The sequence below is a fragment of the Chionomys nivalis genome, chromosome 26, assembly GCF_950005125.1.
Source record: "Chionomys nivalis chromosome 26, mChiNiv1.1, whole genome shotgun sequence".
NCBI classification, from domain to species: Eukaryota; Metazoa; Chordata; class Mammalia; order Rodentia; family Cricetidae; genus Chionomys; species Chionomys nivalis.
In genome coordinates, this window is record NC_080111.1 from 10,326,258 (window position 1) to 10,387,205 (window position 60,948).

A 60,948-nucleotide genomic window follows, 5' to 3' on the forward strand; every position below is an offset into this window, starting at 1 on the left:
GAGCATCTTTTTAATATATACCCAAAAGTGCTATTTCTGGGTCTTGAAGAAGGTTGTTTCCTGCTGGGAGGTGATGGTTAAGGAGAAAGGGCTTGCCATGAAGCAACTCAAAAGGTCTCAGGCCCATAGGGGAACATGGGGTGGCCCTGAGGCGAGTGCCAAGATAACCTGAGTTCAGTGAAGAGCTTGGTTAGTTGTTGTTTGATGAGTCCCATTGTCCAGATGTTGAGAGCTTCTGACACCAGCTCCATGACCCTGAGCCACTGCATCTGCTGTTTCCCTGGAGACTGAAAATGCTTCTATCCATCCTGTAAAAGTGTCCATATGTGTTAATAGATAACAATTTTTTTTGAGTAAGCATATGGGTGAAATTAACCTGCCAATCTTTGCCCGGTTGGTGTTCACAAAGCTGGTGTATGTGGAGAGCTCCTTGTGGGTTGACCTGAACACATGTCTGGCAGGAGGAGGGAACCTGTAAAATTGTTTCTTAGAGATGGGTGTGTTTAAAAGGGACTCCAAGAAGCGGAACAAAGCTTTGGGGAAGCGGCTAAGGATATTTCCACCCAGTAAAGGTGCTGAGCAAGCTGGTAGCACTAAGAAAGAATGGGAGAAAAATTGTCCTACAAGAATGTAGGGCAAGCCGGGCAGTGGTGGCACACGCCTTTAATCTCAGCACTAGGGAGGCAGAGGCAGGCGGATCTCTGTGAGTTCGAGTCCAGCCTGGTCTACAAAAGCTAGTTCCAGGACAGAAACCAAAAGCTACAGAGAAACCCTGTCTCAAAAAATCCAAAAAAAAAAAAAAAAAAAAAAAAAAAAAGAATGTAGGGCAGTGGCAGAGTTTTAAGCGGGGGAGGAACTGGTCCCATCTATCCCCATAGATGAAATTGGTGAGGGAAACTTAAGGCTCGAGTGAGAATAAAAGTAATGGACTTACCCGCCATTTGTAGCATGGCCCTAGGCTAGGCAAGGGTTATGGGAGAAACCAAATCCGGGCAGCCTCTGCAAGGCTGAGATGTTTGAAGGCTGGCACAGCTTCACTGGCCGATAGTGATGAGGCCAGACCTCTGTGGCTTGGCATAGAGGACAAGCCCGTATTGTGGCATTGTGATTTCCAGTGTCCAGGTTGCTAGCAGGTAGGGCACAACCTCGGAGCAGGTGTAGTGCAATATCGTGCCACGAGACCATTTAGGCCACACTTGATACAGCCCTATGATTGGCTTCCCTTGTCCGCCTTCTTGTGACCTTAGGGCAGCTGCTAAGGCCTGGGCCTCTAGATTGTTGTAGCTTTGTCTGTCGGGAAGACTCAGCTGATTCCTCTCAGGCATTAAAAACTTTAAAGGCCATTTTCACCGATTCCCATATAGGAGTTTGGGGACCATCCTCATCATTTTTTTCCTAATATCTGGTTCTGACTGAGGAAGCAGAATGATTAGTAGAAAAGGAACCTAGCCACTTTTCTACCTGATAGACTTGGAAGAGAAAAGGGAACAGGGGAGGGACTAGCCCAGTGTGCAGAGGGGATCCAGGAGTGCAGTGAGGTAGGAGGGGGAGGGGAAGGTTGAAGTTGACCTTGAACCTCTGAATTGGGAAAGGGAGGGGAAAGAATGTTGCTCCACAGGAGGGGTTGGGAAGTGTGGGCTTGAAGGAGTTGGAGAGGGGCCAGTGCCTCTGGCAGTGTGGTGCTGAGAGACACTTGCTACTAAGGGGGGGGCAAGAGCGCAGAGGCCAAAAATCATGGACATATATATGTAAGCTCTGTTTATTTGTATCAGACAAGCTCAATTTAAAAAGATTTTTGTAAGAGGCTTATAGGGGCAACAACAGACCTGCTTTGAACTTTAAGTGTCCATTTTAGAGTCTATGCCCAACCATGTGGCCTAAGTCCATTTTAGCACATCCTCAAATATATATTGGATGCCTGGTGTCCCAGGACAGACAGATCTCCAACTCAGCCAAGCCTGATCCTGCGGGATTGACTGCCCCCTGACTCGAATTCCCGGTGTGAGTTCATGACTTTAGCGGGAATTCAAAAATGACAAAAATAAGTATGAATGGGTCCCCCAGAACCCTATAGCATAGATAAGAAAAGGGACTCACCAAGATGCAGCCGCTGTGGCCCAGAAGCCAGTTTTAAGCGTGGCGTAGAGAGCTCAAACTATAGACTAGGGGCCTTTCAACACATGGCCTGCCAAGTGGAAAGGGCCTCCCCTAGCTTGGCAGAACCTCCAAAATGTTAGGAATATTCCTTTCTTAAAAATGTATTTATTTACCCTGTCTCAAAAAACCAAAAAAAAAAAAAAAAAAAAAAAAGAAAAAAAAATGTATTTATTTGCCGGGAGGTGGTGGCGCACGCCTTTAATCCCAGCACTCGGGAGGCAGAGGCAGGCAGATCTCTGTGAGTTCGAGACCAGCCTGGTCTACAAGAGCTAGTTCCAGGACAGGCTCCAAAAACCACAGAGAAACCCTGTCTCGAAACCCCCCCAAAAAATGTATTTATTTATTTTATTATGTACACAATTGTCTATGTGTATGTCTGCAGCCAGAAGAGGGCACCAGACCTCATTACAGATGGTTGTGAGCCATCATGTGGTTGCCAGGAATTGAACTCAGGACCTTTGGAAGAGCAGGCAATGCTCTTAACCACTGAGCCATCTCTCCAGCCCCTAGGAATATATCTTAATACTAGCTCCCCGCCGACGCAAAATTCCCAATCAAGCCAAATCAAAACAAGCCAAATTAAGAAATATACAAGTTTAATGGGCGATCTGTGCTCTCAGGTGGCCCTGAGAGGGAACCAGGAAGCTGCAGAAATGCGACCCCCAGGAGGAAGAGAGGGAGACCACATGTTCCTCTTTTGGGGGATCACTTAAAGACCCTGTGGAGTGGTCCTGACCCCACCCCCAGGGAGTCCAGACCAGGCCTGGGGGCTGGGATAGATGCGAGGGACTGGGACCTACGCTCCCAACTTGCTAGTTGTGTTTTGAGAGTGTGTTTCTTTCACTGGTACTTTAATGTTTGGGCTGCTTTCAGGGAGATGTTGTTTCTTTAACTAGTTCGAGATTCAGAGAAAAAGTACTTTCCTTTAGCTCTGCTTTCAGGTCCAAGGTGTATTTCTTTGACTAGTCATTTCTCTTACCCATAAGGCTTCAAAAAAGGTTTTGTCCATTAGTTTGCTAGTTCAAACAAAATAAAGAGATTTCATAGTGCTTGAACAGATTTTTACACTATCCATTTTTATCTACACAATAACCGCTGTTGGCTAACTGACTATATGTGTGTGGGCATAAGATCTTTAAAAAATAAGTTATAATAAGCCCTCTGTTTCTTCCAATGTCCAAATGATTAGGGTAATATGCATAAGTTTCTCAGATTGATTATACACAAAAGTCTTACTCCTGTATGAAGTACAAAACATTAAAACACTAAATTCACTTAGAGTTTCATATATTACGGTTTTTCTCATGTTTTTGAAGAATGCACACACTGAGTTCATAGTTTTCTGCAAGATGGTTTATTTTATGCATTTGGAGATGGTTGTGACAAAGGATTTACCACAGACTCAATTCACAGTTATCTCTCCCGTCTGTGTTCTTTTATGCATTTGAAGATAAGATGTGAAAAGGCTTTCTCACACTACTATACATTCATAAGGTTTCCCTCTACTGTGTGTTATTTTATTACCTTGAAGAGAAGAGTGGTCTCCAAAGGCCTAACCACACTACTACATTCATAGGGGTTCTATGATGTAGTCTGTGATCTTTTGTATTTTTGAAGATGGCTGTTTTGTGCAAAGGCCTTACCAAAAATATTACAATCATAGGGTTTCTCTCTAGAATGTGTTCTTGATGGAGGAAGGTCATTGGTTAAAAAATAAAGAAACTGCTTGGCCCTCATAGGTTAGAACATAGGTGGGTGGAGTAAACAGAACAGAATGCTGGGAGGAAGAGGAAGTGAGCTCAGACTCAATTTCCTCTCCTCTCTGGGCCAGACACGATGGAGCAAGCCACCAGGTCAGACATGCTGAATCTTTTCCGGTAAGCACACCTACCGGTGCTACACAGATTAGAAATGGGCTAAATTAATACTTGAGAATTAGCCTAGAAGAGGCTAGATATAATGGGCCAGGCAGTGTTTAAATGAATACAGTTTGTGTGTTGTTATTTCACATATAAAGCCAACCATGTGGGAACCGGGCGGGACAAAAAGCAGGCCCGCAGCTCCTACTACATGTTCTTCTATGCATTTGAGGATAACTGTGATGTGTATGGCCTTACCACACTGATTACATTCATAGGGTTTCTTTCTCCCCAGTATGTTTTCTTTTATGCAATTGAAGACTATTTTGATGCGCAAAGGCCTTACCACATTCATTACATTCATAGGGTTTCTCTCCACTATGAATTTTCTTATGCAATTGAAGATGACTGAGTCGTGCAAAGGCTTTACCACACTGATTACAATCATAGGGTTTCTCTCCAGTATGTGTTCTGTTATGCAAATGAAGATGAGTATGTCGTGCAAAGGCTTTATCACACTGACTACATTTATAAGGTTTCTCTCCAGTATGTGTTCTTTTATGCTTTTGAAGACCACTGTTGTCAGCAAAGACCTTACCACACTGATTACATTCATAGGGTTTCTCCCCACTATGTATTCTTTTATGCTTTTTAAGATTACTCTGATCTGCAAAGGCCTTACCACACTGATTACATTCATAGGGTTTCTCTCCGGTATGTGTTCTTTTATGACTTTGAAGATGACTGTGCTGGGCAAAGGCCTTACCACACTGATTACATTCATAGGGTTTCTCTCCAGTATGTGTTCTTTTATGCTTGTGAAGATTACCCTGAGCTGCAAAGGCCTTACCACACTGATTACATGCATAGGGTTTCTCTCCAGTATGTGTTCTTTTATGCAATTGAAGATGACTGTGACATGCAAAGGCTTTACCGCACTGATTACATTCATAGGGCTTCTCTCCAGTATGTGTTCTTTTATGCAATTGAAGATGACTGTGACATGCAAAGGCCTTACCACACTGATTACATGGATAGGGCTTTTCTCCAGTATGTGTTCTTTTATGCTTGTGAAGATCACCCTGAGCTGCAAAGGCCTTACCACACTCATTACATTCATAGGGTTTCTCTCCAGTATGTGTTCTTTTATGCTTTTGAACAGCACTGTTTTTAGCAAAGGCCTTACCATACTGATTACATTCATAGGGTTTCTCTCCAGTATGTGTTCTTTTATGCTTTTGAACAGCACTGTTTTTAGCAAAGGCCTTACCATACTGATTACATTCATAGGGTTTCTCTCCAGTATGTGTTCTTTTATGCTTTTGAACAGCACTGTTTTTAGCAAAGGCCTTACCATACTGATTACATTCATAGGGTTTCTCTCCAGTATGTGTTCTTTTATGCTTGCAAAGATTACACCGAGCTGCAAAGGCCTTACCACACTGATTACATTCATAGGGTTTTTCTCCAGTATGTGTTTTTTTATGGTTGCGAAGATTACTCTGAGCTGCAAAGGCCTTACCACACAGATTACATTCATAGGGTTTCTCTCCAGTATCTGTTCTCTTACGCTTTTGAAGATCAGTTTGACACGCATAGGCCTTACGACACTGATTGCATTCATAGTGTTTCTCTTTCGTATGTGTTCTTTTATGACTTTGATGAGTTTCATAAAGAACAAAGTCTTTATCAGCTTGACGATATTCATAGGGTTTTTTTCCAGTGTGTTTTCTAAGCACTTGAATATGACTGTGATAAGCAAAGGCGTTACTGCATTGCTTACTTTTAGAGGGTTTTTCTCCATTATATGGGTTTTCATTCCTTAGCAGGTGAGTGTCATAAGACAAGACTTTAACACCGTGAGTATACACTGAAAGTTTCTTCTCTCCATTTTGATTTCTTTCAATCCTGCAAGGATAATTGGCACATTTAAAAGCTTTACCACATTCAATACACCGTTGAACCTTGGTATCTGTATGAATTAGCTTTATAACTTGTTCCAATTCTAAAATGGAATTAGTTATTAAGGTTTAATAACTCTGTATAAAATCATGCTTGCTTTTTAAATAGGGTTCAGTTTGCATCTAGGAAAATAAATATAATGATAAATTCCTTTGTTTCATGGTTTACTTTTTGACATTTACAAAAACATTTTATATGATATTATTCATATTTTAGAAGACAATTGATTAAACTGAGAGCTTCAAAAACTTTACTGCATACATAAATTTTACTATACTGTGAATCATATTTCATTTGCTAAGTGAACTAGGACATTCAGAAGTATTTGCACAGACCTAGAATTCATGGGGAAGTTTTGTAATGTTTATATATTAATAATGATGGTAGAAAACGTTCATTATTGTATACTTGAATCAAATTCAACAAGTATACTCTACATGGGAACTACTGCTTATCTTCTTTTTGTTCTTAAGGAGAGGTATGTTAAATCTTTCCATGTCCCTATGCTCATAAGCTTATATCAAGGGTAGTGTATGATACACATAGTAAAGGAAGAATAATTCATATACATGAAATTGAGGTATATGGATTTGTGAGGATTTAATAAGGGTCTATGCACTTAAAGCTGTGCTTATTTACACTGTTGCTTTTGTTTAAAAGTTCTAGGAGAAAGTGCAATCTCATCAGAGGCACATTGTTATCAACTTGCACATGAAAATTACCTTGCATGTCTTCTAGAACATTGCCAATGTTCTTCAGTGCTATGGTCTTCCCAAATGTATCCTAAAATACAGTACCAGAATATATGTTATATCATTTAACAATGTGAAACATTTAGCTTATTATCTTAAGTGCACCTAAGAACTATGACTGCTGTATTCACCTCATTCTTTTTCTAAATCAAATTGCAGAACAACATCCTTAACCAAGGAAAAGTTGTTTCCATATTTTAAAACATGAGGAAATTCATTTTTACCTATAGCAGTGAGGTTCTTGTAGGTTTCCAGCATTACATCTTTATAGAGATTCTTCTGGGAAGGATTCAGCAAATCCCACTCTTCCCGAGTGAAGTTGATATGCACATCATCATAGGTCACTGCCTTCTAAAATATACCATAAATGTTTAAAATGAAAAGCATGACAGTGGCAATGTTAGAAATATATACTTCTTTGACAGTATAGTCATATGATTCTGGTGTTCCCCACTCTTATTCCATGACTTAGACAGTCACTTTAGAGGGAAATTGAAAAGCAGAGTCAACTCTGTAGTTTCTGTACCCTTTGTATGGGATACCACCCCATAAGAGCAACATCTATTGAGAGGAAGAGGTATTGAAAAAGATCAACAGTTAAAAAAAAAAAAAAAGATCAACAGTATATAGCATGAGAAAATTGTATAAAGAGTTATAGACCACACAAAAAAAGTAATATGGACACACACTGGGTGTATTGGTATATTGTGCCTTTAACTACAATACTCAGAAAACAGAGGTGGGTATATTTGTCTCTGAGTTGACTGCCAGTCAAGTCTAGGCAATCAGGTCCAGGACAGGTAGAAGTACACATTAAATCACTGTCTCCATTGCAAAAAACAATAAAAAAAAAACCAAATGGGATAGAAATAATTTAAAGGCTGTTACTGAAGTTCTTACAAGTAATTTTGTATTCACTCCAGTTCTGTATTCATCTTCCAGACATCTGAAGTGTCATAATTTAAACTGTAAGTCCAATAACATTTTATAGAAAGGAACTTCATGTATAAAGCAGTTAAAATGGACAGATGAAAACACTAGAAATATAAATGTTGGTCACAAATAATCAACAGAGAGCTGGAGAAAAGGCAGAGGAATTCAGAGATCTTGCTGGTCTTGAATGGAGGTGGGCACATTTTCCAGTACTTACATGGGGATCACAACTTTCTATTGTTCCATGATCAGGAATTCTGAGATCTTTTGATCACTTCGGTGACCCACGTACCCATGTAATGAATATCCATGCAGACATATAAAATAGTCATATTTGATTTAAGAAAAATCAAATCAAGCATAACCATCCAGAAGAAATTAATGCACCTCCAATAACTGACTCAGAATTCTAAGGCAGTATTAATGTCATAAATACATGGTATCCTGGGATTCATAGTGATACCCTCTTTAAAATTTTAAAATTCAAGATATGCATGAGGCACAGCACAGCAGCATATAGTTGACATATAAAAAACCTATATTCCAAGGCTATCACCCAATAATATAAAAGTCAATAGAGCCAGAAATTATGCCCCCCTTTACTTTCAGGAATTTGGAGCCACACCGTAAGGGCTACTTTGACAAGCAAAGAAAAAAATTAAAATAGCTGGTTGCCAAACTCCTTAATAGCAACTGTTTCTGCTATATCTCATTTTAACCTATAGAATATAGGTAATATATAGAATATAGAAATCAAGCCTATAATGATGGCAAAATCATTTTAGTATAAGAGGTAAATTGTCTAATTAATGACAAGCACAAAACAGTAGATATAAATGTCAGGAAATAAGTTGAGGGTATTGAGACTCATCACATACAATGAGGAATTTCATCTAGATAGGCTTCTCCTACTAAAGATTCACAGGAAACTGAAAGAAAGCCACCAAGGAAAGAAACTTTTTCAAATACATGATCTTTTCTGGGAGGTTGTTCATTCAATCAAGTACATTCTGACCCCGGCCACTATTAGCTCATGGTCAACAATGGAAAAATTGCAGTTAGTCCTTTCAAGGATAGACATTTAATGATCCTCATCTGCAATGGTCCCTACACTGTCCAAATGTGTAATGTCTCCTCTGGCACTCAAGACAATCTGTTGACAGCAACATCTTATAAAACCTGAAAACACATTACCTCTTTCTAACATCAGTGGCACAAAATACCATTAACATCCCAAAAGAGAAAAATAAAGACACAGTAAGGGAAGTTTGAACCAAGACTGAAGCAGGGCAAGAAAACCTCAAATCCTGTAGCTCTCCTGTCAGATGTATGGCTTCAGTTTCAAATGACTTAAATAGCCTTATCCTTGCAACTTCTCATGCATTTCTCTCTTTGGTAACTTCCACTCACTAATAGCAGCTAGGTCTCCATGGAAGTTCTGTCATAACTTAGGTATCTTAACATCTTTGGGCTCAAAATGTAACCCAGTATGTTGTGAAATAACATTTTTAAGTGTGTTATATTTATTTAAGCTGTGGAAAATTGTTTTAATGATGCAAAGAAGTGCTGCATTGGTTTAGCTCTGTGAAGTTTTGATGCTTTGCCTATTTAAAATACCTGGTTGGTGTAAAAAAAAAAGATTGAATGACCAATCGCATGACAAGAAAGGACAGGCAGGGCTGCCAGGAAAAGAGAATAAATGGGATGGAAAATCTGGGAGGAAAACAGAAAGAAGAGGCAACAAAAGAAGGAAACAACAGGAGCCTTTAATCCAGCTACACAGCAAGCCATGGAGTAAGAAATAAAGAGAGGAATACAGAATAAAGATAAGGCCAGGGGGGAAATTGTAGAGAGATCAATTAAGTTAAAAACAACCTGCCTTGAAACAAGCCAAAGTCAAGCATTTATAAGAAAAAAAATAAGCCTCCATGTGTGAAATTTAATTGAGAACTGGGTGGCAGGCCCTAAAGGAACAAGAGAGTAAAAGAAACAACACCACACCTAGCTTCAATCCTCACAGCTTCGTGCAATGAACTCTCACTGTCTCCTCATTGGGCTTCTGACTCTGCCAAACAGAGATGCCTGCAACAATGGTAAACTGTAACCTTAAACAAAAAAGCCATGATCTTAAATTTTGATTCTTTCATGTTCCCAAGACCAATACATTACTGGTGATGCTGAGAAATTAGATCTCTTAATTGCAAAGAACACTAACGAGCTTGGACCACAGGTGCAGAAGGTTTTGAATGACGTAGCTTCCTGTGACTATGAATCACATTGCTCAACCTTCCCTAAACTGAAGGTTTATGTGTATGGAGTCTTACCCTTAGGCACCTTGATAAGCTTCCACTGCACAGTAATGGCTTTTCTGTAATGATAATAAACTCTTGGAAAATTCCTGTCTGCTTTAATACAAAATGCCCTTTGAAACTATCTTTTTATTTTCTTTTATTTCTGCACTACTTGGATTTTTTACTGTGCACCTAAATGAGTCATCAGTGATAACCATTGAACAGCTTCAATATTCCATTTAAGACATTAGCCCATTACTTTTTAATTTGGCATTACTAAAGTTCTAGAGCATAAGGCAGAAGAAGAAAAATTTTGGAACCAAAATATCACACAAAAGTCTGGATGGTCATGACACACGCCTTTAATCCCAGCACTGGGGAGGCAGAGGCAGGTGAATCCCTCTGAATTTGAGGCCAGCCTGGTCTACAAGAGCTAGTTCCAGGACAATAGGACTGTTTCACTGGGAAACCCTGTCTCGGAAAACCAAAAAGAAAAAAAAAATCAGACAAAAGTCCTCAGGCTTGGTTTTTTTTATCAAGTTTATTTTCAACTGAAATTCTATGATCTCAATACCACTTTCTGCCATTACATTTTTATTTTCCTGGTCCTACAAGAGTTAATTATGTTCATGTTTCTTTTTTGTATCACATAAAAATCTTGATATCTTCCACATTGTGGCAAAAGTCATCATTCTTATATTCTACTGACAAACAAAATCAACTTTTGTGTTGTAATTGTTTGTGCTGCCTGCTTTTATAGTATTGTGATTAAATCCTCAAACTGAAAGCATCTCAGGCAATAAATGGAATTATTTCATTGATTGTGTCAAATCACACTCAATCATTTTGGAAATGTAGGAGAAACTGCACACTAACAATTGAAAGCAAAACACATTTGCAAAGACTGTTTACAGTCTTTCTCTTTTGTTTAGTCTCTTCCTAGTGCTTAGAATGCTCCATATCCCAGCACAGGTTCACCTTCTTAGGGGCTTCCTACGTCAATCATCAATCAACACAATCTCTCACAGACACAGCAGTTTCTGGCTATTATGAACAGAGTCGAGCAAATGTCCTTGTGCTGGGATGGAAGAGCGTGTTTTGGGAATATGCACAAGAGTGGGATACCTGGGTCATGGGGTAGATTGACACATCCTTGGAACCTTAGCTGTCACTTGTGTTGTTGAACTTATCCTTTCTGTCAGGTTTATGGTGAAATCTCCTGATGGCTAATGATACTGAACATATTTTTAAATGTGTCTCATCTATTTTAGATTCCTCTACTGAGAATTCCATTTAGAGGTGTACCACACCATATTTGAATTATTTGGTTGGTGTGTTGTTGCACGACTATTTTTTATCCTGAGTGAGGCAACCCAGAAGAACATAAATCAAAATGGTTTACTCAGTTACAAGTGGATATGAGCAGGTAAGTAAAGTACCATAGTAATCACAGTCAATCACAGTACAAGCCATAGATGCAGAAAGGCTAAGTAATAAGAATGGATCTAGGGGACATGCATGGATTTCTCTGGGAAGACAGAATAGAATAGATTTTGTGGGTGCACTGGAGGCAGGGGGGGATGGGAACAGGAAAGATCATGTAAGCAAGGGACAGAGATGAAGAATAGGAGGGAGAGATGACAGGAATAAGGGAGCTGTTTGCAGGAGATGTGGAGACAGTACACTCCAAACTTCCAGAACTACAAGAAAGACACCATTGAAGATTCCTAGTAGTGAGGAATGCAGAGGCTGAACCAGCCTTGTTCTGTAAACACATACAGCTGCCATTGGTGGGATTGGGACACAAAGTCAGTCACTAAACTTAGAACTACACTTGTTCTGCTAGCAAGATACACTGGGGAAAAGGGACCTCAGAGTTTGTGAAGTGAACAACCAATGATGGTCTAACTTTTAGTCCAAGCTATGAGATGAAGCCAAAGTCTGATACTACAGGATGGCCAGGAACCAGAACTTGATGGCTTCCAGAATTAGGGTAGAACCAAACACAACTAAACACAAAAAAAATAAAATGACTCATATCTAAAATCATAGATAGATTCCCAGCACAAATGCCACCAGAGAGAATTCGTCCAGCAGCTGATGGTTACACATGCAGAGATCCCTACCCAAACTTTACCTTGAGTTCTTAGAATCCTGTAGAAGGAAGGGGTAAAAAAATGTAGGATCTGGTGGGTTTGTGGAACCCAGGAAAACCAAAGCTACAGAATCAACAAAACAAGTCTCATAGGGTCTCAGACAAAACGAAGTGAGAATCATGGAACATGAACAGCTCTGTATCTGCCCTATGCATGCATGCTTTGGTTGTTAGCTTGGGGTGTTTGTGGGGTTACTAACTGTAGAACTCTTACTCTTGCCAATTTTTGTGACCTTTTCATTCCTATTCGCTTGCTTTGTCCAGTTTTGATAAGGGATTTTACCTAGTTTTCTTGAACATTTTTTTAAAGATTTATTTATTTATTATGTATACAACATTCTGCCTCGATGGATGCCTGCACATCAGAGGAGGGTGCTGGATCTCAGTACAGATGGTTGTGGTCGCTGGGAATTGAACTCAGGACCTCTGGAAGAGCAGCCAGTGCTCCTAACCTCTGAGCCATCTCTCCAGCCCTTTCTTAAACATTTTTATGAAGGGTTTCTTTGATATCCCTTGGAGGCCTTCTATTTTATTACAGATGAAAAAGGAGCAATGGACCTGGGGGAATGAGGACTGTCGAAAACTGGAACGGGTGGAGGAACTGGAAGCAGCAGTAAATATGTATTGTATGAGAAAAGAATAAATAAAAGAGAAAATAAAAAAAAGAAAATGCATTTAGTCTGAGTTTTTTGAGCTTCATAATCTGTAATAACCCCAAAAGCACAAATGTCTATAAACTCTTCTGGAATTCAAGCCAACCTCTTGTCTGACACATCTTGAAATTCCAAGTAATAAATTAAGGATTTCCAACATGCAATGGCATAGGATAAACTCCCATTCAGAAAAAGGAATATAGTTGTGCTTCAGCCCCAAATTCAAGCAGAAAATCCTTGCTCATGTGCACATCATCCCAGCCAGAAGAACAGGTAGGCAGTCCACCAGTCTATGAAACTAACACACTCACTAAATTCCTAGACACAATCCCCAACAAGCTAGGACTTGTTTGTCTGGAAGAGATTATGTATTGTGGAATCACAATTCCATGAGTATGTGAACTTAGAGATAATATTAATAAAGCTTAAAATATGCCTGTCTAGGGCTGGAGAGATGGCTCAGTAGTTTGGAGCACTGACTGCTCTTCCAGAGGACCCGGGTTCAATTCCCAGCACCCATATGGCAGCTCACAACTGTCTGAAGATCCAGTTGCAGGGGATCTGACACCTTCACACCAATGCACATAAAATAAAGTTAAATAAACCATAATTTTTTAAAATGCCTATTAAGTTTGACATGCAGGCAGGAGAAGGTGATTGTAAAGATTTAGATCATCAGTTGAAATTTGATATGGCAGTATATGCTCAACTTAATATTCCAGCATAAAAAGGCCTGGTATAAATTACCTTGCACTGGAAAGAAAACAAAAAAAATTGTCTAAGATGAAACAGAAACCTGATGAATTGTTTCAAGATTTTGTTTTTCAATTGATGACAACTGTAGGGAGACATTTAAGAGATTCAGAGACTGAACATTACTTGAAAACAGTATATATGCTGTCCGAGGAATAAACTTGGAGCTGTTTGGTACTGGCCTTCAGTCCTACGGCCTTCAGTGGTCTAACCTATGACTGTGTCTTCCTTTCTCTTGATCTAAATTTTCCTCAGTCTCGGTGTCCCTTCCCAGGGAAACCTAATTGAATTCTGCTGGACAGACCATATGGGGTATTCTACCAAGCTTAAACAAAATTGACGACAGGTTTTGTATGATGTTGCCCTGAGATAAGGAATTTTGTTGCATCTGCCTTCCATAAATTAAGAGAATAGCTGGATACATTCTACACTGTAAGGTACATTGCTTGGCTTTCAGTGCAGAGCAAGGGTCTTCCCTTTAATGGTGTAAAATCCATGAAAATCCCCTTTTCACCACTGGACTGCCATCTGAAATTACCTAATGCTTTTCTTTCTTTTCATTCCTTTCTATGTGTTTCTTTTCCACTGTAGACCTAAAGTAGTCAGCAGTAATAACTATCCAACAGAAATAATATTTTTTCTAAGATATCAGTTTATTACTCTTTAATTGTGCCTTAATAACCTTCTTGGCATGTGGAAATTATAAGAAAGATTTGGGGCCAAAGAATCACAAAAATAATCTCTAGGAAAATTTTTATAAAGTCTTCTGGGCCGGGCGATGGTGGCGCACGCCTTTAATCCCAGCACTCAGGAGGCAGAGGCAGGCGGATCTCTGTGAGTTCAAGACCAGCCTGGTCTACAGAGCTAGTTCCAGGACAGGCTCCAAAGCCACAGAGAAACCCTGTCTCAAAAAACAACAAAAAAAAGTCTTCTAAGCACCTGTAGAGTTACTTACCAGACCAATGTCACCTAATAAAGCCACAAGGAAAGAGGACAGACTTGGGCTGGAGGGACCAGAGCTAGATGATGCTAAGAAGCTTATTGAGAGCAATCAGAATTTTTATATATTTATCAAGAACAGAAGTTAATGGCAATTTCTGGGCTCAACACATCTGTGGTTCCCCGGATGCCATGAAGATTGTAAGCTACACAGGGAATACAAGTTCATTGTCTCAGACCAATTGCCCTATAAAGCTTCTGAACTTTCTTGACTACTAAGGGATTATAAAGAGAAACACAAATTAGCCTGAATGCCTCTGAGAGTGAGTCCATCAATCTATCAGGAACTGAAAGTCACACTGTGCCCCAGTAGCCATTGACTTAACCCGAAAACCCTGAGTCACAGAGCTCTTAGGACTGATAGGCCAAGACATTTCCTTGTTTTCCTGTAGGGCATTTAGCCCACTAAAATCCTATGACCTTGACCTCCACTGCCTGCCAGTAGAGTTAGCATTCCAGGCTTTCAGGTCCTACAAGAACAGTCAGTTGCCGGGCGATGGTGGTGCACGCCTTTAATCCCAGCACTCGGGAGGCAGAGGCAGGCGGATCTCTGTGAGTTCGAGACCAGCCTGGTCTACAGAGCTAGTTCCAGGACAGGCTCCAAAGCCACAGAGAAACCCTGTCTCGAAAAACCAAAAAAAAAAAAAAAAAAAAAAAAGAACAGTCAGTTAATCTCTGTGTAGAGCTTTCCGTGACTTTTGGATTTTTTCTATCCAAAGACTCAATATCTTCAAAATTCTTCCAAAGTCCATATTTCCAAGTCCATTGCAGCAACAAAATCCCTTTTGAGGTACCATTTTTTGTTGTTACTTTTTTTTTTTTTTTGGTTTTTCGAGACAGGGTTTCTCTGTGGTTTTGGAGCCTGTCCCAGAACTAGCTCTTGTTGACCAGGCTGGTCTCGAACTCACAGAGATCCACCTGCCTCTGCCTCCCAAGTGCTGGGATTAAAGGCGTGCGCCATCACCACCTGGCTTTTTGTTGCTACTTTCATCTCTGTTGCTGTGATTAAATTATCTAACCAAAAGGAACTCTGGAAATGAATGGGTTTATTTGATTGTTATGCCTAAGTCAGAGTCCACCACTGTGGGAGTTTAGGATTGAATCTCAAGTTAATCACTGAAGGCAAAACATGTAGAACCATTGTTGCCTAATTTTCTCTTTTGCCTTGTCACTGTCCTGTGCTCAGCTAGCTCTCTTAATCAGGCCAGGCCCACTTGCTTAGAGACACTGCCAACTCAGTGGAAGATCTTCCAACCTCAATTGTCAATCAACACAATGTCTTTCAGACAGAGAGCACATGGTTAATTGCTGTGCCCTCAGAGGAACCTTGGCTTTGTCATGTTGACAGCTGAAGCTAATAAGCACACAGACACAGTAATATATGAGAAGGTTTTAGAGAACCAAAGACAATGAGCTAAGCAGCAAAGACTCAAACATGAAGACAGCAACAACTAGAAAGCACAGACATGCCAGAAAATGGAAAGGGGCAAGCATCTAAGATCAACAAGAGAAAACTAAAACTGTTTATCACAGAAACTATTATAAATAAAAAATTAAGGATTAAATAGCATAAGCAATATTCAGAATACAAATTGGTGAAGGTCTATAATTTTCAAGAAAATGAATAATGTAATAAGTTTACGGTTCAAAAAAAATGAAAAATATAGATGGCACCATTATAAAACACAATACAAACACAGATCTACATACACACACACACACACACACACACACACACACACACACACACATATATATATAATGTCCATTAAACATGAACTACAAGATATTCATCAAAATCAAACTCCAAGAAATCACTGGCATCCTATACACTCCAATTCGCTCCTTTACCAATGATAAAAAATGGGTTGGGTGAGAAGGGCTGTTCTAAAAGTCAGAAGCTTCACTTGAAGTCTTCTGATGATTTTACTTTGTAGAAAATAGTTTTGCTTATTAAAACATTTCATTCTCGCCGGGCGGTGGTGGCGCACGCCTTTAATCCCAGCACTTGGGAGGCAGAGGCAGGCGGATCTCTGTGAGTTCAAGACCAGCCTGGTCTACAAGAGCTAGTTCCAGGACAGGCTCCAAAACCACAGAGAAACCCTGTCTCGAAAAACCAAAAAAAAAAAAAAAAAAAAAACAAACATTTCATTCTCTTATGATAAAAAAATAGTATGTCTCAGAATAACTTAGATAACATTTTGTTACCTACTATTGGTGAATGAATCTAAGTCTGCATCACAGTGAGGAAATAAAAACTTTTTTAAAAGAAATTTCAAAAGAACAGATTTTTGAAGAATCAGGGTACATGTAAAGCAACTTGCTTTGCTTCGACTTTAAGACACAAGCACCTTTGAAAACAAGGTTACTGCTATTTCTTGTGTATGAGAGAGAATGTCTTCCATATGTATACAGGTGACATACAGAAAAGGAGGTTGTCAGATCTGCTGGATTGAGAATAGTAGAGATTTATTAACCTCCCATCTTGAGTGTAACTATCTGAACTCAGGTCACCCACAAAAGGAATATGTGCTGATACACTTGCCAAGACACATAAAACCTGTTATCCAATAAGTCAAGTCTATCTAAGATTGATAAAAGCAAGAAAAACATATCATAAAGAAATAAAGAAATGATCCTTAGGAAGATGATGCATCAAAATTAAGTTTTTGTGTCTGGTAAATTTTCACAGTTAAATGAATGGAATCCAATGAGTTTGTCCAACAATTTACAACAGGAAAGCTGAATACAAAGCTACATTCACAGTGGAAACACAAAGAACACTCCCGGAGATTATGTATTGTTCATACTAACACTTAGGTAGCAAAGACTCAAATATGAAGATAGCAACATCTGTAAAACGCAGATACACCAGGAAATGGAAAGAGGCAAGCATCTAAGATAAAAAAAAAATTAGTCTCTCCACAGAAACTATACCAAAAACAGAACTTAAGAAACTGATCACAGAAAAGACTTTCTGAATAAAATTGGTGAAGGTCTACCATTTTAAGGAAAATGAATAATATAGTTAAATTAGAGTCATACATTACAGAAAAAACAGGTTCATATGACTTCTTTACTTTCCACAAATGCACATCAATCAAGAATGCGTACAAAATTTGTGATAGAATAATAGGGTTGGAGAGCAACAAAAACAAAAGCAGTGAAATATTGTCAAGTTTAAATCAAAAGACCAAAGAAAACTTAGGTAAGAAAAAATGTGAACTTGACCAATGTTACCCAGCTGCCTTTGATAATAAGTGAACAGAAACTAAATAATCACAAACTTCACAACTTTCACAAAGTTTTTTCAAAGTGATCCTTAAACTGTTATTTCTGACTCCCCAAGTTACTGATGCCTTCAAGAAAAGAAGCCTCATGATATAGATGCTGTCTTTCAAATGGAGGAGATTTCTTTCAATGGCTCTCTTGCCCCTCATGCTTTCTTCTGGTTTCTGGGAAATGCAGCCCCACTGATGACCAATCCCAAAACAAACATAAAATGATTTAGAATGGCTTCCTGCTACATGGAATATGGCAGGAGATGTGGATTGTGCGCTATCTACCTGTCTAACACGATGCACACCTGACAAGTCTCTGCACATCAGAAATTCCTTTTGTTTTCTGGAACTAAGCTTCACTGTATTACATCATTGTGGTGAGCAGCAACATCATGTTAAAAGCCTTCTAAACATGTATTGCTGTAAGAAGTTTGATATCAACATTTTCCTACCAGGTACCAAAATATTTAAAACCTTTATAACACAAACCTGAAATTAGAATTAGATATTCAAAACTTCTGGAATCTAGACATTCAGTTTTCTAATCTCCCTTCCCACTGCACAACAAAAGCAGTGCCCACGTGGATACTCTGGACAGTGACACAACCTGCATCATATTCTTCATTTCCAGGGCTCCAGAGTCTCCCTTTACTCTGTAAATCTCCACAAAAGAAGGTTCAGAGAACAAGGGCCCCTGCCAACATGAACCAAGGCCAAACCTGGAAGAAGTTGCAGGTTTGTTATCCCAGCACTGGGCAGCAGAGGCAGGAGTAGGTGTTCAAAATGATTCTCAGTTACGCAGCATGAGGCAAGCCTAAACTATAGGAGACATTGCTCTACAGGGAAATCAACAGTTACCCGCATGAGAGAAAGGAAAAACTATTAATGACTTAGAAACATTAAGAGAAACAGAGTTAGAGCAGCAATACAGTGAAATTAAATATTTGAAAATGATTCCAATAAGTGATTTCGAAAGTGATACAAATATTACACTTTTAAGATTAAATAAAAACTTTGCCATATTGACGGTGAAAAAGAGTAGGCCCTTCCTAAGAGAGAGGACATCATTAATAAGAGATAGATTGATGTTGCTCCTATGCATATGTGGGCTGCTGAGATATATAATGTGACAAGTAGAGTTACAATCAGTGGCCTGTTTCCCAAAACTCTGAACTGACATAACTGTGCCAAGTAAGATCATTCATATCTTCATAGGATTGTTTCCTAATTGCAAATTCAATGCTCATTGGCTCATGATAACCTTCCCAAAGTGTTCACCAATCACCATCTGCTCTGTATACATTAACATGGCATTAATTGAAATAAATCATACTGGGAAATTACAAAATCACTCCCCCTACCACAGTCCAGTCCTTTTTCATAATGGTGGCACCAACACCTGATTGCCTATGCTGTGTCCCCTGCAGTGCACACAATAATCTATTCCTCCTATTGTGGTCTGAAGACAGAAGGAATGCTCCATATGCAAATCCTTATCCTGTGGCTGCATGGCATAGTCAACTACATGACTCAAATGGATAATTTTAAAACTGTGAGGTGGTACAGTCTTTTTTTTTATGGTTTATTTAACTTTATTTTTTATGTGCATTGATACAAAGGTGTTAGATCCCCTGCAACTGGATCTTCAGACAGTTGTGAGCTGCCATGTGGGTGCTGGGAATTGAACCTGGGTCCTCTCGAAGAGCAGTCAGTACTCTTAACCACTGAGTCATCTCTCCAGCCCCCTGGTACAGTCTTTTTATTTAAGAATTTTGAAAGTGTAATATAGAGAACAGCCAGGTCATTGCCCTGGACAGGAAAAGACCAAGGTCACCTAAGTCAACATAACATAAGTTGTCTCAGACACAAGATGGAAATGCAACTGTTCTAGAACTGATATGCCTTTCCATTGAGAAACCACTTCACTCACCTAGGAAATTAATAAAGAAAAATCTGTTTAATGATGGCATGCATCCATCTCTGGCTAATGCTCAAAGAGGAGCAAACTAAGAGAGATTTTGAGTTCCACCTATGCTATTATCCTTGAGTGTCCTTTAGGTTCAGGCTCCAGGCTACACCTTGAACAACTGAAATAAAACAGACAACTTGCCAGGCTAGACATTTAGGAAGACAAATAACACGGTATAGTTATTCTCAGAATAATTTCTTAAGTACAAGGGTGACCTGAAACAGCAGGGCATTCTTCACTGACAGGGTTCTGAGGTGAAGGTCACAGGGAATGAGAAAGACAGGACAAGTAAATTGTAAAAAGGATAGAAGCTAGGTTAAGGTGGTCTTGGAGAAGATATGTCCTATGCTTTGTAAGCTTCTTAAGAAAAGTAGCATCTGCCAGGCGGTGGTGGTGCACGCCTTTAATCCCAGCACTTGGGAGGCAGAGGCAGGTGAATCTCTGTGAGTTTGAGACCAGCCTGGTCTACAAGAGCTAGTTCCAGGACAGGCTCCAAAGCCACAGAGAAACCCTGTCTCGAAAAACCAAAAAAAAAAAAAAAAAAAAAAAAAAAAGAAAAGAAAAGAAAAGTAGCATCTTACCAGGCATTGGTGGCACAGGCCTTTAATCCCAAGATGCAGGAGGCAAGCCTGCTCTACAGAGATTGTTCTAGAATAGTCAAGACAGTCTAGGATAGTCAGGTCAGTCCTACAGAGAAACTCTGTCCCAAAAAACAAAAACAAAATAAAAAAGAGAGAAGAAGAAAAGCATTCTGTATCTTGTATACTTCCAGGGAGTAAATGGAAAGAAATGGAAAAATGGGAAAAATTTAGGAGGAGGCTAGTCAAACAATTCCACACAAGGGGAACACAGGGTAGCTCAAGAACTTCCTACGTGCAGAGTTGGCTTTGGGACTGAAAATCCTAGCTCCATATGCTGGGAAGAGCTGGTTTCTTTTTTTTTTTTTTTTTGGTTTTTTGAGACAGGGTTTCTCTGTGGTTTTGGAGCCTGTCCCGGAACTGGCTCTTGTAGACCAGGCTGGCCTCGAACTCACAGAGATCCACCTGCCTCTGCCTCCCAAGTGAAGAGTTGGTTTCTAAGGACCTGAAGAAACTTCTCCACAAAGGGCTTATTGCCAGACCATTACCAGCTCTTCCAAATATATTCCTGGTTTTAGATAAGGAGCTCTGTTTTATTATCAATATATCAGGCCCTTAGCGAATGCTCCCAAGAATATTCTTTCTCCCTGCCTGAAGTCCTAAATGAAAGCTTTGATTGACCAGGTCAGTCCTTACCAAAACAGTATTTTGCTTTTCAAATATTTGTCACCTGATGTCATTTTGCCCATCTAGCAGAACTATGCTTTTCTTACAAAGAAAGGGGAACTTTAAGGCACACCAGGCCTTAAGGTTGGTTGTGACCCTCTAATGCCTCGTTGAACAGCATGTTAGAGGCCTGTTTTTTGACATGGGGAAGGGCCAAGAAGTTTAAATGGCTTCTTTAAAATGGTTTGAAGTCAAATATCTGAGCATTCCCGTTGAAAACTGTGTACATGAGCATTCCATCTCTAACAGCCCTGGGTAACACATCCTTAGGTTTTGAATGTTTTAGATGCAGTAGAATTTTAGTTAAATTCTACTTTGTTAGCCTATGCATTAAGCATTGGCAGTAGAGTGCTACCCAACACATGAGAAGCCGTGGATGAGCTCCACAAATTTAAAATTAATGATGACTATATGCGAAGGTTAAATGAAAAGTACTGAATGTCAGGAAGATACTGGAGAAACTAGGCCTCTCCAAGTTTGCCAATGGTTTTCCATGAATGTATCATGCCTGCAGAAATTCCTAGAAAGATGTTTGTACACACAGCTCCCTGCTCCCAACTCTCTAAGCAAATTAAGCCCACAGAGCAGAGTTCTTCAGCGGCCTGCCCGCAGGTCCATGAATTAGCAAGGACCGCATGGGTCTTCACAACACAGGAAAACTGGCGGCAGGTTCCCACCCAGATCCAGGGAGAATGCACCTTAGTGTCTCCCACACCTCACCCTCTGCTCCTCCCCATCTGGAGACAGCATTCCCTTGCTCACCATGTTGTGGTTCCTCAGCTTGCCATAGCTCTCAGTTCATCATCTCCCTGCAGCAGCAAAGGCAGACAGCACAGGAAATGGCTGGCGCCAGCTCCTCTGGAAAGCCTAACATGGAGGCGGGTTGCAGGAAGAGCACTGGCACCACTTCTGACTGGCAGGTCAACTGGAGGGCCTGATTGGCTAGTGATGATTGAGTGGGATGAACCTTCCCAAAGGGCTATAGTTTGCTTAAAGAGACAGCACAGTGGTTCCTGGCCATTCCTTTCTGCTCCCATCAAAAGTCTTTTCTAGATCTGCAAAAACAGGCATTTCAATAACACTTGCCCAAGCCTCCAATAGCAGACACTGCCACAATCCTGCACTCCATAGGAATCTTGCCTTTTCCCTGCAGGACACAACGTGGCTAGCTAGCTTGTACAGGGAACTGTGCTGTGCTAGGTGGGTGCAGTGATTTCCTGTACCCCAGGTAGAAGGCAGCCCAGAATATTAACAGCTAAAGACAATTTTTAGATCACAAAAGGAAATGTTTGTTGTGTGATTTCATGCTGAGGTCAGATGAACTGAAGGTACAGTTTACCTCGTTGTCATAGGGATTTCAGACAATCATGAGAAAAAAGCAGGAACCAGATCTTAAACAAGATCTTTCCCCCAACAGAAGTCTGGGTGATAGCTCCATGACTTTACAAGTTTATTCCTGAAATTCAGAGCAAATTCCAGGCAAATGAAAAATACTAAAGAGGGTAGTGTTCATGGAAATTTGAATACATAGAGAATAATGGAGCCAGGAAGAATGTCTTTATGGGCACTGCTGTTAGCCAGCACATCTCCCTCCATGGACTGGTTAATAAAATATACATCTACATTACTACATGAACAAGATAGGTAGAATGAACTCACCATTTTAGTAGAAATTGGGCTTATGACAAAGTCTCACAAGCTGTGGTACAGGTCATCTTAAAAATAGCTGTCTACCAATGAAAAATAACAGGAACTAGCAATCACTCATTATTTACATCTCTTAATATCAATAGACTCGATTAACCTATAAAATGGCACAGACTAAGAAAATGGATACAAAAGCAGGATCCATCCATTTGCTTTATAAAAGAAACACACCTAAACTTCAAAGACAAACATTGCCAAAGAGTAAAATGTTGGAAAAAGATTTTCCAATCAAATGGGCCTAAGCAGCACACATGTATAGGTATCCTAATAGCAAACAAAATAGACTTCAAAGTAAAGACAATCAGAATAGATGAAGAAGGACACTTCATATCCGTAACAGGAATAATCCATCAAGATGAAGTCTCAATCCTGAACATCTATGCCCCAAATAGAAGAACACCCACACATGTAAAAGAAGGATCACTAAAGCTTAAATTGCTTTTAAGAATAGTAGGAGACGGGCTGGAGAGATGGCTCAGTGGCTAAGAGCATTGACTGCTCTTCCAAAGGTCCTGAGTTCAATTCCCAGCAACCACATGTTGGCTCACAACCATCTGTAAAGAGGTCTGGTGCCCTCTTCTGGCCTGCAGACATGCACACAGAATATTGTATACATAATAAATAAATAAATATTTAAAAAAAAAGAATAGTAGGAGACTTCAGCACCCCACTCTTCCCAGTGGGCAGGTCATCCAGATAGAAACTAAACAGAGAAATGAGACAACTAACAGATGTCTTGACATAAATGGACTCAACAGATATCTACAGAACATTCCACCCAAACACAGAAGAATATACCTTCTTCTAGTACATCCCGGAACCTTTCTAACATGGACCACAAACATGTTAACAAAGCAAACCTCGACACACAAAAAATAGAACAACCCCCTGTGTCTTAGCAGATCACCATGTTTTAAAGTTAGGATTTAACAACACTAATCACAGAAAGCCTAAAAACACATGGAAATTGAACAATGCTCTATTAAACCACCCCAAGGTCAAGGAAGAAATAAAGAAATTAAACACTTTGTAGAATTCAACAAAAATGATGGGACAGAATACCCAAATCTATGGACACTATGAAAGCAGTGCTAAGATGAAAGTTCATAGCACTAAGTGCCTACATAAAGAAAGTGGAGAAAACTCACACCAGTGACTTACCAGCACACCTGAAAGCTCTAGAACAAAAAGAAGCAGACTCATCCAGGAGGAGTAGAGGATAGGAAATAATCAAATTGAGAGCTGAAGTCAATAAAATACCAAAATTAAATCAAGACAAGATGAACAATTCAAATCAGCTAATAACCTGCAAGGAAGAGAAGAAGTCATCAAAAGCCTTCCAACCAAAAAAAAGCCCATGGAAAGACAAGTTCAGTTCAAAATTCTGTCAGAACCAAGAAGTAATAACTATACTCCTCAAAGGGTTCCACATAATAGAAACAGAAGTAAGATTGCCAAACCCCTTTTATGAAGCTACAGTTACCCTTAGACCAAACCACACAAAGATTCAAACAAGGAGAATTCCAGACCCATCTCACTGATGAACATACATGCAAAAATACTCAATAAAATACTAGCAAATCAAATGCAAGAACATATCAAAAAAATCATCTACCATGATGAAGTCAGCTTCATCTCAGAGATGCAAGGGTGGTTCAACATACAAAAATCTATTAAGGATCCCGCTCTCTTTAAGTTCCTACCATAACATCCTTTAACAGTGAACAACAATATGGCAGTATAAGCCAAATTATCCCTTTTCTCCTCATCCTGGGTTTTGCTCATCGTGTTTCATCACAACAACAGAATCCCTAATTAAGACACCATGTTTGGCCGGGCGGTGGTGGCGCACGCCTTTAATCCCAGCACTTGGGAGGCAGAGGCAGGCGGATCTCTGTGAGTTCGAGACCAGCCTGGTCTACAAGAGCTAGTGCCAGGAAAGGCTCCAAAACCACAGAGAAACCCTGTCTCGAAAAACCAAAAAAAAAAAAAAAAAAAGACACCATGTTTGGTTGATATGTATGAGAGACCTGCTCTTCTCTAAAGTTAAACAAAGAAGAGAGAATTGGGGGAAGATTGGGACAGAGAGCAATGGTGGGAGGAAACACAGCAGTCAGGATGAAAGAATAAATAAAAGATAAATGAAAGAGAGGAATGAGGAAAACTGAGGGAAGATTGGGTCAAGGAAAGATGAAGATTCAGCATGGCAAATGACAAATCTTGTGGCTCTATCTCAGGTACATGGGCTTTATTTTCAAAGGGCTTAGAAAGTTCTATCCATGCTGAAGCATTAATCTAATTGACATTTAACAATAAGAAATCAGGAGGCAGAGAGCAGGGTAAGAAACTGAAAGATCAGAGAAGCAGTTAACCAGCAAATTGTGACCCCACCTCTTCAGCTTCTCCATGTTAGTAAAGCGCTAATGTTCTCTTAGGCCTGCCTTAGGAATCCTGACTCCTCTCTGTCCAGAGTCCTCCAAACCTCTATGGTAAATTTTGGTCAGGTAGTGATTAGCTCTGCTGTAATGCTAAGCAGGCTTTATTATTAGAATATAATCAAAATATCACACATTTCCCTATTTGTCTAATTAAAAAGTGAAGGTTTAACTATCACAGTAAAGCTATATACACTAAATAAAATAACTAGATATAATATATACAAGGAAGAATTATACTAACAATGTCCAGTCCATTTGTATTTGGTAAATTTAGAGAAAATGTTTGATCATCTATCCTATCTTAGTAAGCCCAAGGTGTTGTACATAAATTACTTTTTATCCTAACTGGTATTACCAACCTTAAATAATCTTTCTATTTCTATGTCTCTTAGCCTTGAATACTTTATAATTTTTTAGTTCATTTTTTTGAATTTGTTAACATGCATAATTACAATTATAAAGTCTGGAGCTCCATCAGAACTCAGAAGGATATAATATTAGCTAAGTAAACAGGAACTATAAAGTAAACAACATTTAAAATAAAAAACAACACCACCTGTCTATTTAAAATGAATTTTTGTCAGACTGTAGTGGTGCATGCCGTTAATCCCAGCACTTTCATAGCAGATGCAGATAGATCTCACTAAGTTAGAGGCCAGCCTATCCTGCAAAGTGAGTTCCAGAAAAGCCAGAGCAACACAGAGGAATCTGTCTTTAAAAAAAAAAGGAAAAAAAAATGTCTTTTTATTTCACCTTGAAAACACACCTAACATGATTATAATAAGTGACTGTTAGGCCAATTTATTCTTTTGAAGGGGGATATTTTATTTGGATGATGTGTTATTTTTTTAGATACCTCGGTTGTCTAGTGGTTTTTAGATTTCTTAGTTCAATGTTTTCATACTTTTGTAAAGACAAAACAAAACTCTGCCATAACCCTAACTTTATGAAGATTTATTGTTGGAAACTATATTTAATTAAAAGGAAAACATCTGTTAATCTTATGAATTAGTTAAGATTGAATGGTTCTGCTCTCTGATGAACTATTGTCTCTTTTTCTCAATAGATCTTTTTGTTTGAAGCTAATCTTTAAGGATTGAAGTGGTCTCTATAACTTTATTCCCCAATTTAATACATATCTTGGTTTTTATTCTGAATGCAATGTATCTTTAAAGCATACAGGTTGGTTTAATATAGCAGGGCTTTTTTATTATCTAATGTCTCCCCACAGCTGCTGTTTCCTTTTTACTAGCATTTAAAACTGTAAAAGTTAATAATCTACCGTGTAACCTATCTCTGTGGCCTTAATTCCTCCTTTCTGTTAACTGAGCATAAATTTTAAGATGCCTGATGAAGTGTTAATCTAATTAATTTTTTTCAATCCCAAAACAACCTAAAAATGGTTTAAAATCTGCTTCCTGCTACATCACATAGAGCAGAATATGTGGATTGTGCCCTATCTACCTGTCTAACACATTGCACACCTGAGAAATCTCTGCACATCAGAAACTCCTTTTGCCCCCTGGAACTAAGCTTCACTGGATCACACCATTGCAGCTAGTGGTAACACCATGTTAAAAGCACTCTACACAACTATTGCTCTACCAGGTCCTAAACAATTCTAATCTTTATAACACAAATCTGAAATTGGAATGCAATATTCAGAACTTCTAGAAACTAAACCTTCAGTTTTCTAATCTCTCTTCCCACTGTACAACAAAAGCAGTGCCCATGTGTGGACTCTGGACAGAGATACAACCAGAATCATTTCCTTCCATTCCAGGGCTGCAGTATTTCTATATACAAAGAGGCTCAGAGAACAAGGGCCACTGCCAACATGAACCACATGGACCAACATAACTGCAGTCAAGCTCATGGTACTTCCAAGTCTCAGCAGAAATGACATTTCAACAGACCTGCTCTGAACACTCCCTACTTATTACAGGATTGCTTATTGTCTTCCTTACCACTCCCTACAGCAGAGACAGAAGAGAATCATGAAAAGGACTCACAAACTGTCTGCCACTAGTACTCTTGATTGCTAATCCTTCCCAGAATCCCTTACTGGCGAGGGCCACCCAGCTGGGCCTCTCAATATTAGCAGCTCCTTTGCAGGAGGATCAGAGATCAAATGACTTGACAGCACAGTCCTTCCAGTCCTGCCCTCCCAGCCCAGCAGACAGGGCCCCAGTTTAGACAGTTTGTATTTAGTACACATTTTCCCACTCTACTAGAGCACATCCTCTTCCTCATCTAAAGCACAGGGTCCTTTGTGTGCACATTCCATTACATACCCACTTTCCAGTTCAGCCATCCCATTGGTTCAGAGATGGGAAATCCTGCAGACAAACAGGTCACATTCATAAAGTAACTACTGTTACTGTGTAACTGTGGTTACTTTGTAACTGTTGTTAAAGAAGAACAGACCAGGAATTAGAAAACAATCCAGGGATCTTAGGGCTTGGAGGCAGCAAGGAGAATGTAAATATGATGTAGTTGTCACCTCAAAAACTATTTTGAAAACTTGAGACAGACTTTATGGTCATGTACTCCAGAGACTAGGGATTTGTATTAGAGCACAGTAAAATTTTTCATGTATTTTCTCTATAGATCAATGTCTTAATAAAGAAAAGTCCTGTTAAGTAGGGCCACAACATTTTGCCCAGATCTTCTATTGTAGATGAACTACTGTAAATATAGCAATTAGGTTTAAAGATAAGGTCAGTCCCTTTCCCAGATTCCTTTTTCTGCTGGTCTGTGGACTGCAAACAATGGTCAATCAGGACATTCATAGAGCATCTACAATTGACTACCTGAATCCACACAGCTAATCTCAACTACTTATGGAGGAGGAAAGCTCTCACCCTCAGTCCGACCTCTCCCTTTCTGTGCTGCAACTCCACCAGCTTCAATAAACTCCTCCCCCTATTGTGGTCTGAGGACAGAAGGAATGCTCCATATGCAAATCCTTTCCCTGCAACTGCAATGCATAGTCAACTGCATGACTCACATGCATAATTTTAAAACTGTGAGGTGGTGCAATCATTTTTAAAGGAATTTTGAAAGTCTAATGTACAGGACAGCAAGGACATTGCCCTGGACAGCAGAAGACCAAGGCCACCTGTGTCAACATAAGAGAACTTGTCTCAGAAACTATTTTTCTAACGGGATGGAAATGCAGCTGTTCTAGAATTAATATAACTTTCATTGAGAAATCACTTCACACACTTACGGTGCCAAACTGTAATGCCTCCTTGAAAGGCTTGATAGACATTGCTTTTGATATGGGGATAAACATGGTGTCTGGTTTTAAATCAACAGTGGATTCTTTGTAATGGTTTGGAGCCAAATATCTGGACAATCCAGTTGAACAATGTGTACCCTAGCATCCTAAACTCTAACAGCCCTGATTAAACACATTTATCTTTTGGGTGATTTAGAGGCAGTCCTCCCTCAGCTAAATTCTACTTTGAGAGACTGAACTATTTTCAAGCCATTGGCAAATCCTTTGTATCAGCAATTCTCCTCTTCTATGTTGCAGCTTAGAAGTGCAGAGCTACCCAACAGGTGAGATGCCTTGACACCGTCCACATAGTTAAATATAAATGGAGACTGTATGTAAAGATCAAATGCAAAGTGCTCAACACCGAGAAGATACTGAAGAAACTAGGCTTCCCTGACTTTGGCACATTGAAGTTGACAAGAAAGATGTTTGTACACACAGCACCCTGCTCCCAATTCTCTAAGCGGATTAAACCCAAAGCGCAAAGTTATTCAGAGTTCTGTCCCTAGGTCTAGGAATTAACAGGACCACGTGGGACTTCACAATGCAGGGAATCTGGCGGCAAGTTCCCACACTGATCCCGGGAGGACACACCAGGCTGTGTCCCGCACCTCACCCTCTGCTCCGCCCCATCTGGAGACAGCATTCCCCCGCTCACCATGTTGTGGTTTCTCAGCTCGCCAAAGCTCAGTTTACCAACTCCCTGCAGCAGCAACTTCACCGCAACACAGGAAACCAAAGGTGCCAGCTACTCCGCAAAATCGAGACTGAATGCGGATGCCCGGAAGAGCCCTGCAGAACATCTGACTGGCAGGTCACCTGGAGGGCCTGATTGGCTAGTGAGGCCTGAGTGACAAGAACACTTCCCACAGGAGTGAAGTGCGCTTAAAGAGACAGCACAGAGATTTCGGGCCATTCCATCCACCTGAGTCAAAGATCTTTTCTTGATTGGCCGAGATATGCATTTCAATAGCACTTGCCCCTGGCTATAAAAGCCGACACCATCATAATCTTGCCCTCCATAGGAACTTTCCCTTTTTACCTCCAGAATTCGAAGTGGCCACTTAGCTTGTACAGTGCATTGTGCTGTGCTAGGTGGGTGCAGGGATTTCCTGTCCCACAGGGGAAAGAATGCCCAGAATATTAACAGCTAAAGAGAGTTTTAAGGTCATAAAAGTAGATGTTTGTTCTGTGGCTTCATGCTGAGGTCAGATGAACTGAAGGTACTTTTTACATGGTTTTCACAGGGATTCACACAATAGAAAAGAGAAAAGTTGGAACCAGATCTCAAACAAGATGACTGCTCTTTCCCCCATCAGAAGGCTGGATGATGGCTTCATTGCTTTACCGGTTTTATTACTGAAATTTGAAGCAAACTCCAGGAAAATGAATACTAATAAAAGGAGTAGTGTTCATGAAAATGTGAATATGTAGAGAATAATGGAGCTAGAAGGAATGTCTTCATGAGCATTATTGTCAGCCAGCACATCTTCCTCCATGGTCAGGTGGATAAAATATACAACTGCAGTATTCAAGATTCTCTACATGAACAGGACAGGTAGAATGAATCTCAACATGTATGTAAAAAGTGGGCTTATTAGAATGTCTCCCAAGCTGTGTTTCAGGTTGTCTAAAAATAGCTACTTATAAATGACAATTGAAGAATCCAGTAGATTGCTTCTCAGCCTTTTCCCAAAGATCGAGTGAAGAATCCAGTAGTTCTTCAGCCCATGAGGCTTGATTTCTCAACTGGTTTTAAGTATTTACCAAAATTTCAAAGAAGTAGTCCCTAGTACTAGTAAAGGAATGAGCTTGGTAGCCAGAGCAAGGTGGCAAAAAAAGAGACGTTTCTACTTCAATATACTTTCTATGTAACTGCTGCTACCAGAAGGTGAGAAGGTTAAAGTTAGATTATAGTCTTGTTTGATTCAGATTTTCTTGTTTTGGTGATTTCAAGACAGGATTTTTCTGTGTGTAGGTGTGGAACTCATTCTGTAGGCCAGATTGGTCTCAAACTCAGAAAATCCCAGTGCCTCTTGTTGTGTTCAGATTATGACCACTAGAGAGAGACCATCAGATAGGTCCAGACTGTAATAAGAAAGGTTTAATCAGCATAATGCAAACATGTTTGGAACTCATCTCCACCCCCCCTTATATCAAGATAGAGAGGAGTTGTATCTCCTCTGTGTGGTAAGCTTTTAAAGGCTTAACTACAAAGAGAATCTTTGATGTTGCCTTGGCATGGGTACAAGGACTTTTGCTCCCTCCCATTCTGTTAAGTCAGCTTTCTCCTTGTTCTTAGAGCAAGGCCACTGTGCTTCAGTTAGGCCATCTATAACAGCCTGTACCAGGTGGCTGGCTGAGCTGACCTAGGTGACCTGCTTGGAATCTTGCCGGTGGGAGAGGGGAAGGTCACTATCTTCCTGAGAAAACATTCTGTTAGGAAATTTCTTCTTGCCCCTTTGATAATAAGGGGTGAGGGTACCACACCTCTTGCTCCTGAGTCGTGGTGTTAAAGGTGTGCATGGTGGGCCAGGCGGTGGTGGCGCACACCTTTAATCCCAGCACTTGGGAGGCAGAGGCAGGCGGATCTCTGTGAGTTCGAGACCAGCCTGGTTTACAAGAGCTAGTTCCAGGACAGGCTCCAAAACCACAGAGAAACTCTGTCTCAAAAAACCAAAAACAGAAAAAAAAATCTAAGGGTTAAAACACTTACTCACAACTGGATCCATCTAGCCATGTTTCTTTCTTCTTCTTTTTTATTTCTTACTCCTTATCCTCCTGTTACAAATGATTCCAGTAATACACACCCCTATGACCGACGTTCCAGGGTTGGAATTCTTTTGTCCCTCAAAAATAAGATAAAAATCTTCCTTCACCCACAATGTCAGCTTAGAGGTTGGAGTGGCTAGTGCGAATCCAGAAAATTCCTTAATAGAGAAAGTTAGTTAAGAAAGGAATTAAGCCGGGCGGTGGTGGCGCACGCCTTTAATCCCAGCACTCGGGAGGCAGAGGCAGGCGGATCTCTGTGAGTTCGAGACCAGCCTGGTCTACAAGAGCTAGTTCCAGGACAGGCTCCAAAACCACAGAAAAACCCTGTTTCGAAAAAAAAACCAAAAAAAAAAAAAAAAAAAAGAAAGGAATTAAATCATCAGGGAATTCTAGAGGAGGTTAGTGTGCTACATACATTCCTAGGTGGTTGGCTAAACCGAAAAGTTATATCTTCAGTAACATTATCAATAGGGCATGGATTGTTTTTTTTAAATCACCATGCCACTTTTTTCCCACAGCACTTCTAAAGGGGACAGGGTAACCAACAGTCAGGGGGAACCTAAAGGTGATGACCTGATCAGCACCAGACACTGCAATTTCCATGGGCCTAGGTCTGAGTTTACATGTATTGTTCTAAGTAGCGAGAACAAAGAGGAGACCCAGGCCTCTAAATAATCAGTTCTGGAGTGTGCTGCCATCAGCCATTCTGAGAGTGGGCACTGTGGGTCTGTAACACCAGCAGCCGATCTTTCTCAGGATTTCAGTTCATTGTCTCCACTGCTGTCCTTGATAGTGAAACACAAGCAGTAAGTTTCCTGAACTAAAGTCATCAGTAAACTGAGGTGAAGGTGAGTGTAAGGAGGTAGAAATGTTTTGATGAAGATTTTCATGTTATTATATTCCCATAAGTGAGGTAAAACCAGGACAAGCTTATACTTCTATCTGAGCATCTGTAAGTCGCCACCTTTGGGCAAACAGTACTTCTATGTCCTTGGATAGTGGAGATTATCTTAAATGGGTTGGATTTGTCTTTCCCCTAAACACTGACCAAATGGCTCCTGCTAAAGATAATTGCAGGAGGGAGAGCTTTGCATTTATCTAGGAAGGAGAAATAATGGCTTTGCAGTGGGAAATTGTTTTCTCCCATAGCTAGGGGAATGCGATCAATAAGTCCCCAAAGTATGAGAAACCGTCTGAATCGTTGGAATTAAATCACATACATGTAATAGAAAGTGAGCTTCCGCTGGGTGGTGGTGGCGCACGCATTTAATCCCAGCACTTGGGGGGCAGAGGCAGGCGGATCTCCGTGAGTTCGAGACCAGCCTGGTCTACAAAAGCTAGTTCCAGGACAGGCTCCAAAATCACAGAGAAACCCTGCCTCGAAAAACCAAAAAAAAAAAAAAAAAAAAAAAATGAAAGTGAGCTTCCTGTAGGGAATATACAGCTAAATCAGCCACTTGATTCATAAAGCAATAATGCAAAAAATGCATGTGTTTTGTTTTAACCCTCACCAAAGCCCTTGGTTCTGATAAGTCACTCATGAAAGAACGGCTGAGCAATTACTTTAAAATATTGCAGCTTGCGCCGGGCGGTGGTGGCGCACGCCTTTAATCCCAGCACTCGGGAGGCAGAGGCAGGCGGATCTCTGTGAGTTCGAGACCAGCCTGGTCTACAAGAGCTAGTGCCAGGATAGACTCCAAAACCACAGAGAAACACTGTCTCGAAAAACCAAAAAAAAAAAATATTGCAGCTTGGGGCTGGAGAGATGGCTCAGAGGTTAAGAGCACTGACTGCTCTTCCAGAGGTCCTGAGTTCAATTCCCAGCAACCACATGATGGCTCACAGCCATCTGTAATTATATCTGGCACCCTATTCTGGCCTGCAGGCATACATGCAGACAAATACTGAGAATACTGTATACATAATAAATAAATCTTTAAAAAAAAATATTGCAGCTTGCTGTAAGTCTCCTGCCTTCAAAGAACAACACACAAAACCAATGAATCCTACTATGTTACAAAGTCAGCCCTGCATCCTCACCCCAGCAACGCAAAAGCCCTGTACCACTTCTGACTGGCAGGCCTGAATGAAGGACCTCACTAGCTTGTGGTACTGAGGGACAAGAGCAGGTCCTTTGATGATACAGTGTGCTTAAAGACACAGCACAGTGATTCCTGGCAGTGCATTCCCCTCCAGACCCAGATTCCAAATCTACAGAGAAAAGCATTTCAGTAACACTTGCTTTGACTCTTAAAGCTGACCCAGCAACCATCCTGCACTCCATAGAATCTTCCCATTCTTCCGCCTGGACACAATGTGACTAGCCCATTACAAAATGCTTCCCCATTTTCCCAGGTGGAATGGTGCCCAAAATTAAGAGAGATTTTAGGGGAGGAAAAGGAAATGATCTGTGGCTTCACACTGAGATTGGGTGAACTGAAGGTATCTGGATGTAGCAGGGACTTCAGACAACTGGGAGACAAAAGCAGAAATGAGAAATAAAAACCAAGATATTAGGTCTTTCTCCCATCAGAAGACTGGATGATGGCGCCTTGGCATTAGGGGTTTTTCAGTTAAATCCATTTCAATCTCCTGACAATTTAACAAAGTAAAAAGTGTAGTCTTTAGAATATATTGAACACTTAGAGAGACATGGAGCAAGAAAGAATGGCTGTATGAGCTCTATAATAGCTACCACCTTTTACTCAGTAGGAAAATAAAATCATGGCAGTATTTGTCAAGGTTCTGTGCTTGACCAGAACTGATAGAACAAAATCTCTGTATGTATTTCAAGAGTGGATTTACTAGACTGTGGGCAAGCTAGTCCAACCTTGACTGTCTACCAATAGAAAGTTGAAGAATTCAATAGCTATTCAATCCATCAGGCCAGTGTTCTCAGATCATCTTCAGGATATACCAAAACTCCTAAGAACTGGACTCTAAAGAGTAAAGGAATGACCTTCTGAACCACAGGCAGAGAAATCACACAAAGAGAAAAAGCTTCCTTCTTCAATATTCTTTACATATGTAGACTGCCACCAGAAGGTCTCACCCAGATTAAAGGCAGTTCTAGTTAGCTCAAAAGAATCAGATTAATATCAAGTTTTGCCATTTAAAAACCTTTAGGTAAAGTGTCTCACAGATGTACCCAATTCATTGTGCATTTGTGTCTTCCACAGGTAATCAGTTTGGCTACCAAGAAAAGCCAGCATGGGCTGGAGAGTTGGCTCAGGGGTACATTGCATGCTCTTCCAAAGGTCCTGAGTTCAATTCCCGGCAAACACATGGTGGCTCACAACCATCTGTAATGAGGTCTGGAGCCGTCTTCTGACCTGCAGACATACACACAGACAGAATATTGTATACATAATAAATAAACAAATATAAAAAAAGAAAGAAAAGCCATCATAACAGCCAAAAGAGAAGGAATGAAAAAAATTCTTGCTTCTAAAATGCAAGAACATGGGGAAATATTTCCAAACAATAATTTTCTTAAAAATGAAAGCATGGGGATTTTACTTAGGGAGTCTGGGCATGTTAAGGTAGAGTTCTCTCTTTCTAAACATACTCAGTTACCAAATCCACTTCTGAACATCATCACAATTTAAAAGCAGAGATATTTAGGGACATTCCCAACTCAAAGTCATGCAGGAAGTTATAGAAATTATAAAAATGATGGACAAGTAATACTGGCATGTTCATCTTGTATCTTAAAGTCTTAGCTGAAAAATCAAGAAAATGGCACCATGATATTCAAGTGCTTTGGATCCTATGCAACATTTTAATGATATTTCATCTAAGAGACATGTATCGATATCACAATACTCACAAAAACAACAGACACAGAACACAAATACATGAAACAGGAAATAAAAGTCACCTATTGTACAGTGCTCACTGCTTTTAGTTGGATTTCTTTACTGAGTTATTTTTCAATCAGAACAAGGCTGCTTTGGCCTCTGTGCAGACTGACTCAGAAGAAGGCCAGATTCTTCCAGGAAGGAGGAGAGAGAGTTAATTTTAACTATCCCTGGCTGTTGTGTGTCTCAGCTATGCGATATCACTTGGAGAATTTTATTCTTTTGTCATTTAACCTGTTTTTAATTTTACTTGTGCCTGTGCTTTGCCTCCATATCGCTGCACAGTGCATGCTGAAGTTGACAAGAAAGATGTTTGTAAACAGATCACCATGCTCCCAATTCTCTAAGCAGATTAATCTCACAGCACAAAGTTATTCAGAGTTCTGTCCCTAGGTCGAGAAATTAACAAGGACCGCATGGGAATCTGGCGGCAGGTTCCCACACGGATCCCGGGAGGACGCACCACACTGTCTCCCACACTTCACCCTCTGCTCCTGCCCATCTGGAGACAGCATTCCCTCGCTCACCATGTTGTGGTTCCCCAGCTCGCCAAAGCTCTCAGTTCACCATCTGTCAGCAGCAGTAACTTCACAGCACCACAAGAAACCACTGCCAACAGCGCCTCCGTGAAGCTGAGTCTGAAAGCGGGTGCCCGGAAGAGCCCTGCATTGCTTCAGACTGGCAGGTCACCTGGAGGACCTGATTGGCTAGTGAGATCTGAGTGACAAAAACACCTCCTTTGGGGTTATAGTGTGCTTAAAGACACAGCACAGTGGTTCCTGGCCATTCCAGTCAAAGATCTTTTCTAGATCGGCCAAGAGATGCATTTTAATTGCACGTTCCCCTGGCTCCAAAAGCAGACACTGCCATCTTCTTGAACTCCATAGGAACGTTCCGTTTCTCCTCCAGGACACACTGTGGCTAGCTAGCCTGTACTGTGCACTGTGCTAGGTGGGTGCAGGGATTTCCTGTCCCACACGGGGAAAGATGCCCAGGACATTAACAGTTAAAGAGAGTTATAAGGTCAAAAGGAGACGTTTGTTCTGTTGCTTGCCTCATGCTGTGGTCAGATAAATTGAAGATACTTTTTACATAGTTTTCACAGGGATTTCACAGAACAGAAAAGAGAAAAGCAGGAACCAGATCTTAAACAAAATGACAGGTCTTTCCTCCATCAGAATGCTGGACGATTGCTCCATTGCTTTGTGAGTTTTATTCCTGAAGGTCAAAGCAAGCTCCAGTCAAATGGATAAAAATCAAAAGAGTAGGGCGGCCCTGTGACACGTTCGGCCTCGCACGCGCCTCCCATCCAGCGCCGCCAAGAAGCCCAAGAGGAAGGTTAGCGGGGATGGAGCGGCGAAGGCGGAGCCCAAGCGCCGTGAGGCTGTCAGCCAAGCCCGCCCCTCCCAAGGTGGACGCAAAGCCGAAAAAGGCCGCGGGAAAGGATAAGTCATTGGACAAAAAAGTGCAAGCAAAAGGGAAGCGGGGAGCAAAGGGCAAACAAGCTGAAGTGGCTGACCAGCAAACCACGGATCTGCCCGCAGAGAACGGAGAGACCGAAAACCAGAGTCCAGCCTCTGAAGGAGAAGAGAAAGAAGCCAAGTCCGACTAACCATCCATCATGTCTGTGTCCCCGCCTCCCTTATTGTGCAATCCAGAGGAATATTTTTATCAACTATTTTGTAAATGCGAGTTTTTTAGTAGCTCTAGAAATATTTTTAAAAGGTGGGGAGAAATACTGCCTCATCTAATTTTTTAAGTGTAAATGATTTTTTTAAGAGGTTAAATCACTTGCTGGTTGTTTATTTTTTGATACAACCAAAAAATAGCAGGATACTGAATCAAGAGAGGCTGTGACTGTCTCGGGGGTGACCATAACATTCTGTAGAGGGGGCTAGTTTTATATCCTACAACACAAAGCATATACTAAGTGGAAATTTGGAGTCTTGGTCGTGCGTTTGTGTCTGGAATATTTTCCGTTATATCCGGTGTCGTGTTTTGTAGAACTGTTGGCTAAAAACCCACTCCTCGGTCCTTGCCCTGTCAGGACTGTCTGCCCATGGCAGTCCGTTTTCCTAACAAGTGTAACAATGTGCTGTGAGACATTGAACTTTAGAGTGTGTCCTGTGCGTGGCATAAAATGGTGAGTCAGTGGAGTTGAGGATTGTGAGCAGTTTATTATTATGTGAGGTCTTGGGGAAGACTTGCCAAGTTTGGGGATGGAACATCACTTGGAGTAAGTTCAAAGAGAAACAACACATCGCTCTTTTGGGTACGTGAACACAATGTATGACTCCTCAGAGTTTGGGTACATGTTTTAAGAATTGAAATGTCTGTGTACTTTACTCCTAAACCAATAAAATCTCCGTGATGAAAGAGTAAAAAAAAAATCAAAAGACTGTTCATGGAAATTTGAATTTGTAGAGAATAATGGAGCTAGGAAGAATGTCTTCATGAGCACTATGTCAGCCAGCACGTCTCCCTCCATGGTCAGGTAAATAAAATATACAACCGCATTAGAGCCTACTTCATTGTAATTTTGGTGAATACTTAAACCAGCTGAGACATTGAGCACTGTGGGCAGAACAACTACTGGATTCTTCACGTGATCTAAGACAAAAGGCTGAGAAGCAAGCTATTGGATTCTTCAATTGCCATTGGTATGAAGCTGTTCTTAAGTTACCTGGACCACAGCTTGTGAGACATTCTACCTCCTTACACTCACCTTCACCTCAGTTTACTGACGACTTTAGTTCAGGAAACATACCGCTTGTGTTTCACTATCAAGGACAGCAGTGGAGACAATGAACTGAAATCCTGAGAAAGATCGCCTGCTGGTGTCACAGACCCACAGTGCCCACTCTCAGAATGGCTGATAGCAGCACACTCCAGAACTGATTATTTAGAGGCCTGGGTCTCCTCTTTGTTCTCGCTACTTAGAACAATACATGTAAACTCAGACCTAGGCCCATGGAAATTGCAGTGTCTGGTGCTGATCAGGTCATCACCTTTAGGTTCCCCCTGACTGTTGGTTACCCTGTCCCCTTTAGAAGTGCTGTGGGCAAAAAGTGGCATGGTGAGTTAAAAAAAACAATCCATGCCCTATTGATAAAGTTACTGAAGATATGACTTTTTGGTTTAGCCAACCACCTAAGAATGTATGTAGCACACTAACCTTCCCCTCTAGAATTCCCTGATGATTTAATTCCTTTCTTAACTAACTTTCTCTATTAAGGAGTTCGCTGGATATGCACTAGCCACTCCTACCTCTAAGGTGACATTGTGGGTGTAGGAAAATTTTTATCTTATTTTTGAGGGGCAAAAGAATTCCAACCCTGGAACATGGGTCATAGGGGTGTGTATTACTGGAATCATTTGTAACAAGAGGATAAGGAGTAAGAAATAAAAAAGAAGAAGAAAGAAACATGGCTAGATGGATCCAGTTGTGAGTAAGTGTTTTAACCCTTAGATTTTAGGTCCCTTTGCTAAATGTTGGTTTGTTTTTGAAGACAGGGATTTCCTGTATCTTTCAGGTCTGTCTTAGAAGTTGCTCTGTTGACCAGGCTGGCCTTTAACTCACAGAGATCTGCCTCCCTATGCCTTCTGATTAAGGCATCCACTGCCACTGCCCAGCCAAACAATTTTTAGGGGGTTTTTCAAGAAGGGCTTCTCTGCAAATCTGGCTCAGCTGGCACTCATACCAGACAGCATGCTGATCTCAAGCTCACAGAGATCTACCTGTCTCTCCCTCCTAAGTTCAGGGATTAAAAAAATTCACCACCATTGCCTGGCCTAACTTGCATTACTTTATTTTTTTTTAAATGGAAATATTTTATTGTGTGATTCCTTACTATAGAAACCATATTTACAGCTGCCTAACCACACAGGAAAAATGGGTTCAAAGTAGTATTAGGGATTCAAAGTAGTTCATTCTGAATTAAAGGAGGATGATGTTAACTGATTGAGTTTTCGATGTAATTTGGCATGTCTAGAATTACTGTGTGATTCTCTTAACCTTCTGTGTGAATGACAAAAACCCAGGGATAGTTTCTGCCCTGGTACTACATTTGAGGAAAGCTTATAAAGCTCTGATTTATTTCACTTTATTTCCTGTCTGCTGTCACACCTGTCTCATTGTCTCATTCCATCACCGTGCTGAATTCCTCTCATCTTCCACATCATTTCCAGGGGAATCTTGAAGGAAATCTGTCTTCTCTGGAAAGCGACATCTAGACAATCCCAATACCCTCAACTCCACTCCGTCCCTTTAGAATGTGTTTCCTTTTTGTCATATGCAGTAAAAATGCTAGTAGGAGTTTAAAAACCAGACTTCTGGTCTCCTTGTTCAAGACTCTAGTAGTTGCTCAGTCCCACAAGACTGGGTGTCTCAGCTATTTTGTGAATATGCTATTATCCCCAAAAGGTAGACTTCCATGAAATGAAAGGATACCCGTGCTGATAAGGTGAGGGAAGGCAGAGAGATGTAGAACCACAAGACTATACAGTGTATGCACAGCTGACAGACCAATAGGCAGACCCATGGGAAGTGTATACACCGAAGTCCACATGGAGCAACCCATTTTGCTAAGCTGTGGGAATGCTTGTCTTTTGAAAAATTCACTGTCATTTCTGTGGAAACCTTGTGACATGATTCTTCCCTTTGAAATGTTTGTTTTTTTCCCCAAAACATCTCAGCAGTGTGACTTCTGTAGGGTCACAGAGTGACCTTGCTCCATTTCACACACACAGACACACACACACACAGATACACACACACACACACACACACACACACCAGGAGGCCTTATCCTTTGTTCTAACCCTCAAATTTACATAGAGTCAATCCCACAAAATTAGCAGCTTAAGTGAAACATAGAAATATCTAAAAGACAGACACTGAGCCAGAAGGCATCATGCCCCCTCCCACCTTTGGTAACAAACAAATCTGGGCATGCCCAAAGCTGGTGATCAGCAAATAGATTAGATAAGGAAAATGGGTGAATCCAGGAGTTAGGCATGTTTAGTAACTTTCTAATGTTTGGAACGTGAGGTATTTCCCCTTGAATGCTGGCTGTAATTGTTTCTTCAAAAGAACAAGTCCATTCTTTCTTAGAATCAGTCTGGTTTCTTAAGGATGCTGGAGAACATGTTAATACCAGTGGATTCCATGACTGTGGGCCCATTTCATGCTTCTCTGGCTGTGAAGTGAGTTCCCTGGCCAAAAGCAATACTGTGTGGTAATCTTTTTAGTTGGAAATCCCTATGAAAGCCATGTTAAAAGTACCTTCAGTTCATCTGACCTCAGCATGAATCCACAGAACAAGCATCTCCTCTTGTAACTTTAAAACTCTCTCTACTTGTTAATATTCTGGGCATCCTTTCCCCTGTGGGACAGGAAATTCCTCCACCCAGCTAGCTTGGTAAACTGTACAAATTAGCTAGCTACTTTGCGTCCAGGAGGAAAAGGGGAAAGTTCCTATGCAGTGCAAGAAGATGACAGTGACTGCTTCTGTAGCCAGGGGCAAGTGCATGCATATGTTCTCAGATCTGGAAAAGAATTTTTGATGGGGTGAGAGGAATGACCAGGAACCAATGTGCTGTCTCTTTAAGCACACTATAGCCCTATAGTCCTATGGGCGGTGTTTCATCCACTACGGCTTCACTAGCCAATCATACCCTCCTGATGACCTGCCAGTCAAAGCAGGGCAGGTCTCTTCCAGGCAGGCACCTTCAGGCTTTACTTTGAAGGGGAGCTGGCTGCAGTGGCTTCCTGTGCTGGGGAGCAGTTGCTGCTGCTGGGCGATGATGAACTGAGAACTTTGGCGACCTGGAGAACGACAACATGGTGAGCAGGGACATGCTGTGTCCTGGTGGGGACTAGCAGAGGGTGAGGTGCGGGAGACAGTATGGTGTGTCCTCCCGGGATCTGGGTGGGAAGCTGCCGCCATATTCCCTGTATTGTGAAGTCCCACGTGGTCCCTAGGGGCAGGTTTCTGAATAACATTGCTCGGTGACTTAATCTGCTGAAAGTATTGGGAACAGGAAGCTGTGTGTACAAACACCTTTCTAGTCAACTTCAACAGACTTGTTGCATCCATGGAAACAAGTTGCCAGACTCAGGCCTACATTCCCCAGTGTCTTTTCAATATTGAGCACATTGCATTTAGCCTTTAAATATAATTGTTAAGAATAAGAGCAGCCCCGCCAGTGCAAGAAATCCAATTAGGTCAAATCAAACCAAATCAAAATGCCCATCGTTTTATTAAGTAAGACAATCTCAGGTGACCAAGCACATGGTGCGGAGACAGGACAGCACAAGGAGCTCATGCAGACCCGCAAAACACGTGTTCCTCCTCTAGGATGCCCCTTAAATACCCTGTGGGACTGGTCCTGACCCTTCCCTGTGTGGGGGGTCAGGACCTTGCATGCTGGTTTTGGAGTCCAGAACAAAGCAACTCCCAGGCCAGGGGCTGGAGCTAGGCCCCCAACTTAATAATAATATGAATTTATATTTAAATTTGTGGACATTATCTAAGGCATCTCACGTGTTGGGTAGCAATCCACTACTATACCATAATGTAGAAGAGGAGAATTGGTGATACAAAGGATTTACCAATGCTTAGTGAGTAATTAGGTCTCACAAAGTAGAATTTAGCAGAGTGAGGACTGTGTTTAAAGCACCCAAAAGCTAAGAATATGCTAATCAGGGCTGGTAGAGATCAGGATGCTTGGGTATGCATTGATCACCAGGGTGCCCAGATACTTGGGTCCAAACTGTTTCAAAGAAGCCATCACTGATTTAACAAAATTTCACTAGGCCCATCCAAATATCAAAGAATATGCCTCTTACCAAGCTTCTCAAGGAGCCATTACAGGGTCACAACCAACCTTAAGGTCTGGTGTGCCTTAAAGTTCCAGGTTTCTTTTTGAGAAAAGCACAGTTCTGCCAAATGGGCAATAGGACACCAGGCGACTTATATTTGAAATGTAAAACACTGTTGTGTGAATGACTGGCCTGATCAATCAAGACTTTCATTTAGGACCTCAGGCGGGGAGGAGGGATACTCTTGGAAGATCTAGAAACAGCCTGACACCTGAGCCTTGTGAGTTTCCCTAACGACCTGATGTATTGATAATCAAACATAGATTCTTCTCTAAAAGTAGAAATATGGTTTGGAGCTGGTAATGGTTTGGTGCCAAGGACTTTGTGGAGGGGTTGCTTCAGCTCTGGAGAACCCAACTCAGAGCTATGGATATCAGTACCAAGGCCACTCTGCACTAAACAAAGTTTTTGAAGTGCCCTGTGTTCCCCTTGTGTAGAATTTTTGGACTAGCCTCCTCCTAAATTTGTCTCATTGGATGATAGTTTCTACTGACTTCATAAAATTTTTTCATTTTTCCTCTAGAAGTAGTACATAAAATGCTAGCTGATGTCTTCTATTTTCTTCATTTTCTGAGACAGAGATCCTCTAGGACAGTTCTGACTATCCTGGAACTCTGTAGACCAGGCTGGCCTTGAACTCACAGAGAAGCTCCTGGCTCTTTCCCCTGTGTCTTGGGATTAATGGTGCATGCCTGCTCCACCTGGAAAAATGCTATTTTTCTTCAGAAGCTTACTAGGCCTGGGACGTATCTTCTGCAATACATCCCCACCCTGTGTGTTTGACCTTTTAGTTGTTCTGTCTTTCTCATCCCCTGTGACCTTCACCTTAGAACATTGTCAGTGAAGAACGAACTGATGTAACAGGTCACTGGTGTACTTAAAATATTCTGGGAATATTTTTGCTGTGTAATTCTGCCATCTCCCTAAATGTCTAAACTGGCAAGTTGCCTGCTTCTATCTCAATTGTTCGAAGTATAATCTGGACCATGAACCTAAGGGATACTTAAGGATAATAGCATATATTAAATGCAAAATCTGCCCTTTGAGCATTGACAGATATTGAGGCATGCCATCATTAAAGAGACATTCCTTTATTAATCTCCTAAGGGTGTGAAGTGATTTCTCAGTGGAAAGGCTTATAAATTCTAGAACTGTTGCATTTCCATCCAGATAGAAAAATTGTTTCTCCAACAACTTCTCTTCTGTTGACTCAGTCCCTGTCTGTTGCTGTCCAGGGCAATGACCTTGAGTGTCCTCTACATTAAACCTTCAAAATTCTTAAATGACAGCAGCACCTCACAGTTTTAAAATTATGCATTTGAGTCATGTAGTTGAATATCCAATGCACTCACAGGGAAAGGATTTGCATATGGAGCAGCTTTTCTATCTTCAGACCGCAATAGGAGGAATAGTTTATTATGTGCACTGCAGGGGACACAGCATAGGCAATTGGCTATTGGAGCCACATTATAAAAAGGGCCCAATTGTGGTAGTGGGAGTAGTTTGTAATTTCCCAGCATGTTTAAATTATTGTCATGTGAATGAACACAGACCAGAGTACGTGTGTGTCCAGATTGGGAAGCTTTTCTTGAGTCAAGGAACATTGAATTAGCAATTAGGCAATTATCCTCAGCAGATATGATCAACAATCTTACTTGACACAGTTATTTAGGCTCAGTGATTTGAAAAACAGGCCATTGACTAACTCTATGTGTCAGGTTACAGATCTCAGCAGCCAACATATGTATAGGGCAACATCAATCTATCTCTTACTAATGACATCCTGTCTCTCAGGGAAGGGCCTACTCTTTTTTCAAAGTCAATATAGAAAATTTTATTTTATCTTAAAAGCACATTATTATCATCACTTTAAAAATCACTTTTTGGTATCAGTTTCAAATACTTTCTGTAAGGATATGACTGCTGTTATCTCTATTTGTTTCTGTTCTCTATTGTTTCTAAGTCATTGAGAGTTTCATTTCATTTCTTTCAAGTTATGTTGATTTCTCTGTAGAGCAATGTCTCCTGTAATTTAGGTTTGCCTCATGCTATGTAACTGAGAATTATTTTCAACACCTAATCCTGCCTCTGTTGTCCAGTGCTTGGAAGACAGTCCTGCAACTCCTTCCAGGTTTGTTCTTCACTAGTCAGTGAGAAAGAAAATTAGAGCAGTTAATGAGTGTCTGCTAATCATTCTGGCTTATATTGGGGACTTAGAAATGAAGAGAGGTTGGTAGAAGAATTGAACTCATTGACTAACTTTGAAGCTGGTGGAGACACAGTGTAGGAAGTGAGAGGTCGGCCTGAGGGTGAAAGCTTTCCTCCTTCAACTGAGATTACTTATGTGGAATCAGGTAGTCAGTTGTGATGCTGTATAATTGTCCTGATTGACCATTGTTTGCAGTCCATGAACCTTTGCAATCAAGAATCTGGTTAAGGGACTGAACTTATCCTGAAACCTAATTGCTATATATACAGTAGTTCATCCAAAATAGAAGATCTGGGTTAAATGCTGTGTCTCTCCTTAATAGGGTAGCTACTTTTCTGGATTAGGATCTTCATCTTTCGAGAAAATATATGAAATGTATTTATTATGCTCTAACACAAATCCCTAGTCTCTGGAGCACATGGCCATAAAGCCTGTTTCAACTTTTCAAAATAATTTTTGAGATTAAAACTACATCATATTCACATTGTCTTTATTCCCTCCAAGCCATACCATGATCCCGATTGTTTTCTAATTCATGGTCTGTATTTCTTTAACAACACTTACACAGTAACAGTGGTTACTTTATGAATGGGACCTGTGTTTGTCTGCATGATTTTGCATCTCTGAGTCAATGGGATGTCTATGCTGGAAAGTGAGTGTTCAATGTAATGTGTACACAAAAATCCTGTACTTTGTGTGAGGATCAGGATGTGCTCTAGGCGAGTCGAATAATGTGTACTAAATACAAATTTTCTTTTTTTTCTTTACATTTATTTATTTACTTATTATGTATACAACATTCTGTTTGTGTGTATGCCTGCAGGCAAGAAGAGGGCACCAGACCCCATTATAGATGGTTGTGAGCCACCTTGTGGTTGCTGGGAATTGAACTCAGGATGTTTTGAAGAGCAGGCAATGCTCTTAACCTTTGAGCCATCTCTCCAGCCCCCTAAATACAAATTTTCTAAACTAGGGCCTGGTCTGCTGGGCTGGGAAGGCAGAACTGGAAGGAATGTGCTGTCTGAGGCATATGATCTCTGATCTTCCTGTAGAGGAGCTGCTAATATTGTGAGGCCCAGCTGCGTAGCCCTAGGCAGTGAGGGATTCTGGGTAGTGTTAGTAATGGGGAGTACTAGTGGCAGACAGTTTGTGGGTTCTTTCCATGATTCTATTCTGTCTCTGCAGTAGGAGTAGGAAGATCACAAGCTATACCGTGGTGAGTGTTGGGTGTTGAGTTCTGTTGAACTGTCATTTCTGCTGTGACTTGGACTGATCACGAGCCAGACTGTAGTTGTGTTGGTCCATGTGGTTCATGTTGGCAGTGGCCCTTGTCCTCTGAGCCTCCCTATGTATGAATTATCTGGAGCAGGTGAGACTCTGGAAATTCAGGATATGATGCTGATTCTCCAGAGTACACACATGGACACTGCTCTTGGTGTGCAGTGGGAAGAGAGATTAGAAAACTGAAGGTCTAGATGGCAGAAGTTCTCAATATTGCATTCCAATTTCAGATTTGTGTTCTAAAGATTACACAGAGTTTAGAAACTGGTAGGAAAATGATGATATTTATCTTCTAGCAATGCATGTTCAGAATGCTTTAAATGTGATCCTGCCACCAGCTGCAATGGTGTGAGTCAGTGAAGCTTCCAGGGACAAAGGAGTTTCTGATCTGCAAAGATTTCTCAGGTGTGCATTTTGTTGGGCAGGTAGATAGAGCACAATTCACATCTTGGGTCATAATCCATGTAGCAGAAAATACATTTTAAATCATTTTTTTTCAATAAACAATTTTCTTCATGATGCATTTATTTAAAAAACATCCCATCTCCTGTAAATGAGTTTAAAATAACAAAATCCAGCTCCCACCTCCTTATTCCCACTTCTTTCTATTCCCTCCAAATAAAAGGGAAAATAGTAAAGTAAAAATAAAAAACAAAACAAGAACACCAGATAAACAGAAACACTGCAAAAACTTTCCAAAAGAAAGTAGTGTATTTCCCCTGTGGTAAGTGGAATTTACACTGAATCCACCAGGAGTGAGATCTTTCTGCTACAGAAACTTGCAAAGAAAGACACTCAAGGCAGAAAAATAAACAAAAAGGAAACAAAATAGTTCACCAGACAAACTGGGGAGGCTGGAGCTCCGAGGAAAGAAGGGTGCAGTGTCCCTAGACCTGGTAAATCAGGAGCAGGCAGGGACTGAAAAAGGCAGGGAGAAGATGAGCGAAGGAAACACGCTGAACAGATTGGTGCCCTCCAGAGCTCTGGATAAAAAAAATGCCCTCCTACCACCCATGCCCACCTTCCCCTGAGAAAGGCACAAAGAGAGTGAAGGGGAGGATGGAAATAAGGAGCAGGTTGCACATTTGAGGAAGTGTCCATGGTGAATCTCCAGAGGGAACATGGCACCCCTGCTGCACTCCCAGACCCTCCCTTACTGCCCAGAGCAGGTCCCTCCTCGTTAGTTATGGGATTCTCCCCCTTCCACAGTATATCTTTTTTGATTTCTTTTGTTCCATGATATTTATTGAGCTCTACATTTTTCTCTACTCTCCTCCCTGGCTCTGCCCTCCCCCCTTTAACCCTCCCCAAGGTACCCATGCTCCCAATTTACTCAGGAGATCTTTTCTTTTTATACTTTCTACTTCCCATGTAGATTATAACTATGTAAGTCTCTCTTAGTGTCCGTATTGTTGTCTAAGTTCCCTGGGATTGTGGTTTATAGGCTATCTTTTTTTTGATTTATGTTTAAACACCACCTATGAGTGATATTGACATGTGATAATTGTCTGGGTTACTTTACTCAAAATAATGTTTTCTAGTTCCATCCATTTTCCTGCAAAATTCAAGATATTATTTTTTTTCTGCTGTGTGGTACTCCATTGTATAAATGTACCACATTTTTTTATCCATTCTTTCATTGAGGGGCACTTAGGTTCTTTCCAGGTTCTGGCTATGACAAACAAAACTGCTATGAACATAGTTGAGCACATGTCCTTGTGGCACAATTGAGCATCCTTTGGCTATATACCTAAATGTGGTATTATTAGGTTTTGAGGAAGGTTGTTTCCTAATTTTCTGTGAAGTCACCACACGGACATCCAAAGAGGTTGTACACCTTGAATTCCCACCAGCAATGCAGAAGTGTTCCCTTTTCCCCACAACCTCTCCAGCAGAAGTTGTCATCAGTGTGTTTGATCTTGGCCATTCTTACTGGTGTAAGATGGAATCTCAGAGTTGTTTTGATTTGCATTTCTTTGATGACTAAGGATGTTGAACATTTCCCTAAGTGTCTTTCAGCCATTTTAGATTCCTCAGTTGAAAGTTCTCTGTTTAAGTCTGTACTCCATTTTTTATTGGATTATTTGATCTTTTGGTGTTCAATCTCTTCAGTTCTTTGTGTATTTTGGAGATCAGACCTCTGTCTGATGTGGGGCTGGTGAAGATCTCTTCCCATTCTGTAGGTTATTGTTTTGTCTTGTTGACTGTGTCCTTGGCTTTACAGAAGTTTTTCAGTTTTAGGAGGTCCCATTTATTAATTATTTCTCTCAGTGTTTGTGCTGCTGGGGTTCTATTTAGGAAGTGGTTCCCTGTGCCAATTCATTCAAGTGTGCTTCCCACTTTCTCTTTTATAAGGTTCAGTGTGGCTGGCTTTATGTTGAGGTCTTTGATATATTTGGACTTGAGTTTTGTGATAGATATGGATCTATTTTCATTTTCCTACATGTTGATATCCAGTTATGCCAGCACCACTTGTTAAATGTGCTTTCTTTTTTCCATTTGATATTTTTTGCTTCTTTAGCAAAGATCAGGTGTTGAAAGTTGTGTGGATTGATAGCTGGGTCTTCTATTTAGTTCCATTTGTCCTCCTGTCTCTTCTTATGCCAGTACCAGGGTGTTTTCAGTACTGTAGCTCTGTAGCAGAGTTTGAAGTCAAGGATTGTGATGCCTTCAGAAGTTCTTTTATTGTATAGTTTTGTTTTGGATATCCTGGGGTTTTTGCTTTTCCAAATGAGGTTGAGTACTGTTCTTTCAAGGTCTTTGAAGAATTTTGCTGCGATTTTGATGGGCAGTATATCTTTTTCTAAAAATAACTCTTCCATCAAGGTCATGTTATATTTTTCTTTCCTTTAATTTTTTTTCCCTTCTTTCTGCTTTTTTTCCTTTCTCTCCTTCTAATACTTTTTTTAGTTAGTGGAATACCATGATGTTGTCCTAGCCTAGCCCCTGAAGACTTGGTCCCAGGGCCTGCTATTAAAAGCACTGTAGAATTGAGACTGGGAGCTGTTGTAATTGGTAGTCTGGGCAGGGTATTGGGCACGTGGGAAACTCATCTGTTGTGCTGATTGGAATCACCTTGATCTGTCTCCCTCTAATCAGGAATTCATCTAAAGCCAGGGAAGTCCTCACTGACTCTTTGTCTAAGAATTCTATATAGGCAAACCCTTTGGCAAGGCCACTGAATTTGTCACAGACTGTAGTAACATGGTTGACTGAACCACAGCCATGAAAATGAGCTTCCAGCTCTTCTGCTGTTGCACCATGGTCCACATTGACAACATAGATGGAATTGGCATCAGCCTGCATCTTCTCTTCAAAAGAAGTGATCACTGAGCCAGCATTGCCTGGGTTGTACTCTTATTCATCTGCTTCTCTACCTCATTTTGTAGCTCCTTTAACTTCTCATCCTCTTCCTCTATCTCCCTGACTCCCTGAAACTTTGATCACTTCTACCTCTGGGTCCTCAATGATGCAATCCCTGGGGTTCACCTCAACCACTCCTGGCTCTTCCTCCTCCTCCTGGCTGCCAGGGACTCCCCAGGCAGCCCCAGAGCCTTAGTTGGGGGCTGGGAGGGTGGGGATGGCACAGGACAGGACTCTTTGGGCAGACTGTTCCCATAGTCCTCTGCACCCCCGGGTTTCCCTCCCAACTTACCCAAAAGCCCTAGGCCCACTGCTCAGGCACAAATCTCCAACCACCTGCTTCCTGCACTGCTCCTTAAATCATTTTTCTCGGTTGTTTGGGATTGGGAACCAGTGGAGCAGCATTTATCTGAAACCAGAAGAAAACACAAGGGGCTGGAGAGCCATCACAAGAGATCTCCTCTGTTTGCAAGGAGAACATGTATATCACGAGGCTTCTATCTTTAGAAGAGATATCAGTAAAAGGAGGTCAGGAACAACAGTTTAAGGGTCACTTCGAGATAACTTTGTGAAAGTTGTGCAGTTTGTGTTTATTTAATTTCTGTACACATAAAATCAAAGGTAGCTCGGTAACATTGGTCAAGATCACACTTTTCCTTGCTTAAGTTTTATTTGGTCTTTGATTAAAAGTTGACTATATATTTCTGCCTTTGCTTTTGACCTTTTATTTCCTTCCCCTTAATTCTTTCACAAATATTGTGCACATTCTTGATTTATATATAATTCTGGAAAGTATACAAGTCATATTACTTGAATTTTCATACCATCTTTTCTGTAATCTTACTGTAATTTAAATATATTATTGGTTATCTTGAAAATGATGGACTTTCATCAATTTCATTCAGAAAATTTCTAATTTTATCGGGTCATTATTGTTTTTTGGAAAGTTTCTGTTGAGAGACTGCTTTTATTCATCTTAGGTGCCTGCCTCTTTCCATTTCCTGGCATATCTGTGTTTTCCAGTTGTTGCTATCTTTATATTTGAATCTTTGCTACTTAAGTGTTGGTATGATCAATACATAATCCTTGAGCCTTCTGAGTGTTTCCACTGTGAGTATTGGATTATTATCAGCTGTTCAGTTATAAATTGTTGGGCAAAGCTATTTGTATTCATTTAATGGTAGAAATTTACCATACACAAAATCATAATTTTTATGGATCATCTTCCTAAGGATCATTCTTTTCTTTTTTAGGTTTTGTTTTTCTTCTTTTTATTAATCTGAGAAAGACTTGACTTATTGGATAATGGTTTTATGTGTCTGGGCAGGTGGCTCAGCACATATTTTTTTGTGGATGACCTGAGTTCAGACACATACACACAAGTTGGGAGATTAATAAATCTCTACTATTCCAAATCCAACAGATCTGACAACCTCCTTTTCTGTATGACAGACAGACAGACACACACACATATGTATGATATTCTCTGTCATGCGCAAGCATACACAAAAAATAGCAGTAACCTTGTTTTCAAAAGTTCTTGGAACTTATAAAGCAGTCAGAGTAAAGCAAGTTGCTTTCCATGTACACTGATTCTTTAAAAATCTGTTCTTGAAATTTCATTTAAAAGTTTTCATTCCCTCGGGAGGCAGAGACAGGTGGATCTCTGTGAGTTCGAGACCAGCCTGGTCTACAAGAGCTAGTTCCAGGACAGGCTCCAAAACCACAGAGAAACCCTGTCTCGAAAAAAAAAAAAGTTTTCATTCCCGCACTCGGGAGGCAGAGGCAGGTGGATCTCTGTGAGTTCGAGACCAGCCTGGTCTACAGAGCTATTTCCAGGACAGGAACCAAAGCCACAGAGAAACCCTGTAACCCTGTCTCGAAAAACCAAAAAAAAAAAGTTTTCATTTCCTCACTGTGATGCAGACTTGGATTCAATCACCAATTGTAGGAAACAACATGGTAAGTGATCCTAACAGACATCATTTTCCTCATCATAAGAGAATGAGATGCTTTCAGTAATTAAAACTATTTTCTGTAAAGTAAAAGAATCAGAAGACTTCAAGTGAATATTGTAAATTTTGGTAAAACAGCCCTTCTCACCCAACCCATTTTCTGTTATTGGTAAAGGAGAGAACAGGAGTGTACAGGATGTGTGATGGCCAGTGATTATTTGGAAATTGATTTTGATTAGAATATTGTAGTTCTTTAAGAAACAATAATATATATTTGTAGATTAGTGTTTGTGTCTTGTTTTGTCAATAGTGTCATCTATATTGCTGATTTTGTGAACCATATTTTAATTATATGATTCATTGTTTTTGAAAATGATGGACCTTCCCCAGTTTGTACTCAGAATATTTCTTATACTCTTTAGTGATAAACAGTTATACATTTCTCTTCTAGATCTCAGAAGCTTGCTTCTAATTATTTTATTTTATTTTTTCATCTGGCCTACACTAGCCCAAATCTTTTTTTTTTTTTTTAAAGATTATTTATTTATTTATTTATAGAACATTCTGCCTCCATGTATGTCCGCACGCCAGAAGAGGGTGCCAGACCTCATTACAGATGGTTGTGAGCCACCATGTGGTTGCTGGGAATTGAACTCAGGACCTCTGGAAGAGCAGGCAGTTCTCTTAACCACTGAGCCATCTCTCCAGCCCCTAGCCCAAATCTTAAAAGAAAAAAAATGGGCTCTTTCAACTGAACAAAATGTTTTTTTGTTGGCTAACACAAATGTTACTCACAGCCCTCAAGGTTACAGGAAGAAGCACAGCAGGCATGCTTGAACTCAAAGGCTTCTTTAAGTCTGAAATGACTCCAGATGGAAACTGAGTCACACGTGGGCTCCCACATTGGACTGAGAATTTTATAGAGCTAAGAACTAGTGACTGTATGCTGTGCTTCTTTGATCTTTTAGCTTCAGCCCTACTATCTGACTACAGGGTTTATGAATAAGATTAATTTGCACTACACCTAAAAACTAATTTTAAAAAAGGCTTCTTCTTAATTCCTGTTCATAATTTTGGGTCTAAATCTCTATCAAGTAACTTAAAATTAAGTTTTTGAATTTTGTATGTAAATAACAGGCTATGGCCCTTTAACCTTTCTGAGCTTTACTACATACAGAACTTAAAAGGTTTTCTATAGTAAACCATGATCATTCTTAGCAGTGACCATTAAAATCCTAAACAGGGGCTTAGAGCCCCACACCATTGATTCCTCCTAGAGTGTGGTAATGCCACTAAACTGACTACCCACCCAAAGGTCAGCTTTGGGCTATAAATTATTCAGGACAATTCCAAGATTATTATCTAAGATGGTCCTCATGCACTACACTAGCCAGAACTTGAGATAATTCCTCCACTTTCCCATTACACAAAGACTGGACAAGAGATGATACAGGCAATGCTCCCATGAATTGAAATTATCCTAGGTTTATTTCAGGGACCCTTATACATGCCATTGCCCACAGACAACAAAAAATAATTTTAAAAACATAGTTCCCATATTCCCAAGAGTTGGGGTAAGCAGTTTGGTGTTTCGTTAGGTCATGATTTATGTCATCACTGAGGTAGAGGTGGTAACAAGGTACTATGCGTAATGGTAAAAAATATAAACAAAGGAGATAATATTCAGTTATCTTGTTCTGAAAAGGAAAAGGAAAGATATAGAAATCATAGGTAGATGATAGATTACTAAATTGACTTTAAATAAAAAACAACTATTTGCATTAAATATTTTACATTAGTATGGATTTTTTTATATTATTACATATTTGAGATTATTTTTGTTATATATGTTTCTAATCTTGTTTAACATATTTTTGTATATTTATGGAAATTCAAGGTTATTTTTGATAAAATATACTGTACATACATTTCTACTCTTACGTAAGGTTTTGTGTCCAATAAGTCACTTAAAAATGTAAAATAAATCTCTAGTCCTTAAAAATCACTATTATAAACTATTTAAATTAGTAAAAATACAGGTTAATAATTATATAGTATAATCATGCTTATAGTCATGTTAGTTATGTTTTCAATGTGAAGCAAAAAGACACTTTCCATTTTTTTCATGATAGGGTTCTTTTGTCTTTCTCTGGTTTTCTTGGACATCAGTTTGTAGACAAGACTGGCCTTGAACATTCTGAGATCAACCTGCTTCTGCCACACAAGTGCTGGGATTAAAGACATACACCATCACTCCCTGGCCAAAAATATATTTTAAATAGACATTTTAAGTAAGTCATCAAACATTTCCTACTTGAAATATGGCATTTAAGATGTTGTGATAATATAGGGTTTTTATGACAATATATGTCTGTTTCTAACAATACCAATCTACTTCAGAGAAATGATGGATCTCATAGAAATGACTATATGGAGTTAACTTTCTTGCTGGCAAGACTTAGGCACAGGCAAGAAACTGTCTTTGACTTACATACTGACAGTATACTGTCCAAGTTAGTTAGGCAGGACAAAGAAAGTGACAGCTGAGCATTGCCATAGCAAAGCAGGACAATCTTTTAAAATTCCTGCTTCACAGAAACTCAGTCAGATCTTCTAGGTGTATAGGCCAAAGTTAAAACTCCCAACAGGCTGGGTGGGATTAAAACCAAAAAACAAACAAACAAACAAACAAACTCCCAACAGTACAGTGGAATCTTGGGTGAAATCTTTTGTGGCTATCTAGGCGATCAGTTGTTTCTGTCATTTCTTAGTTTTTTTTTTTTTTTTTTTTTTTGGTTTTTCGAGACAGGGTTTCTCTGTAGCTTTGGTGCCTGTCCTGGAACTAGCTCTTGTAGCCAGGCTGGCCTCAAACTCCCAGAGATCCGCCTGCCTCTGCCTCCCGAGTGCTGGGATTAAAGGCGTGCGCCACCACCGCCCGGCTTCTTAGTTTTTTTTAATTGTTTTTTTGAAGTATATATTTTTCTCTGCTGTCCTCCCTTCTTCCCCTCTTCTACCTTGTTCCATGATCCCCATTTTCCCACTTACTTCAGGAGATGTTTTTTTCTACTTTCCATGTAGATTAGATCCTTTTATGTCTCTCTTAGATTCCTCTTTGTTATCTAGGTTCTCTGGGGTTGTGTATTGTAGGCTTGTTTTCTTTGCTTTAGGTGTAAAAGCCATTTATGAGTGAGAACATAATATATTTGTCTTTCTGGGTCTCGGTTACCTCACTCAATATGGTGCTTTCTGGATCCATCAATTTGCCTGCAATTTCAAGATGTCATAAGTTTTTTCTGCTGTGTGGTACTCCATTGTATAAATGTAGCACATTTTCCTCATCCATTCTTTGGTCAAGGAGCATTTAGGATGTTACCAGGTTCTGGCTAATACAAATAGTGCTGATATGAATATAGCTGCACACATGCCCTTAGTGCATGATTGAGCATCCTTTGTGTATATACCCAGAAGTGGTATTGCTTGGTCTTGAGGTAGGTTGTTTCCTTAATTTCTGAGAAATCACCATACTGATTTGTAAAGTGAATGTACCAGTTTGCATGCCCACCAGCGGTGGAGTTTCCCCTTCACCCCATATCCTCTCCTGCATAAACTGTCCTCTGTGTTTAATCTTGGCCATTCTTACAGGTGTAAGGTGGAATCTAAGATTTGTTTAGATTTATATTTCTCTAATGGCTAAGGATGTTGAACATTTTCGTTAGTGTCTTTCAGTCATTTTATAGTCATCTGTTGAGTTCTCTGCTTAGGTCTGTACAAATTATTTTCTATTGGATCATTTTTTTCTTCTGATGACCAGTTGCTTGAGCTCGTCATATATTTTGGATATTAGTCCTCTGTTCGATGTGGCATTGGGAAAGATCTTTTCCCACTCTGTAGGCTGCTATTTTATTGAACATTTCCTCTGTATTATTGAAACTTCTCAGTTTCAGGAGGTCCCATGTATTAATTGTTGCTATTAGTGTTTGTGTTGCTGGGGTTATATTTAGAAAGTGGTCTCCTGTACCAATGTGTTCAAGCATACTTCCGACTTTCACTTCTATGAAGTTCAATGTGGTTGGTTTTATGTTGAGGTCTTTGATCTATTTGTTTGTTTGTTTTTTTTTTGGTTTTTCGGGACAGGGTTTCTCTGTGGTTTTGGAGCCTGTCCTGGAACTAGCTCTTGTAGACCAGGCTGGTCTCGAACTCACAGAGATCCACCTGCCTCTGCCTCCCGAGTGCTGGGATTAAAGGCGTGCGCCACCACCGCCCGACTCTTTGATCTATTTGGACTTGAGATTTCTGCATGGTGATAGATAAACTCTATACTTTCTGTTCACTCAGGTAATATTCTATCCTTCTAATGTCTCTAATGGAGTTAGATACTAGATAATTGTAGTTCTCTCTGTTATGAAATTGAAAAAACAACTCATAAATTAGCATGAAATATATAAGGTTAAGAGACAAGAAGTTTATTTTAGTTTGGTAATACAAGTTAGGATAAAAAGTAATTTCAGTACAACCATTTGGACTTACCTAAATATGATAGATAATGAAGTATTTTCTCTAAATTTACCAAATACAAATGGATTGGTCACTGTTTCCTATATATATTTGTACACAGTGTTATGTATTTTGTATATAGCTTTACTGTGATAGTTAAATTCTTCAATTTTTATTTAGTAAGAAAGGGGAAATTATGACATTTTGATCATGTTCTCATAATAGAGCTTGCTTAGAATCAGGACAGAGCTAACCACAACCTGACTGAACATTACCATAGAGATTTGAAGAACTTTGGCCAGATAGGAGTCAGGATTATTAATGCAGGCTTGAGAGAAGATATGGGCATTTTCTTGAATGGAGATACTGAAGTGGTAGTAGTCACCAGTGGCTGATAAATTGGTTTTCTGATTTTTCTATTTTCTTCTAAAGTGACTGTCTATGTCATGGAATAAGAATGGGTAACAGTAGAATCATACAACTATACTTTCAAAGAAGTATGCATTTCCAATGATGTCACTGTCATGCTTACATTGTACACATGTGTGGTATATTTTCGAAGGCAGTGACCTATGATGATGTGCATATCAACTTCACTAAGGAAGAGTGGGATTTGCTGAATCATTCCCAGCAGAATCTCTACAAAGATGTGATGCTGGAGACATACAGGAACCTCGCTACTATAGGTAAAAATGATTTTCTTTCATGTTTCAAAATATGGAGAAAACTTTTCCTTGGTTTATGATGTTGTTCTGTAATTTTATTTAGAAGTACAATGAGGTGAATAACAGTCATAGTTCCTAGGTGCACTTAAGATAATAAGCTAATTGTTGTACAATGTTAAATAATATACAAATTCGGGTATTGTATTTTAGGATACATTTGGGAAGATCATAACACTGAAGAACATTGCCAATATTCTAGAAGACATGCAAGGTAATTTTCTTTTTTATTTATTTATTTTTTTTTTGGTTTTTCGAGACAGGGTTTCTCTGTGGTTTTGGAGCCTGTCCTGGAACTAGCTCTTGTAGACCAGGCTGGTCTTGAACTCACAGAGATCCGCCTGCCTCTGCCTCCCAAGTGCTGGGATTAAAGGCATGCGCCACCACCGCCCGGCCTGCAAGGTAATTTTCTTGTGCAAATTCATAACAATATGCCTCTGATGAGTTTGTAATGTGTCCTGGAACTGTTAAACAAAAGCAATAGTGTAAAGAAGCACAGCTTTAAATGCATGGATGGTTATTAAATTCTCACAAATCCATATACCTCAGTCATTCATTTATGAAAAAGTCAAGGAAGCAATGCCTAAACAGATATCACCATTTGAGTCATAGCACCTTGAGATCTATGTTATAGATATACCAGTCCATTTGTTTCTTGCTACTCATGACAGAAAATATATACACATTTCAGTGATGATGAGTATAGCTGCAAAACTTTCTACTGTATCAGTAGCCCATAGTAAGTCTTGTATTACTTATATACTCTTTGTGACTATGCTAAGTTTAGTGAAAGCAGCTGTTAGAGTTAAGGGTCACGTAGCAGATGTTGTGGAGAAACCTTAATATCTATACCATAAGTCTGTGAGGAACAGAAAGTCAAACCATGAGGATTCAATGTGGAAATCTTTTATTCACTATTCTTCCTTTCATATGTGTGTGTGTGTGTGTGTGTGTGTGTGTGTGATTCGTCACTTTTGACACAAGTGTATGAGCATAGGGATATGGAAAGATTTAGCATACCTCTCTTTAAGAACAATTAAGAAGATAAAATGTAGTTCCTATGTAGAGTATACTTGTTGAATTTGATCCAAGAATACAAAGTTAATTCATTTTCTACCATCATTGTTAATATATAAACAGAGTCACATTATTAAAAAAACATAAGTTCTAGGTCTGCACAAATACTTTCAGGTATCTTAGTTCATTTGGCAAATGTATAATGATTCACAATATAGAAAAATTTATGAATGCATTAAAGTTGGTAAAGCACTCAGAGTATGCAGTTCTCTTCAAAAATGTAAAAAATATCCTAGGAAAAATATAGGTATAGATGAAAAGGTAAACCATGACACAAAGGAATTTATCATCGCAAGTATTTTTCTTTTTTTTTTCTTTTTTGAGAAGGGTTTCTCTGTTCCACAAGTATTTTTCCAGATGCAAAATATCCCCTGAGAGAACAAATCATTATTTTAAGAAATGTTATAAAACCTTAATTTTCAATTCCTTTTTATAATTGAAACTAATTATGAAATTAATTCATACAGACATGATGTTCAACAGTGCATTGTATGTGGTAAAGCTTTTACATGTGTCAATTATCCTTGCAGGATTGAAAGAAATCAAACTGGAGAGAAGGTTTCAGTCTATTCTCACTGTGCTAAAGCCTTGTCTTATGACACTCACCATCTAAGGAACGAAAAAGCACATACCAGAGAAAAATGCTGTGAAATTAAGCAATGTGGTAAAACCTTTGCTTATCACAGTCATCATCAAATGCATAAAAGGACACGCACTGGAGAGAAACCCCATGAATATCTTCAAGATGGTAAAGACTTTGTTTGTGAAACTCATCAAAGTCATAAAAGATCACGTATTGGAGAGAAATCATATGAATATATTCTGTGTGGTAAGACCTTTGCTGATCAAAGTCATTGTCAAAAGAATAAAAGAACACATCCTAGAGAGAATCCCTCCAAATGTAATCAGTGTGGTAAGGCCTTTGCACGTCATAGTTCTCTTCAAGTGCATAAAAGAACACATACTGGAGAGAAACCATATGTATGTAATCAGTGTGGTAAGGCCTTTGCTTATCACAGTGTTCTTCGAATGCATGAAAGAACACACACTGGAGAGAAACCCTATGAATGTAATCTGTGTGGTAAGGCCTTTGCACAGCACAGTGTTCTTCAGTACCATAGAAGAATACATACTGGAGAGAAACCTTATGAATGTAATCAGTGTGGTAAGGCCTATGCACAGCACAGTGCTCTTCAGTACCATAAAAGAACACATACTGGAGAGAAACCCTATGAATGTAATCAGTGTGGTAAGGCCTTTGCACAGCACAGAGATCTTCAGTCCCATAGAAGAATACATACTGGAGAGAAACCTTATGAATGTAATCAGTGTGGTAAGGCCTTTGCACAACATAGTCACCTTCAATTGCATAAAAGAACACATACTGGAGAGAAACCCTATGAATGTAATCAGTGTGGTAAGGCCTTTGCTGGAAACAGTGCTCTTCAAACACATAAAAGAACACATACTGGGGAGAAACCCTACAAATGTAATCAGTGTGATAAAACCTTTGCTAAAAGTTGTGGTCTTCAAATTCATAAAAGACAGCACACTGGGGAAAAACCTTATGAATGTAATCAGTGTGGTAAGGCCTTTGCATGTCATAGTCACCTTCAATGCCATAAAAGAATACATACTGGAGAGAAACCCTATGAATGTAATCAGTGTGGTAAGGCCTTTGCATATCACAGTAATCTTCGAAGCCATAAAACAACACATACAGGAGAGAAACCCTATGAATGTAATCAGTGTGGTAAGGCCTTTGCTCAACGCGCTTATCTTCAAGTGCATGAAAGAACACACACCAGAGAAAAACCCTATGAATGTAATCAGTGTGGTAAGGCCTTCGCACAGTATGGCAGTCTTCAATATCATCAAAGAACACACACTGGAGAGAAACCCTTTGAATGTAGTCAGTGTGGTAAGGCCTTTGTACTTCACTATACCTTAAAACTGCATAAAAGAACACATACTGGAGAGAAACCCTATGAATGTAATCAGTGTGGTAAGGCCTTCGCACAGTACGGTAGTCTTCAATATCATCAAAGAACACACACTGGAGAGAAACCCTATGAATGTAATCAGTGTGGAAAGGCCTTTGTCAAGCACAGTAATCTTCAAAAGCATAAAAGAACACATACTGGAGAGAAACCCTAAGAATGTAATCAGTGTGGTAAGGCCTTTACAAGTTGTGGTGTTCTTCAATTGCATAAGAGAACACATACTGGAGAGAAACCTTATGAATGCAATCAGCCTGGTAAGGCCTTTACACAGTACAGTGCTCTTCAAAAGCATAAAAGAACACATACTATGTTTGCAATTATGTGAATACGTCTTTCACTGGTTCAGAAATTCCTGGAGTTGAGCCAGGATACAATTGATACCTCTCTTTGGAAAATTACTTAGCCCATAGGAGCACAAAAGCAATAAACTCCCATAGGGGAGTGGAGAAGATCAGCACGAAACATTTCTACAGCTAAACTTTCTTAGAACAATTAATTTCTCTTTCTTCAAGTCTAACTTTGCTTTTCTTTTTATACAAATCAGTTCGTAGTATAAATAAGTGGTAAGACGCCTATCAGCTCCTCTTTTACAGGAATGAATGTTTACAGAAGAAAAGTGTTTATGAATGAAAATATGTTTGTCTTAAAAGCTTTATCTGTAATTATGTGATGTGTGTGTGTCTCTGTGTGTGTATTTGAATGTGCATTCTGCATCCACACAAAGTTAATACCTTGGATCTACTTGCAGAAGAAATTACAGGAAGCTGTCAGACATCTGACCTTAATCCTGTGAATAAACATTTTTGACTCACCTAGCCCTGATTCTAATGCATTAAATATCAGTTTGAAGTCTGGATATAGGAACAAACTCATAAAAAAGAAGGTTCTATTATTGAAAACAATTGGTTAATGTCCTTAGACTTCCCAGTTTTCTTTATCTTTAAGTAAAATTACATTACAGCCTTGAAGGAAGTAAATTATATACCATGTTCACTCAAGAATGCTGGAAATCATTGCATTTTGTTTTCAATTTTGAAATACCTGAGGCAGATACTAAAGTGTGCTATATGTGGCAAATCCATCAAGTGAATTTTATTTTGTAGTCCTTATATTCCTTCTTAAGTAAATGTGGTTGGTTGTTTCTGGTTTTAATTTTTATCTTTTCAAAAATTCACTGGAGAATTTGTTGTTTGTTATTAATCCTAGTGTGGGATGTCAGTAAAGATTCAGGGATAAGTTTGAATGAACTAATGATGCTCATGTGTCTGCCTCCTGAATACAAGTCCAAGGGTAGATGATGAACTCTTAATGTTAGTGGTTTTTTTCAACAGAATTTAAGAATATTTATGTTAAGGTGACTGGTAAAGTAAATTTAAGAAACATTAAATGCCTTGTGTGTATTCAAAGAAGTATTTTCATTTATCTTTTATAGTTGTAATAAAGTAGTATAATCAGCAATCAAGTGTTTATCTGACACCATAACTTAATGTTCTTTTTAAAATTTTTTTATCAATCTTTATTGAGCTCTACATTTTTCTCTGCTCCCCTCCCTGCATCTCCCCTCCATTTCAACCCTCTCCCAAGGTCCCCATGCTCCCAATTTACTCACGAGATCTTGTCTTTTTATACTTCCCATGTATGTATGTCTCCTTAGTGTCCTCACTGTTGTCTAAGTTCTCTGGGATTGTGATTTGTAGACTAGTTTTATTTGCTTTATGATTAAAACACACTTATGACTGAGTACATGTGATAATTGTCTTTCTGTGTCTGGGTTACCTCACTCAAAATGATGTTTTCTAGCTCCATCCATTTTCCTGAAAAATTTGAGATGCA

At 39.9% G+C, this 60,948-nt stretch overlaps 3 protein-coding genes and 1 pseudogene across 4 annotated transcripts; 2 read left to right on the forward strand and 2 right to left on the reverse strand.

Moving 5' to 3' along the window:
* Window positions 1-3,383: 3,383 nt before the first annotated feature.
* Window positions 3,384-35,792, reverse strand: LOC130866892 (zinc finger protein 431-like). Of its 2 annotated transcripts, XM_057758484.1 has the most exons (5): window positions 35,656-35,792; window positions 34,417-34,600; window positions 6,955-7,081; window positions 6,701-6,761; window positions 3,384-5,924 (listed from the first exon to the last, which is right to left on the reverse strand). In XM_057758484.1, the coding sequence occupies exons 2-5, from the start codon at window positions 34,552-34,554 to the stop codon at window positions 4,289-4,291; spliced, it is 1,962 nt and encodes a 653-aa protein (XP_057614467.1). In that variant the 5' UTR covers window positions 34,555-34,600; window positions 35,656-35,792; the 3' UTR covers window positions 3,384-4,288. The 2 variants fall into 2 exon arrangements, with proteins under 2 accessions (XP_057614467.1, XP_057614468.1); XM_057758485.1 differs by lacking the exons at window positions 34,417-34,600; window positions 35,656-35,792 and adding an exon at window positions 20,346-20,459.
* Window positions 35,545-36,751, forward strand: LOC130866738 (uncharacterized). The gene is given in 3 exon segments (XM_057758307.1): window positions 35,545-35,813; window positions 36,442-36,507; window positions 36,509-36,751. Coding segments are annotated over 3 exon segments (567 nt in total). The 3' UTR covers window positions 36,741-36,751.
* A 4,152-nt stretch (window positions 36,752-40,903) lies between these two features.
* Window positions 40,904-59,269, forward strand: LOC130866903 (zinc finger protein 431-like). Its single transcript, XM_057758515.1, has 5 exons — window positions 40,904-40,973; window positions 55,876-55,999; window positions 56,189-56,249; window positions 57,892-57,975; window positions 58,144-59,269. Exons 1-5 carry the CDS (start codon window positions 40,971-40,973, stop codon window positions 59,267-59,269), a joined length of 1,398 nt encoding a protein of 465 aa, XP_057614498.1. The 5' UTR covers window positions 40,904-40,970.
* LOC130866944 (polyadenylate-binding protein 2-like) lies at window positions 48,408-54,453 on the reverse strand (annotated as a pseudogene).
* Window positions 59,270-60,948: the final 1,679 nt, after the last annotated feature.

Bases quoted from the DNA above. Each gene is read 5' to 3' on its own strand.
- LOC130866903 (XM_057758515.1), top strand. The intron at 56,000-56,188 runs GTAAAAATGATT...ATTGTATTTTAG, and splicing joins CAGGAACCTCGCTACTATAG to GATACATTTGGGAAGATCAT. The intron at 56,250-57,891 runs GTAATTTTCTTT...AACTCATCAAAG, and splicing joins TATTCTAGAAGACATGCAAG to TCATAAAAGATCACGTATTG.
- LOC130866892 (XM_057758484.1), bottom strand. From the start codon at position 34,554: ATGTGTTTGCCGGGAATTGAACTCAGGACCTTTGGAAGAGCATGCAAT. The intron at 6,762-6,954 runs GTAAAAATGAAT...ACTGTATTTTAG, and splicing joins CAAGAACCTCACTGCTATAG to GATACATTTGGGAAGACCAT. The intron at 5,925-6,700 runs GTAATTTTCATG...TTATCCTTGCAG, and splicing joins TGTTCTAGAAGACATGCAAG to GATTGAAAGAAATCAAAATG.